Source organism: Aptenodytes patagonicus, chromosome 7 (assembly GCF_965638725.1).
Source record: "Aptenodytes patagonicus chromosome 7, bAptPat1.pri.cur, whole genome shotgun sequence".
Taxonomy (NCBI): domain Eukaryota; kingdom Metazoa; phylum Chordata; class Aves; order Sphenisciformes; family Spheniscidae; genus Aptenodytes; species Aptenodytes patagonicus.
Window position 1 is genome coordinate 37414463 of NC_134955.1, and position 71733 is coordinate 37486195.

Sequence of the window (71733 nt, forward strand, 5' to 3'; positions counted from 1 at the left end):
TGTGAAGCATTATAAAATAATACCAGAAAAGGCTGAGGGTAGTTTGAATTGAGTTAAATTTCTCATAAAATTTACTAGAAAAATCAAGCTTGAGACTGTGCAAAAATTACTTAAGACTAGCAAAGTTCTGTTTAATTGAAGAATTTAAAACTTTATCTTATTTGAGTTTTAGAATTAATGTCGATGTGGCTGAGGCTCCACCCCACAACCTGGGAAGAAAGATTTGGATAATACTGTACTTATTGAAAAAACAGTATTTTAGATTTAGGTTGACAAAACATCAGCATTTTAATGTATAGATTTCCATCAGCTGAATGGAAGAAAATTAAGCAAGGGAAAATATTTATTTTTGGGTTGTTTTTAAATAAAATATTTTGATTTTTTTCATTTCAAAATACTACTTCATCTAGGAATATACCCTCATTTCATTCATGAATGTTCAGAAACAGAACATTGGAAATCAATGGGTTCAAGATAAAATCCCTAGCTTTTAGCACCTAAGTACTTTAAAAGTCTGGGATCCTGCTCTAAAAAGTATGGTGGCCTGGTACGTCTGAAAAGCTTTCTTGTTTAGCATATACTACATGTAGAGTCAGGTTGTGGGCTTGTAATCATCTCTGCACCTAGAGCCATGGTCACCCACTAGCATTCCACTCTGCTACATGCTGCAGACATAGAACAAAAAATATGTTTTCTGGCCTCAAAACACCTACATATGTAATACAATCCATATGTGACTATTCTTCAAAAGTGATTTAGAAAAGCTTATTTTATTAAGATGAAGTTTGACTGCTGGACAAATATAAACTTTCATGCCAAATGAGGAAATATCATTTGTCAGGCTAACCTTTTTATAACTGTTTTCACTATTTTTTTTGATGCATCTTATGTATTTGATGGCTATAGAAGAATTTGCCAGGAAAATGAAAGCCATAAAATACCCATGAAAAATTCCTCTGCCCTCATGCATTTGCTTTTCTTTTTCTTCTCTCTCATGAATCTGTAGGAGGTGTTTGCTGACATGCTTTGCTTTCAGGGCAGCTCTGGAGCAACGTGATACAAGAAGTGACTCAGCTAAGCAAACTGAGTTTGCGTGTGTATAAGAAGCCCTTATAGTCTGAAGTCGTAACTGGGTATTATGAAAGGAGGCATCTAAGGAGTTCAATGTGTTATTTGCTTACATATTTTATTCCAGGGATATGACAGCTATGAAATACAGTTTCCAGTTATGCTGCAAAACTAAAAGACTCCTTTCCCACACCTTGCTGCGTCCCAACATCTTAGATTACATACACTTTTAAGGCATGTATAGATAACTCATACACAGTTCTGGCAAAACAGTCCTTTTTACTCCTTTCTTGCTACGATGAAAGGCAGTTTGTTGTTGTGTAACCACCTGTAACTCAGGATGTTACCTGGAAGAGGAGTGCTTTCTCCTCCTTGCAGTGTGGGGGCTTCTGTGCAACACCTATAGAGCATACGACGTCAGCCTAGCAGGTAAGGTAGGTAGCTGGAAGTTAAGAAGTCTAGGCTTTTTTCCTGACTCTGCCACTTACTGCCTGTAGCGAAAGAAAAAGGAGTAAGAGAGGCAGGAGAACTATTTTATTATGTAAGAAGATTTGCAAGGCTTTTGTTTTGGTTTGGCTTTTTCTTTTATCCCATTGCCTTCTTTTCAAAATTCAAATCTTATCTGTTCTTTTTGTTTTTCCTGGCAATATCTGAGTAAAAACGGAATACCAGATAAAAAAGTAGCTTTGCAGGAATGAAAGCGCTGAAGCCTTTTTTTGGCTGAGACAACAACTTATTTAGACTGTGTAGAACTTCTGCATTTTATATTTGAAAGCCAGTGTCAAAAAAATGGCTGCTGTGTTACGGGTAGGAAAGAACTCTGTTAAACAGTTGTTCTGCTCCAGCCTCGGTTAGTCCACTTCTCGGAGTGAATACTAATGCAGGTGGGAAGAAACAGAACTCTTCCTCACTGCTATTTTTTATTTAGATGGTCTCTGTGTCAAGAAGAAGTGCAAGAGGCACAAGTACACCCCACACCCCACCTTCATCCTTTTCCCTTTTTCACTCACACTGATTTTCTCTTGACTCCTTTTCCCCATCTATAAAACTGCAATAGGGAACAGAGTTTTCAAAGAAGCCAGAATCATTTTGGCCTAAATCCTTAAAGCTGGGTCGGTACCAAACTTCCCATGAAAAAAGCAGCTAATAAGAAGAGTTGAGAGTTTGACTTAATCTGGAAAGATAAATCATATTTTTTTAACTTTCACCTATTTTGTGTCTATGTGCTTGAATGCATCCATTTTGGAATTTCTAAAAGCTTTTAATGGGGAAGAAGGCCTTTTAGCTTCTGTAATTCTCTACAATAATAAAAAAAAAAAAGATATTTCCAGTGAATAAGCCAAGTTTTCACTGTTGGGGACAAAAAAATCTAAAGGCAGACAAAGAGGTGTTTAACCAGTTGTGGTTATCTAAAAGAACTGCTAAAGATAAGGCTCCAATTTAGCAGTCTTTGTTGATTTGAATAGCATTTTAAGTATATACATAAATGCAAGCAGATAGTTAAGTGCTTTGGTAAGAAAGGTGGACTTGTGTGCGTATTTGAGTTTTTTGCTAAACTTAGATTCGGACCTGAATCCTGCAGGGACTTGCCAGATGCTTGACTGTTTTCAGTGGGGCTGTTTGGAGTGTATAAAATGAAGCGCACAAAACAATCCAAGAGGCTTGAGTCAGGCGAGCCTTTCTAAAAGACCCAAAAATAATTTATATGTACGTCTTTCCCCGTTAAAGGGCATTCTAGTTGATATGCATATTAGAATGCTAAACTTTACAAACTTAAGAATTAAAAGTACAATACAATAATAGTAAAATACAAAAGTAGTCTGTTTTTTATCTGTATGGTTACCAAAAATTTACTCTTTCAAAAATTGCCAAAAAAAATCACTTCTGGGAAACTACACAGGCGAGCCTAGGGCCAAATCTCTTGTCTTGATATTTCCAACTGCTCTGTTTTGCTTCTTCTGTTTCCTTGTCAAAAGTATCCTGTATAACTTGTTTGGCTAAGGGCAGTTGGATATTTATTCATTGATCTTTCCCTTTCTTACAGTATCTTGAATTCTAATTAGCGTTTTTCAAGTCCTTTTACTTTATTCTCCAAATATAGCTACAACAGACATCACTCTTCCCTTTCTGTGGAGCTGTTCAGAGCCATGAAGAGCTGTCATCTTACTTTCTGGGACTAACCACGCTGCCCAGCAATTCTCCATTAGCTGCTTTCATTGGCAGTGTGATTAAATGATTATTTATTTATTTATTTATTTATTTTCACAAATAACATGTGATTCAAAGTGCCTGGAAAAGTGTAAAATCACTTGATGTTAGGAGAGATTCTGTAAATAGGGTCAGGAGCAATCCTCTAGGTGTTTGTAATTAATCAGGCACCGAACACTTGGAGCTTTTGGATGCACTTTTAAAAAGTCTAAAAACGTAGTTTTCTTTCCCCTCCCCAGGAAGTCTTAATGCACTAAAGACGTAAGTGAAGAAGTTAAATCGCAAGTGACCAAATCAATTACACTTCAGATAAGACTGTGGCAGGGCTTTTTCATTCTCAGCCAGATGGAACTAGACTCCTTGTGAAGGAGGTATTATTATTTCTTGTCAGGGTTTCAAAATGAACATATGAATTCATAGTAAAAATTACATATTTTTCCTTTTGAAAAATATAATAGAACATTTAGAGGAAAGAATCCTTGGGAGCTGGCGTCACCAAAAGCTATCAGACACATACAAAAAAAAAAAAAGAAAAGATCCTTGTAGCTATTTCTTGTTCTTCTGTCTGACCGAAAACAGAAATGAACAGGATATTTTCCTGCGTTGTGAGGCAAAGAAGAAATCCTCCTTTTTAATACAGTAGATTCTTGGATTCAGAGTTTATGATTCTTTTGGCTCTGCCTTTCCTGTAGGCTGAAGTTTTTACATAGAGACAGCTATCGTGATGCAACAACGCACCAGAGACAAGGTACAGTGGTTTTTCTCTTGATGTAGTTAGTTGAGATAAATCCAGGTGAGGGCATAGGCTATCTGGAGGCAGAAAGCACTTTTTTATCCAATGGAGATGGGACAATTTGTTTAGAAAGCCCCTGCGCATTAGGGAGGAGGTGACTACTACAATCAAGTGTAACAAAACCACCACCTTAGACAGGGAAAAAACACCATAACCAAATGGGACTTCTTTGTTTCTAATTTATAGAAGTACTTTGTAAGACCAAGTACTTTTATGTTTTAGTATCTCAAATCGTTTGTCTTATCTGGGGTCCAGATTCCTCTTGCTTTGAGTATACTGCCACCAGCTTCTGGAAAAGCTTTGAAAACCCCTTCAGTATTTGGCCCTGCATATTTTCACAGGGAGCATTCCACCTGAAATCACCTTGAAAGGAATTATTCCTGCTGGTGTGGAGGAAAACATTGTAACTTAGCTTCAATGCTGAAAATGCTTATAACAAGACGTGTCTGCTATAAGGAGATGTCCCGTTAGCCACACTAACAGGGTCCCTTGGGGTCACTGGAGCCCTTGGTCAACAAACCCGATGGATGACAATGATTGCAAGATCAAATTTGTCACTGGAATGCTAACAGTGAGTAAGAAAGTGGGTTTTTAAATGCTTTCTTTTCAACAGATGCAAAATGATCTAAAGATATTTTTTAAGTTATTAGAATAAAGAATGCACAGTCAAGTAAATGAACTCTTGCTAATTTGTCTTGATGAATGTAACATTCTTCCAATTATTTGGGTAGCAGCTAAATACATCTCATTTTCCTGCAAAAATAATACATTAAAAATGAATAAAAGAAGGCTGTTTCAGGAATCAGAAAAGATTGTGGTCTCTATCTATTCACTGGAGGGGTTCAAACCTGTATCTCCTTCACCTCCAGAGGAGTAGCCTCTTAGCCAGAGGCAGGAGCCTATTTGTACAGGAGGACTCTGCACCTCCCCTGCTGAGGCTGTTCAACAATTCAGGAAACAATTAAATAAAGACAAGGAGCCAAAATAAGGCACCTAGTGGGGAGGATGGGGGAGGGTGGTTGGATTGTTTTTGCCATGCTCTAAGACTACTTCTGTATTTTTATCCAGTGTCTGGCTGGCTACCCAAACACTCCTTGAGGACGAACTAGAGCCCAGGTGTTACCCTGTCCTTCCTCATGTTCACCCTGCCCTACTAATCACTAGATGACAAATTTGTGTTCATTCTTGTTCCCTTTCTCTGGCGCCGTTAGAGCTTTGATTCTTTTGCCATACCTCATCCAGACACTTTTTCTTTTTTTTTTTTTTTAATTAAACTGTCTACTTCTGCTGTGGTATTTTGTGCAATGCCTGGTTCTGTAGACATGTGTGAGGTGGGTCCTTACCAGGCTGATTCCCCCAGGGAATATAGGGGGGGATTGCCAACTTTGTGGATTTAGGTTGGGTTTAGGACTGAGATGCAGGTTCACCAAGTTTCAAACAGTCCTAGGCATGCACAGAAGTGGAAGTTTAGGTGCCTGAGGTACTTCATTAACAAGAAAACATAGTTGTGTATAGACTTCAGCTGCCTAAGGAATTGGGCAAGGGAGGCAGGGCTTGAGGATCATGTGCTTGGACTTTGGCGTTTGTATCGCATGCAAGTCCAACTGTGGGCATTTAAGCCTTTAGCGGAGCCGGCCCTCAACCTCTTTGCAACTGTTCACTCATCTCTTAATTGGAAATAATTTCCAGTTTTGTAAACCTCCAGATCAAGAACTTCCAGATACACAACAAAATAGACACAAAGTGTTTTTAACAAGCAACCAATATTTTAGGGGCAGTCTGCGAAGGTCTTATCTTCAAGTCTGTGGATAATTCTTGTCCTTTTAAGGGCTCATAGGTTGCTGCTGAGAACATAAAAACACAGCAGGAAATAGCCAATACGGTTAAAAATTAGAATATAGCCTCAACTACTAAAGCAGAAAATAATTAATGTATTTTAAACTGAAAGAAATGTATATTATTCTGACACATATTGCTTGCATGCCGGATAACTTGCACTCATGAGAGCCCCTGAAAACAAGTCTTCCAAGATCCCCTAAGTTCAGACCCATAACCATCAGAAAGTCTGCAGCAAAGCAGGAGACACTGTGGGAATAGCAGGAGGAAGCTATAAGGAAACAGAAGCGGGGCAAACTTTTCTGGTTTTTTTAACGGTGTGCACACACGTTACCTGCACATGCACAAACCCCTATGGCAGGGGGGTAGGGCTGAGCTGTAGGGTTGTTTGCAAATCTAACCAATAGCCAGAGTCCATGCATGAACTATGATAGCAATGCTTATCTGTCATAACGATGACTTTTAAAGAACTTACTTTTAACAAAGGCTTCTAAAGAACTTACTTAAATCAGCTATGACTATTTTTTTAAATTGATAAATGGTTTATGCAGCATTAAAAATAGGTTTCTTACTTCAGTTGCAGTAATACAGCTTTAAAGCCCATAAATCTTAGAGCCGTTGCACTACCCATTGGTGTCACTTAAAGTTTTTCAATTGAGTTAGTCACTGTTTGCAGCGTTGTTAAAAAAAAAGGGAAAAATTAATCCATGGTAAAATATGAGTGCTTCTCTGGATGACATGACTTGTTCTTTCATGAGTCTGTTTTGACCATTTGGAAATATAAAATGCCACAACGTGGTATTTTATTTCCCAACGTAGAAAGGCGTTCTATGTTAGGAATCAGGACCACATTTCCCCATAGGGGCTATCCCACTTGAATTTCAGCCACTTTTAGAGGACTTTTGGGCATTAGAATGTAGATAATGCACTGAAGAACTGCTAGGATTTTTTTTTTTGTTCATTTCTCAGAATAAAGAATTAATTAAAAGAGGCTAAGACTTAATTCAGCATCAAAGCCATATGCCCCTTCTGTGATCTAACAAATATTCAGAAACCCAGACCTAAAAACCCTATCATCTGTAACAGAGATCTTTGGTGACTCCCAAGAAAGTTACATTGTCATATGGTGGTTAGGTTGAGAACAAAGATCTGGAATAAAAGTAGTCAGTGTTTATACGTATAAGATCAGGGCTTAATGGTCTGTAAATGAATGACACTGGTTAGGGAACGTGGGAGAGTTTGAGGCTAGTAGCAAATAACACATTATTTTTCTTTGTGCTTTCTCTTTGCCTCACTCAGTTTACAATGAAATTTAGCCACTGACTCCCACAACTTTTTCTTGGAGAGCAGAATAGGATGAAGAAACACAGCAATTAAATGTAAAAGACACCCATGCATTGCAATAGGAACTGGATTCCATGTGTTTTGGTAACAGGAACTATAGGAAAAAATAAAAAGAGGTGACTCAGGTCTACCTAATCTTTAAAGTCTGAAGCCATTCCCCATTCCGACGATCTCTGCTTCCTTCCCCACCTCTGCCCCACATACAAAAATTGACCTTGTTAGTAGAACAGGATTTTTTTTTAAGCTCTTTTAGTTCCAATTGGTAATGCTGTTGCCATGACACTCACATCATTTAAAGTTTGTTATGCTCCCATGTGTTGAACACATGGCTAGCAGCTCTTCCAACCATCAGGATCCATGTAATCACAGCAAAGCAGTTAGCATCATAAATAAAGCAAACATGAACTGATACCACATACTTCCTTCTCATGGTGAATTAGGATGATGAACTGGAATTCAATGCCACTCTTCACCTAACAGCAAAAGGTTTGAGTATGGTAGACCTGGACCATGTATGTACCTGGGAAATAATTCATTTAACCCTTTCATTGTCTTCTATTTGGAAATCTTGGCTTAGGACCCAGTCCTGTGCCAATCAGCCACGTTTGTGGTTCAGGGGGCCCTTCATGGTGGCAATTGCACGCTCTTCTTCTACGTTTCCTTTTAGTTTTTATTTAGTTTGCATCTAAGTAGGTCATCGTCAGTGGCTGAGCACTTTAAGGGAGCTTGTCGTCTTTGCTCATGGTTGGAATCTGCCTTTGGCTCTAGGCACCACAAACAGGTGTCCCTTAAGGACATAGTAATTCTGTATTTTAAGAGAAGACTTATTATTTGAGATAATTCCTGAACATGATACTTATTTAAGAGTATTGAAGGTAATTGCATGACTTCAAACAAAACTGAATTTTTAAGTGTATGCATATGTATACACGTGGCAATGGATTCAATATGTTCAGTTTGGGTTTTGTTGCTGTTGTCTTTTCTTTAAGGAATTAAAGAAAAGACTGCCATCCTTTTTGTATCAAGTATGGTGGAAATATAATTCAATTTTATTGTCAACTCCACTAGCCTGAAACCTTGGATTCAGATGTCTCAAAATTGGAGATATTGTCCTCCGATTCCCTGATAGCCTTGATAGCTTCTGACTTGGATGGAGAGATACCTTAAATCTTACCTATAGTGCACTTAGCTATTAAAACAGTGAACACACTCATCTCCCCTGTGGGTCACGTGAACCTATATTTTCCTTGTACATTTTAAATTTTTGCGTGGTCATGGTAGCATCTTCTGAATCTGCCTACCTTCCCTTTCTCCTTCCATAAATCTGAATCTGTGACTTTGACTGAGAAGTTATCTTTGAACTCCTTGTCTTAATGATCCACACATTCCAGACTTGCATGTAAAAAAGAAGTACTTGCATAAAAATTAATTCACAGGACAAGTGTTACAGCATTACAAATGAGGTAAGAGTTGGTTTAGTGAGCTTACCAGCAAAAAGGTCAGAAGATTCCAAGTTTGTTTTGGGTTGGTGTTGTTATGGGCTTTTTCCCAACAAATGTAAATGTTTCAAAAATTAGTTTTTGTACAGCATGAAAATGAAAACAAAGCCTTTTCAGCACTTTCACACAGCTACTGGTTAGAGGCCTGATTTGAGGGCACGGACTCAAGTCTCCTCTTCATCGTCAAAAAAATACTTTTCTTCATCCCCAAATCCTGACATTCGGAAACAAAGGGGCTTGAATTTTACTTTGTCCACAACGAAGCCAAAAACTTAATTGACTTGGTAGTCGTCTTTCTGCCTGTGTCCTTCCTCAGTTTAACAGATGAAGATACGCTTCATCATATTTTGATAAAATAAGCTTCAGGTCAGCTTTACTTACAGTCCTGTAAGTGACTCTCGGGAGTCTGACATCACATTCCCGGGAACTAGTTCCAAGTTTCTCTGGTTTGCTCATGAGCTGCTGAATAGATTAGCGGCATGGTTTTGTTAGGTGAATGCAAATGTGCCAATAAAAAGGAGCATATCGTTATTTCCTCTCCTAAATAATTCACTAAGCATTTTTATATTACTTTCTTCTGTGGGTTGACATCTTTATATTCTTTACTGAGTTTATTATAAGACTGTATTATCTTTTAAATAATGTATGTTAGTATGTGTGTATGTAAATGTGTGTGTGTGTTTATATATATACACATGCACCCCCAGAGTAAGTTTTGTGTCACAAATCAAATACTATAATCTGCTCAGTTACACAGTGCTTTTTTTGAACTAGGGTCATAAATATTTCTTTACCAGACAAAAGCAATGTTGCATGGCAATACACTTTATTTTGTATAGCTTCATTCAAGCACATTGTCTCAAATACGTTAGAGATAACACACTTGCAGATTTTAAAATAATCTAAAAAGATTTTAATTTAATGAAAATTCTAAACAACAATAGCAATATACATGCTCCTTAATTCACATGCATCATAAATGTAAACGGGCGATTACACCTGTAAGAGCTGAGCAGCTATTTACATTCTTGTAAATATTGGTTTGGTGGAGTGAGCTTTTAGTGAGGGGGATAGTTGGTATGTTTGTTCATTGATTCTGAAAGCACTGTGATGATTCTTTATAAAAAACTACATATAGATGTTTGGACTGTTGTTGGAGCAGTAGGAAGGACAACTTTTTTTGCTTGGTTTTTGGTTTTTTTAATTAATATGGGGCTACCAATCCCAGTACAGAAAGGCAGCTCTACTACGAAACTGAAATTAGAGTAATTAATCTCATTATCATGGTGGAATAGCTGTATTTTACTAAAATTTCACAAGAGTGCTGCTGAGTCTTCCTGGTGAAACACTCAAGCTCCCTGATGGACTCAGCAGATGGCTGCTCACCGCCCCGCGTTTGATTTCTCCAGCAGACAGTTCCTGTAAGATGCATCATTGTGTTGTGCAGTATAAAGGGGTTTTTTTGCTTGCATTTAAAGACAAAAACATCTCTAAATTGTGTAATTTTTCCTTCACCTGCTCTGTGCAGCTCTATCGTAGACAGAAGGGCAGCTCCTCAGGCTCCACCAGGGTCACAGGCAGCCACCAGCGATTCCTGTTCTGGTCAGTTTGCAGTGCTGCATTATCACATCCCCACGCAGTGGGTGTAGTGAGCTAAAGTGCTTCAAGAAATCAGACGTGGGATCTCTGATACTATTAAGCAAACAATACTTCTTTGCCCCTCCCTTTTTAAGCCCCCCATTTACTGTACACACCACCTTTTATTATGTGCTGGTCCTTACGAAGAGCGTAAAAATGAAATAAATTGCCTTCATAGTTGCTTCGTTTTTGTGATTAAAATGGATTTTACTGGAGCTAATAAGGACAGAATGTAGCTCAGATTACTTTAAAAGTATTGATAAGACAGCTGCGTACCTGAAGAAACACCAGTTTGTCAGGAACAAAGTCTGCCTCTGACCAACTGGAAGCCTTGTGGCAGCACCAGTGGCTGGCTGGGGGGTTCGGTAGGAAGAATGACCATTTCACATCCTCTGGGCCACTGGGCATCGGTGGGTTCCGATCTCAGATTCGTGCCATGATAAATAGTTTTTTCTGGTTTTGGAGGCAACCTTTGCAACTCTCAATACCTGTCTGAAGACTAAGCAGAAGTGCAGATAAAAAGAGTAATCTTAAGAAGCAGAGAATACAAGTTCTCTCGTGTGAACAGATGGATTACTCCCATCCCATTCCAGGCACTGGAAGTGGAAGGAGCTCTGCGATTCACATAAACTCCTCAATACCATGTCACATGTGAGTATAAACCCCACTGCATTACATACTATCGAGTTTTCCCTTCCAGATTTTTTTGAAGAGGAAATATGATGGAAGACATGATAGTTCAGCCTAGAATGTTACAGAGTTTTGCAATCTACCCATAAATGACATGAGAGGACCTACTCTCTGCATACATAATTTATTACAAATTACTAAGTGCTGGGATAGAAAAAGCAATTGCCATACACAGTCATATTTGTGCCATCCTGTTAACTTTAATCTTACGTAGCTAGGACCTTTAGTTTCTGTTAGTTTCTCATCTGTTTTTTCTAAGGGGTCATCATTATTTTACCGTGTCTTTCTGTAAGACAGGGAAGGAAACTACAATTTTTTTCCATAGATTTGAAGTTCAAAGCTGTAAGCTAATGCTGTTTTCCATCATTCCAATGCCCCATGCCCATAGCTTGAAATATTTCAGATGCACCCTGAAAATAACAAAGTTTTAGGTAATTTTATATTCTCATCTTTCAGAAAGGGAGAACTCAGTTTTCTGGAATACAAAGTTCTTCAATCTCCTAGGGGCAAAAAGGCAATTTAAGCTTCCCGGAGCAACTTCAAGAGCAGTGATAGCTACCAGTGTTATTAAAGTATCATAGTTTTTCAGAAGATCATCAACTGTAATGACCTTCATATCCTAGATTTAGATTCAGAGGATGCTGACACAACCTTATTAACACAGACAAATGTCTCCATCTTCACTTGTAATATCCCAGGGACACATAATTTAAGAACGTTATAATGCACAAATGCTGCTGTTACTAAGACAAAGGACAGCAGGGGAGATTAATTTCCATACAACGGTACCATTGATAAGGAAGAAAGGTGTGCAAGTGTTCAGGAAAGTTGTGGACATGGAACGATTAAAACTAACAGAAAAATATTCCAGTGGATAGAGTCAAAAAGCAGTTCTTTAATTTTAAAATTTGCACAGCAATAACCGAGACAAATGAGCCTCTGAAATATTTTGGAAAATGTCACTTTGCAAACCTTGTAGATTGCTTAAATGTTTATTAAAATGGACCAAAAGCCAAAATTCCCTGGGTAAAATAAATACTTTGTCTTTGCTAAGTAACAATATTTGTGAACAAAACATAAAACTATAATTTTCATGTGTCAAACATAGTAACATTTAAGATTAAATGTTGGAGTCAGACTGGGCATTTTTTTACATCTTCCTATTTACAAGCTGCTCATTAAGACCGTTTACCTCACGTTAGCTATTAAAATGACTAACATTTTTAAAGTTTGCTCCATGACTAAAATAAAAACAACAGAAATGTCCTTTTACCATAACTTAACAAGAAGCAGAACCGTATTTTTGTTATCTAGGAGAACATACTGTTATAAATACAGCTGTTTTTCATCTACAGTTATATAAATAATAAACATGCTGCCATTCACAAGGATTTTAATAGATGATTATATATAAGCAATATTATGATCTAGCAGAGGATGGCATGAGTTTTCATCATTCATTTTTATTGTACTTATTCAGGACCCTTGTCTTCTTCTGAAAAATGTGGAACAGACTTCTTTGCAACAACATTATCCAGTCGCTGTCCTTGCAGATACGGGTTCACACTCTGAAAAAGTTTAAAATTATTTATACTTATTAGAAACAGGGAAACATATAAAAGGTAACTAGGATTAGTGGATCTATTTATATATTTATCTGTCAAATACTTGCAGACTGAAAAAAAAAAAAAAAATTGCTCCCAGGGAGTAAATCTAAAAGTCAATCAATGTTTCTTCTTCTAATATTTTTTGTATGCAAGAATTTAATCCAATCCACTAAGAAGAATACAAGTGAAGGAGGACTATCAAGAATATAGGACAGTCTGAATTAAACACTGTCTTTTTGCTCTACTCCTCCTTTCCTCAGCTCAGCAGAGAAGCAGCAGCAGATCTAACTCCCTAATTCTTGAGGCAGGACAGAACTTGTTAGAGAAGTACAGGTAAGCTTTAGCTTAAATCACTAGCCTCTGAGGGACCTTATGCTGGGAGACAAGTTAGATACCACGATACCATTTTTGACCAAAGACTCTTCTTCAGCCCATCTCCTCTCCAGGAAACCCCTCCTCGCTTCCTCTCTTGATGCTGAGATAAAAAACTGCTGGCACAGAAGCAGAGTCAAGCAAGGTTTTGGCATAGGAAATGGCTCTCCTACCATTGCCAGAACAAGGGAACGCTGCAAAGATGATCCCCGGAGAGGGTTTAACTTCACTTTGTGCCATGTAAGCAGCACAACGTGAGACTGAAGATGAACAGATCCCGTCTCAAAACTGTTTGGAGATCATAGTAACGTAGAAAGCCTATGCTTGCATTTTATCTATACCCATGGAATAAAATGTATTTACTGTATTTGCAAGTATCAAGCAGTTTAGTGGAGCTTCAGAATTAAATATTATTTACACCCACTTTCTGGCCTGTTACAGTGTCAGTGTAAACAAAATTCAAGCATATACTTTCTCCTTCACAGATACAGACAAAATTCTAGTGTGCTGGTTTTTGATGCCAATAAAAATTGTTTGCCTAAGGACAAACTTTGGAGGAATGCAAATTTTCCAGTATCTCCTGATTCTTGTCAGGCTGGCTGTATCATAGAAATTACTTTTTTTGATATATTTCTGTGCTTCTTTCACCAAAATGTAGGAGTTCAAAACTACACAAAAAAAAGCTTTTAAAATAGGCATGAAATATCAAATATCCCAAGTATTTGTCAAATCTCTGGAAAAGATTTGGGGTTTGTCTGTCTTCAAGTTTAAGCCCTTGGGTTTCTCCAGATTTGTAGGCACTATCGTTAATACTTAATCACAGCGTAGAGCAGCCCTTTTGCTTTCTTCTATTGTTTTTTGAGTGCTTTGCCTGCTGCAAGTGAAAACATAAAAATATTAAGAACCAGAAATGAATGTGGAAAAATCGTTGAAAATAAAACTAACGCTAATTTAATGCTTTAAATTGTTAAAAATAAGACACATGTAAATGATTTGTGTTTGTTTAAAGAAGTTCTGTTTAATGTTAATTTAGTAAAATTCGGCCGTTGCATAAACTTCTAGGAATTATTTGAAGATTCTTAGGAAGATTAATTGGTCTTTTTTTTGCAATGATACTTGCTTGCTACTTTTTGAAATAAAGTAGAAGAGAATGAGAATACATAAAAATTTGAATCCTTCTCAACCGACAAAAGAAAACAAAACATAATGCAAAATTTTTGGCTCATTTGACTAAAAAATGTTTAATCCTATACAGCTGTGCTGAATTCAAAGTAATGTCGTTCCCAAGTACCTTTGTGCACAGCTCCGAGCCCACAGCAATGTGACTCAGTGATTACAGAAGCACTCCTGTCATGTTCGGGATATTAGATTCTGGACAGGGCTATGCTCATGCATAGAAATTAAAAAAAGGGGAGAATTGCTAGTTAAATTAGAGGTCGCTGGAGGCTTCCTTGTCTTGCACTGCAAAGACTGCAAAAAAATAACACAGTAGCAAATGGTAAATACATACTGATTATGTGTATGTATGCTTGTATGTGTGTTTATATACATATATAAAAATATATGAATATAAACACACACTTAGAATATGTAGTTTTGTAGACTCCAGTAGTGCCTCTGTGACTGTTACACTATAGCTTCATATAGACACAACACAGTTACTCTCCATGGACAACCCAATTCTACAAATAGGGCTTGCTTTAAGCTAAAATTGGGACATTCTGACCCAAAAAGACCAATCTGTTGCCAGAAGCTGTCCTCCCTAAACTCTCTGTCTGTGCAGAAGGGCATGGAGGAGTGGCAGGGACCGGAGAAGGCAGGAGGGGAATCCAGTGGGCTTTTTGGTTTCTGGAAAAATACACTCTGCTGCTGACAGCTCTACGTTACCCCTCTGCTGATGAAGTGAAAATTCTGAATTGTTCATTAAAGCATTAGTATATAAATTACAGTATTACTCTCAAAACAATAAAATACTTTAAATGATAATGAATTTAGCATTATGTGACATGCCTGTGCTAAGAAAATAAATCTGCTGCAAAGCAAGAAACTGAAGCTTCACTCCAAAATTCTGGGCTACCCCCGGCCATGTGGCTGTCATGTCTCTCCAGCCATTATTCCTTTTGTATCCGATTACGTCAGTCAGCACACAGACAGAAAATCTATTTTTTTTTTCTCATGTATATATTGCACTAATCCTACTTTAACATGCTGTTCTAGCTATTAATAAATATTCCACATAACTATTTCCAGAGTAAATTCTACTTAGAGTTAGAATCAGGTGCCTACCCTTTTTCCTTCTCTGCTAACAAACTCAAAAAAAGTAAGTGGGAGGCAGATACCAAGCTCAAGATAGCTCACTAACTTATGGTTGAACAGTGTTTATTACCAGTGATGTGTGAATCGGTAAGAAATCAACTCATCTTCTCCCTTTCTAGCAAAGACTTTAGGTTTGAGAGTCAAATAAATAAATAAATAAATAAACAAACAAACAAATAATCATCTTCACTTACACTTCAGTTATTTTAAACCAAATTTACTTCATTTACAATATAAACTGTGCTGTCATATTTTGAAAAGCTACTTTCTGGCAGAGAGTTAGACTTTTTCTTCTTGTAAAAAAAATATACCAGCAGCAAAGCTCAAGACTTCGACTCTGCCTTACAAGTGATTTTTTGATAAAAGAAAGGCTGACACTACCAAAAAAAGAGAGAAGATAGTGAGGTGGACTGTGCAGAGGTTCTCTGCAATATGTGGATTGCCTTCCTTGTTCAGGGGCAGAAAGGCGAGAACCCATTCATCTTTGTCTTTCAAGCAAGTGGGTCAGAGAGATAGGAGTTTCATCTGAGGTAAATCTAAGTATGTAAATGAATCAAATTACTTCAGCTAAAGGACCAGTTCTACTGTCATTTACACCCAAAACCACAGTCACATGCATGGGCAGTGGTAATTAATTTTACCAGTATTTTCAGTAGGAAATGTTTAAATTCTGTTTTAAAGACATTTAAATAATTTTAAACGGTTTTATGCAAATAGGATCAATTTAGAAACACAGATAATATAAGGTTTTTAAATTAATGCTCTGCATTGAAGTGCATCTTCTGAAAGCAACAGGCTATTCAGAGAAATACATCTCGTACTCGGTGGACAGTCCTGAAGCCTGCCGTTGTAGTTTATCACAGAGATTCCCTGACTTTACGCGTTACCTAAGGTATAATGCAGATGCATTAGACTAACTCTTCATTTCAACAGTATGATTTTAATTCTTATTAGCTCTCTAGATGATACAGGGGCTATAAAGTATTCTGATAGTTACCCTCTTTCTTCTTTTTGGACCACCATTAATCTTCTCAAAGAGTAAATTCTTGCTCTGGAAGGGGAAAAAAATGCAGCCATCAAATTCATTACACTCTTCCTTTAAAATACTACTTTCACTGTTAAATATTAGCAAGTTTAGAGGGATGTGTACTTTTACAAGAAAGATAAACCACAAATAAATATTTGGATATTCTTGCTAACATTTTGCAGTTCTTCAGGAGCAGTCACAGTCTTTTCAGCAATTAAAAAGCCAGTAATTTTCCATTATGTTGCACTATATTATCGTCCGTGTTCAGGCAGTAAGTGCTTCAAGTACATGCTGGTATAATGATATAGACTGGATGTTCCCATTCACGTGATACATGATGTAAATACATATATATTTAAAAAAAAAAAAGACAGAAGAAAAAAAAGAAAAGTAAGAGTGGAAGGGAGAGGAAGCAGGAATCCTGCCTCTGGTACACCTTTCTATACATTTGAGGTGACACAAGAACAGGAGCAAAAAATATTTCCTTTACAAGGGATTTTCTAATTCCTTTTAAAAACGGCAATCGGCGTCATTCCTACTGTTTTGTTGTCTTTGCTTATTCCCTTCCAGATATCAACACTTCCCAGCGCAAAGTTCTGCTGAAAGGAGTTCAGCACTAACGCTTCCTTTGTTTAAGTAGTGCCCTCAATAAAGTTTCTAAAAACCATGTGGTCTGTAACATTTTTAATGGTGAACCTTTTAAAAACTGCCAAAAACATCTTGGCAGAAGAGAAAGTTATGATGATGAGAAAAGAAAAAAAAAACACACCACCACCAAAAAACCCCCTCTGACCATAGTTTACATAAGTCCATCCACATATTGTTGTATTTCATACAAGTAGTGAATTCTAATAAAGTCTGGAATAACACACACATGCTCAACACATTTTGTTTCAATCGTGTATTATGAAGAAAAACAAAACCAAACCCTAACCTGAAAATGGAAAGAGAGAAGAATTACATGTATAAAAGCAGAACACTGTATAAACAAGGCCATTAATTCTGCTATAAACAACTGACCTAACGTTGATTATATAAATAGAAAGTGTAATTCTAGCACGAGACAAATTCACCAAACACTTCTACCCTCTCTGCAGCCTTGATATGAGAAAAAACAAACATTTTCAAGTGTTACAATGAAATCTGCCAAAATTGTCTGTTTTGTACTTCTCATGTTCGTTAAACCCCAAATTCACAAGGCCTATCTCTTGCCCAACCTCAGTTATTTTGTCTGAGCTGTGCCAAAAGGGAACAGAGATGAAGTTGTCCAAGGGAGACATTCTTGGCTAGTTATTTATGCAAACTCACTTAGGGAAAACTTAATTTAACATTTTAAAGAAACCCATGGATGCGTAAATTATTCTTTTTAGGAAACAAAGCACCGCCAAAGCCTCTCTTTGTAAACTATTTGACCTTACACTTCTCACGAGAGGAAAAATAGTGTTTCTGAAATAAAAAGAATTTCATGACTACTGGAGCTAACATTTCTGTCACTCAGGAAAATTCCTTACAATTGAACTGTTCCTGCTCAGGAAGATCATATTTTGTTTAGTCTTTTGGGGAATGTTTTAAGACTGTAACTACTACTGAAGCATTATGTGGAGTGCAAAGCAAATGAGGTTATGGAGCATAAGCTAAGAGTGTGCTTGTACGGTAATAGCAATCCTGAAAATATGTTCCACTGCGTAAGGGCCTGAGCTCATCAGCCACCAAAATTTGCCCGTGAAGTGCTCACCATTCTCATCCCTCACCTAGGACACATTAGGAATGAAGACACAGAGTTTCTCCAGTTAAAGATACACCTCATCTGGAGACGTGCTGCACGTGAATTGCTACTTTCCCCTCATTCCTGGAGCTTCCTTTGCACCCTCCCAGCTACTTGGATTAGGGTATTACAGGTTGGAATTTGGGTGGAAAAAACTCAGAAGTGAAAGTGCTTACAACCAACTAATGCCAGAGAGATTTACCCTTAGATGTTTCAGACTGCACTGAAATTTGTTTAAGTCAGTAAAAATCAGCAGCTCTGTAATCTGGACCTGCACAATTATCAAGCAAAACTGAAAAGGAAAATTGCATTAGCAAGGTTGCACCCTTTCGGGAGGGCTTTTTTTTCAGTCAGTTTACAGTCGCATCAGGAATATCAAGCATGACAATTTCTATTACACCAAACATGTTACACTGAATTAAACAATCTGTATTTACTGCCTGAAATTGAAGAGGGGTACAAGACCTATCATAACCCATCCTAATAATCACCATTGTCATCCAGATATTTAAAAATGTCAGTTGGCAAAGAATGATGCACTTAATGTTGCTCACTATAATTGAAGTTGGAATAAAATGAAATTTATGAGAGACTAGCTTCAGGATCTCATTAAAATTAGGAAGCCAGAGATGGCAACTTCTTTAACAAGGAGTTGAATGTTTTTATCCCTGCTTCCCATTTGCCTTTCTTTGTACTGTCTTGGATCCCTCCACTGTAGCCGATAAGCAAAACTGGCGTTATTTGTACCCTGAGAGCGAAATATTATCCACTGCTTCAGTAAAAAGAAGTGTTGCTGAAAAACATAGTTGCTTTTAATTTTCCATTTGTACTGATACTGGTGTCAGAAAACACAGCTGAACTTCCTTCCTCTTTTTAACCCCTACACGTGGTAATGGTTAACACTTTGGGTTTCAATAAATACACCACTTACGTATAAGTGGGTTTTAGATTTGTATTGTAAATTGTGTACTGTAAACTATCTTCGTGCAAGTCTTTCTGGATGCCAACAACACTTCTTCAGACCACCTAAAGAGTCAAGTTACAAGATGCAGAAAAGGCAGACTCAAATGGAAAGTACCCGTCTCCTGCAAGGAAAAGTCTGAACTGAGGGGAAAAAAACCTCCAAAACCTCTGTGGCCAGAAACAGCAGAAACTATAGTTGCACGCTAGGGTAGAGACCTCCAAAAGTCCCTCACCTTACTATTCCTACTGTCCCCTCTACATTTTCCACATATAAAGAGAAGAAAAAGAGTCTTCGGGGCTGGGGAGGAGAGTATAAGCTCTGTATCTTGCCCTATAAACAGAGCCTGTTCCCGAGACTTCCCACATGTCAGCATACTGATATATGGAGAGTTCTCCCAAAGACAGGAAAAGCCTTCCTCTTTCTTCCCTCTCCTAACCCAGTATACATTCATCGTGATTTATATATTCATATCTTCACATGTATTAGCAGTATTTACACATAATATTTAGCATCTACAGAGAATCATACACTTTGCTGTATGAGACAGCTTCTAGACTTGTTTTACCCTTATAAAACGTGTCTGCTATTCACAGGGTACTGCAGAGGTCCCACAGCTTTGCAGGCATGAGAGTCTGTCACCAAAACAAACCAACCAACCTGTTTCTTTCCCACTACTCACGAACAAGCAGGTCTTTTTTTTCTGACCTGCTAATCTAATTTGGGGTTTACTGTGGTTACGCTAAGGAATGCATGCTGGCTCCTTGAAAGGGCAAGTCAGTGGGAACTGTAACACTGCCTCAACCGCTCTGTGGCAGGAAAAGGCAGGGGAGAAGCTCGCCCGAGAGCTGCGAGCACACGCCAGCTCGCACGGGTCCAGGAGACACACTGACTCCGAGGGCTTCAGATGGTGGTTTCAGCCTAGCGCCTTCACAGCACACAGGAGTTCATGGAAATGCAGTCTGTAAATACACAGCCGTTACAGCCCCTGGGGCGCTTGGTCCTAGGCTCTTCCACGGGAGAAGCAGGAAGGGGCTGCTGGCGGGCAGAGGGGATTTTGGTGGCTGGGGGCAGTGGGAGGATGAGGATGCACACAGTTGCCTGCTGGGCAGCCCACAGTCGGCGTGTCGGTCAGTTACGACCTAATCCAGATGACAGTAAGTGACCTAAAAGATCTGATCTACTTTAGCTGTTTGAGACTTTATAAAGGAGAGATAATTTTTAGAGTGCTTTTCTGCTCTTATTTTTCCAGAGAGAAAAAAATAACAAAACCAGCCATAAAACCAGATACCGTTGTATTTATCTTTTTAATGTATAGTAACATACAATGAGGAGGCAATCAGGGCAATTCTCCTGGATCTCGGCAGAACATTTGCTCGTGCACGTTACCAGCTGTTTCATCTCTAATTAAAAAGATCTGGAGTTGGCTATGCTGCAGCTAGATATGATTACTGTTTAGTACCTAACAGTCTGTTTCAATCCATGCGTGAGCAGTTTTTTCCCCTGAATTAGCAGTGATGGATGGAGAAATAAAAAAAGGCCAGTATTCACTAATGATTACCTACCATTTGTTAAGTATATGTTGCTGATGACAATGCAGTATGTACACTTGATTCTGAAATATTGCTATAGGCCAAAGATTTACAGAAGTGCTTTTATAGTCTTCAAAATGGTATTATGAAAGTAAATTACTCATGAATAATAAGAAAACTAACAGCATTATCTGGCATAAATAAGAAAGTTCACCATCTGGTGTTTTAAAATGAAAACCTTTGATGGTAATTACTTAGAATGCAACAAGAGTTTCCAAAATTTGGATTTTTGGCATGATTCTCTCTAGAAATTTAGCACTCACGTAAGTAATTAAGACTATAAATCTTACACTGGTTTGATTATGAACGATGAATCATTGTCTCACAATTACAGCAGGAGAAGAGGCTGCCAAACGTGTCCATTTATCGATATATGCTTACAGAGCACCGGTTTAAGGCAACCTTAAGTAAAGTGCTATAACAATGTAAAATGAGATTTCATTATTTGCTCTAGAGGCATAAATTATGATCATTGTTATTGTTTTCCTGGCGCCTGAAGATGGATTTGGGATTGGACATTTAACTGATGTAATCTAAGATTAAGCGGCCGAGCTCTCTTTGGAGCCTCTAAGCCTGCAGAAATAGTCTAGCTGGAGTTATTAAAGTCCTTGTACACTCAGAGCAAGATTTTTGCCCTTAGTGTAGCTGTATTTATTATATGCAATGCGTAAAATAGGTTTTCAATAAAATATAGTGCACAACCTGAATAGAGGAAGAAGCAGCATCAAGTCCTCTAAAATCCTTAAAGCCAGAGAGGACTCCTTAGAGCAAGTTGCCCGGACCCAGATTTTTTAAGGTGTTTAGGCACTGCGGCACTCCATTTATTTTTTTTTTAGCATCTAAGTAGCTGAACAGTGAATAGTCACTGAACCTGGATAATCTTTCAAATTAGGGCCCTGTTATGTTTTGAAATCTTGTGCTAAAATCTGCACTAATTTTGGTTACATGTTCACTGTAGTCTGAAATGTGGTTTGTTGCATTTATCAAGCACATACGTAGTTGTCATGCTTTGGGACAAGGATTTCTACTTTCTATTTTTATGGGCTTTCATCACAGGCATTATTTCTGTATTTTTAAGGGCAAGTTCACCTTTTTGAGAAGTTTCCCTTAGGGTGATAATTTTTCCAGCAATAAGCACAGTGTTCTCCTTGTGGTTTCACAGTATCCCACGCAGCAGACAATACCCAGTTTCACATGCTACAAAAATAAGCAAGAAGCACATACTCACCCACTTGCCCATGTTGGGATAGTCATGTTCTGGATCAAAAAGGTGTTGGTGCAGCTGGTATTCCCTGCTGAACTCTGCTGTGTCTGGGGTGTTTTCTAGACACCCATCATCAACTGCAAAAGTATGTTAGAAAGCACTGAGTGCTTAGTAGCTTTGAAACACACAATATGTGCCACATTAATTAGCAAACTTCTTAAATGCAATTATGCAATTTAAAAATAAAAAAAACATTTAAAGAACTGGATGACTGGAAAATATCAGGTATTTTTTTCTTTTGAAAGGAGTTTGTCAGGATATATTTAATTTAAAAAAAAACCCACCACTACTCAATGAAACTTCAAAACTAAACAAATTCATTTTCCAAGCTCTCCCTCTCCTTTTTGTTTTTCTTTTGAATTAGTGATTGAGCTTGACTTTACATAGAACTGCACGCTATTCTGATTCAGAAGGGATCCTCTTTTCATCTTTAAATGCCCACAGGAAGTTGTAGAAATTGTTTAGGCAATACTTTTGAAGCTCATGGTAAAACGATGCTGTGAGCAAAGACAGAATTTCCTTCACTGGGTAGCTCTTCATGGAAATCCATTTCTGGTTCGCTACTTTGTTCAAAACGGCTGCAAATCATTTACACGTCATAAGATCTCATAAAAATGCAATGTGGCAGAAGTTTTATGCTGAAGACATTTCTGCAGATTGGTAACTAATCTGAAGGGTCCAGCAACCTCCTTTAATCACAATGGATGGTTTTGCAGACAGTATCACATCAAGGATAATACCCTTTTAAAGATCAGCTTATGGACTTTTTACCAAAATAAGTCATCTTTAGATTAAACAAAGATTCAGCAACTTAAGGCCAGAGTAGCTCATTGGATAAAGCCTGCTCCTGGAGCTCCCTCTGCTTTGTCAGCATGGGGAGCTTGCATTCCAAGTTCCTCTCAGACATACCCAAGGAGATCCTACCACCCGGGGCATGACGCTGGGCATCCAAGCAGCTACATCTGCCAGAACACAGACACTCCAGAGGACACACCTGTGGACTTTCCCTTCTGTCCTTGTGTGATCATCGTGTAAAAAGATTTGCAGATGGATTATCTTTTTCCCTTAGATGTGGGAAACAGTAAAGATGACTTAAAAATGAGTTGATTCAATGACCTGAGGAGGTTATTCTGAGTCCAACAGATCCTGCTTTCTCTCTTTTCTCCTTAGAATGGGGAAAAAAATAAAGTTGCCGACAGGAAACAGGGGAAAACTAACCATACTGTCTAAGCAACTCAAAAACTATTAAAGTTAACTACAAGCACTTAAAAATTATTTCAGTCTCAGCAGGGACAGGGTCATCTCAAGAGAGAAGCAGGTCACAACAGAAATGTGGTAGACCTTCTCAGAGCATCTGTGTCTTTTGGTAGAAAACACAAAGGGCAGCTGGACATACGTGTGCCCTCTGCGACTGCTAATCCAAAAGTCTTCAAGCTCAAGTGCTCCAGGCTTATGTATTCCCACCGTGGAATGTGCATATGTAGACAGTGACTGGAAAAATTGTTTTCCATTAAGCAAATACACAGACCTGATTGAGGAAGGCCTCCAGTAATTTGTATGCATAATACAGTCACCACTTGAATTTCCATTTAAGGCTCTGAAAAACATTTTACTCTAATCCTAGTAGATACTATCTTTACTCACAGCGTACCTACGACAGAGCCATTTATCTGAGCAGGCAGCACTTCCGTAAGAATTCGCCCTGTGTTCAGATCTGACTGTATTAGCTTAGCTAACAACTTTTATTTCACCTAAGAAAGAAAAATTGAAGGGATTTTCAAAGGCATTTCTCTGTATGCCAGGTTTTTAATTTATTTATCTAATCACTAACAAAAGTCTAATGGGCAAGCACAGAAGAAAAAAAGTCTCTGTGTGTGCTTGTGTGTGCAAGAATACCTAAACCCATCATTTGCAACCTGTCAGACCACAGCTATATTGAACAAAATGGAAGGTTAGATATTATTTCAGAACAGATGCAGGCATCGTCACCAAATGGGCTGTAGTAGAAAACAGTAAGGGAGGACTATTTGAAATTCTGTCCTCTTTTTGAATGAAATGTAAAAACAGTTTGCAAAACTTTTAATGACAAATATTTATTATTTGATCAATTCTAAGCTAGTTAGAACATTTTTTAAGAAGAATACAGACGACTGTTTTGCATTATCCAAATAACAGAAAAGAAGACTAAACAGAAAAGATTTTGAAAGGATCTCTTAGCTCACAAATAAAAAATGAGAGAAAAATAGAGTGCTCATTCCCAGTTCCAGCTCCCAAGGCAGCCAATGGGTGTTTTACTACTACTTTCAGTACTGGAAGTCATTCCTTGGCTCAAATAACAGGAAAAAGATCAATTCCCTTAGGGTACGTCTATATCATGCACATGCAGTGCTGCTTTAGAGATCCTTCAGCACTAGCCACCCGCATGGCTTGGTATATGCACAGCTGCAAGCTAAGGGACATACCAGGTGTCTCAGGTACCGTACCGCTCTGGCACTCCAAGGCTGCACTGCTCCTCTGTCAGAGCGAGCCTGCGTGCAATGCATTGGGGTACATCCACGTAGTTCTCCATTTCTTGGCACAGATGCACCCTCAGTGAGCTATAAAGCCACATGGACTGGAGCCAAGGTATCTTAAATATTGACTCATGGTCTGGGTTGGAGATCAGGGCAGACAGTTTCATTCCTCTTGGCACAATGAAAGTCTCTAAAATAAGGGTAAATCTCATCTGTACAGAATGATAACTTTTTTCAGGGGCCAGCCTAAAAATGAACTCCCTCAGAAACAAGACACTATCATAGATCTCACTATCTTCTACTCCGAGATCAAGATGATTTCTTCCACCTGACCTTCTCTAGCAGTCATACAGCAATACAGAAGGTGCACATATTAAAAATAAAATCTCATCTAAAACACCTGATTGCTCAACTGTTCTGCTCCTGGGGTAGAGAATGAAAGAAAACACCTATATACTGATCAACTGTCGTACTGCCTAGTACAGCGCTGAAAGACTGAAGGATGCACAGTGAAGACAGAGGTGCGAAGGCTACAGCAGAATTACCTGTTTTTCCAATAGGGCAGGGATTTGGAGGGTCAGGATATCCTTGATCTTCACCGAAATCCTTTGGTACATTATCTCCTGTCAGCTCAGCCACGATGTTTGGGATATTGCCATAAGGACCCAAGTGCTGGAGACCCTCATGCGCACCACCTAGCAAAGACAATTTACACACACAGTCTTTTTACAAGTTTAAAAGTGTAAGTGCTTTAGTTGCTTCAAATAATCCAGACTTAGATTTAAAATATATATAATTGTAATAGAGACAGATCCAAGTTTAGATTTCAAATGTCTCTTCTAGAGACCCTGTGACCTAAATCAGATAACTTAGGTAATGAAAAATGAAACTAGGAAACAAAATGAGCCACTTATTATTAATCTTAGGGTTGTTTTTTTCCTTAACTATGTAAGTAATAAAGTATATAATAATATACTTTATAAAATATAATAATTTTACTATAATAAGAAAAAAAATGCAAAGAAAAAGAAACATGAGACAGTAATGGAACTTAATACATTTACTGCACAATCATCTTCAGTCACTGATACTTTTCATTGTAGCAACTAATAATTGAAGAAGATATGGCAAGACAGTATCATGGCAAGAAGACAAAGTTAATGACACTGTAGAAAGAAATAATACTATTTGCACAGCCTAGAAATATATTAATAAATTAAGTCATGTGAGGGGGACCCAAGATGATATAGCAAATTTGGTTGCATACAGCTAGGAAAATTATTTTTAAATCAAACCATTTCTTAAGTGCAAATTTGAGTTTCCTGCAGTAATGGTGAAAAGTGATTAAGAGTCCATATCGTTGATGGGAATTCTTGTGCATGTACACCTACACAGTAGTCATTACAGTACGAAACATCACATTCAGTGACTTTTATACTTTTACTTAATAGATCAGTTCTAGATGTAGGCATTTACATTTGCCCTGCGGGACTCGGAGCACCATCACTGCAGGGTTACAACAGCAGTGTGCAGCAGGTTTTATAACTCAGTGGCAGAGGACACGATGATGGGCTTCCTGTTCTTGCGCAAACGCACACAGAAATGGTGTGCTACAGCCTTCTTCAACACATCTCAGCTTGGGCACCTTGCCTTTGACAAGTAGGGTCTGCCACTAAAGGTTTGGGAACCAAGCTCAGGCCATTCTCTCTCTGTGCCTCTCTACAAATATTTATCTGCTCCAGATCTTTTCTGCACGCATTACTGGCCAAATGCACCTACAGGCTAAAACCCAGCTGCTTGCGGAGTCTTCTAAATAGTAGTGTACAGTATTCTTTTGAATTTCAGACAAACAAAAACTTCGTTGCAAGCATGCTCTTTTTCCCTGCCATAAGACAGCCACCACACACACTGCAGCAACAGCTAATGTAGTTATTGAGTACCGAGATGGTTGTGTGACAGCAGAGCAACATTTTTTTAAAACCCTATATAATGAGGGATAACAACATACAGTCAACATACAAATTCCACTAACAATGAATGAGAGGAAAAGGAATTTGAATGATCGGAAAATGTGAGTTAAAGAGCGAATGCAGACACAACTGTTTGAGTAAATAGCACAATCACCGTATTATCACCAAATAGTCTTATTTTCAATTTCTATAATTTTCATAGGTCCAAAAGATTGGAATAAAGCTTCTGAACATGAAAGTTACTCCAGAAGAATCATTCAAGTAACACCTGTCCCAACTTACAAATAAATACTACCAGCCTAAATCATCTTTTATACAGCTAGGCATTGTAAGCTAACATAATCACGTTCAAAAATTGCTAACATAAGGCAGTCTTGACAAATTTTGTATTCATTTCTACATTTAGAAATGGTAGTTGAGTCAAATTGTCTATATTTTGCAAATAATCAGTTGGAAGCTGGCATCGTAGTACCAGAAGCAAGTCAGTCTATAAGCATATATATTTCAATTTTATTTGCGTGATGGACTAAAATCTAATCAACATGCTAATTTTCCCCCTAAAGTACCAGTTTCTTATTCTGTAATGCAATGTTGAAGGAAAGTTTAACAGATATGTACCAAACACAGAAGCAGCCCTATAAAAAATTTGCATCTGTGTTATATGAGGTTTTCCCTTGTAGCTGACCACGAGACCTGGTACCAAAACCAGAATAGCATTACACACACTATGAACTTTATTATACATTTACAGTCCATAGTCAACACAAAGAAGATGCTTGTAAGAACTGTATAGATTCACAATAATGCTATGGTGATGAAGTTAAAAAACTTATCACATACATTTAATCTAACGTCATTTAATCTAACATGTAATGTATAGCATAAAATATTTCTTTTGTACTGAGCTCCTTCACATGAAGATTGATTGCATATACGTACTTAAAAGCATCAGGTTATGATTCTGCTGTAAACTACAGAACCACATAATCAACACGTGTTTGAACATCCTGTATACAATGTGGTTCACTATGGGACAATCCATCAGATAGGAGCCTATCTACGCTTGTATGTGGTGCAGACCTCTTGGCACCGAAGCTCCATCCATAAAGAAAACAGAGGTACTTAGCAGGCTCCAGTGTGCTATATATACATGTAAGTTTAAACCGACTGCCAAGAATTCCCTTGACTGAGTACAAAACAATCTTTTTATATTAATATAAAGGATTGTTTCCTTTAGGTATAAATATCCAGGATCGTTTAAGGTTTTTTCCTTTCTTTCCAAAAGAGCTGGAGACAATAGCACCTGCTCTGGTGCCATAATTTAGCACACTTGAGTGATTTAATAGCGTCAGCAAAGCTCATTCCTTAAAGTTCTGATAAATAGTGCACTCAGTAAAGACTGCAATAATAAAAATGAAATGCTATGAATATACCAAATAGGGATATTACGTACAGTAATTCACAAGCTGCCTTAGTTTTGGTATTATAATGCTACTGATTTGAAGAAACATATTAGGCATAAATACACTGCAGCTACCAAGTCAAAATATTGTTATACAAATGCAGTCAGCTACAAAAATAGCACAAGATGGGTCTCTTGAACCCTGAGGCAGAGACTGAAAGAAAAAGACAACACTACTAAATACCGAGGAACTTTTTGTAATTTCCTATCCAAGGAAAACATTAGAGATACCATTGTTAAATTATTTAAAACTGGACTAGCAAAAATCTAGAAGAGTAGTACAGAGAACACCCTTGTACTGAGAAAGGATGGGCTAAAGAAAGCTATGTTTTTCCCATCTCTCCTTACTTCTTGTATGAACTGGTTTTTGTGTGCCACATACTAGCAAAAAAACCCCTCCAAAACAATCAGCTCCCTTTCATGTGCAGGATTTCTGTGTGAGCATGTAGTTATTTTACATCCCTACAGGATAAACTAGAAGTTTAGCTCTTTTGGACTGAGGTCAGTATTGTCATAAGTAAGCTTTGGATTTCATCTAAAATATAGGCATATATGTAACCATCTTCTGGCACTGGTCTTGTGGAAAGGCAGGGTGGAAAATAAAAATGGAACAATGCCTCTCCCCTTTCCTATAATTCTGGAAAAGTCTTTAATCATCTCACCAACTGCTGGTATCATCTCAATTAGAGATAGTTGGAATAACTAAAAATTTAAAATGCACGCATTTTAGCTCATTTCTTTGTGGGAGCAATACTGTCTCTAAGGGTGGGAGGAAAACACCACCGCTCCGTTCTTGGAGAAAAAAAAAGAAAAAAAGGAAAAGAAAACACAAAGAGCAACTAGTTTCCTGCCAGTATTGAATATTCCCCTGATCAAACACGTCCAATGGAAATGCTGTTAGTCCACTGAAGTTCTAGTTGCTGTTACCCATCTATGGGTAGCGTAAAGCACAACTGAAACAAATCTGCTCTCAGAAGCAATCCTCCACATCAAATACAAATGGGCAATGCTGCCCCCCAGAAAAGTCATTTTAAAAAAGTCAGTGAGAATGGATTTTCATAAGTGTAAAATGATTGCAGAACATTTAAAGACAAATAATGGGACAAATTTGCCGTTCAGTCTGATTGGAACAGTTTCCCACGTCACAGTGTAGATAGGGTTACATCACTTCCAAACTCAGGAAAGAGGTGGTTTGGCCAATCTTAGCAAGAAGATGCAAAATAGAACGGATCACAAATATCTGTTGTGAGAAAATAAATCCCAGATCCCAAGTTAAAGCCCTTTACTTAGAGAGTCATGCTAGATGCCCTAGTTTTCATATTTTTGCTTTTAAACAGAGGAATACTCCCCCTGAGTAAGAACTGCACCTCTTATGACCTTGAGCTGTACAAACTCCAAGCAAATATGAGCTGCAAGAGAAGCCTGGTATACCTTATCCCATTTGTGTAAGATTCCTGAGGGAGTAAATAGATATTAATCAGAGATGCAATACCATCTTTGCTACTTTGCAAAAATCTTTTGTTAATCTAGGCTATCAGTTCTTATCACTGGGAAAAAAACTTCAAAATTATTTCCAGTGTGTCCTCTCCGATACAGACATAGCTCTTTTTCCTTTCATAATGACAGCTTTCCATACTATCCTGCACTTCTGTCCCCAGTCATCTTGCCGTATCTACCTTTGCTGTGTCGTTTGCTTGTCGCATTCAAAAGTGATGTCTCATCCCTAATCAAAGGCAAGTTTGGCAGAATGCCTTCTGGTGCTCTTGTATCTTAAAATGGGACACCACCCACTAACTTCCTTTTTCCTTTCCTTCATTATCTGCAAGACTCCCCACCATGTAATCTGATTAATTCAAACTGTCAAAAAAATCCTGAATGCAAAAAATGCATTTTCATTTTCCTTACCCTTTCTAACATCACTAAAAGCTTTACAGTCCCAGTGCCATTTCGCCCCATGCGTCTTCAGCTAGCTTCATCCTAGAGAGTCCTATCCTGGTTGCTGAGATTGATTAAGATCAGGAAATGAGAGGCACTGAAAAAATTATAAATTATCAGATTTTCTCTGTTCCACAGAAGCTGCTAAATAAGGGAATAGGGAAGGAGAAAGAGCATAGGAGAACCAAGAACAGAAAAATGCAAACCTAGCCAACTTCCTTAACCATTGAAGAGCATGCCTCGGGAAATCCAAGAAAACTACAGCTATACATACTCAAGCATCCCAGATTCCAGAGTCAGCTTGTCTTCTCCTTAATGACACAAAGTTTCTTAAAACTATAAAGATTAATTTTCTTTTTCTCTGCAGAGGGACAAATTCCTTTCAATGTGTTTTCTAAAGCCTTAAGCACACACATCACACAATTACTGACCTTGCTTTCAGTGAATAATTCCATTTTATCCCATATTTTAATTACAAACAGTACAAATATTTAAGATATGAAATGCTTTTATTGTGAAATGGTTAGGACCAAAGTAACGCCCATGCCTCTCTCACAATAAATTTATAACAGTAGCTTATATGCCATTATTAGTCATTATTCAAATTGCACACACAATAAAAAAAATCCAGCAGCTCACTTGCTGACAGTGCAGAAGCAATCTCTTATGCCTCCCTTGGTTGAACAGTCCTCTAATGGACTATACTAATTTGCCCTTCACTCTGAGCAGAAAGCTTTCGCACTTCACCGTGTGGATAAGCTTACCCTTTTTACAAACACAGTGCAACCTGCAGTATGCAGCAATAGGCCCCCTCTGCCACGCTGACCTCCAGCTACCATGCGTCAGCAGACTCAAGGGAAAGCACGTCCAGCCAACAACACACTTCTGTAGCTGCCGTAACATTACCTTGCTAATGACCACACGCGCAGCGCATGGCTCTACGAAAAAAAGACTGGAGCACTTTATTCACTGGCATTGACACCAGCTGCATGAGAAGCCCAGACGCTCTATCAATGTCAACACACTCACAGAAAAATACTCCTTTTGCTCCTGTAATGTGAAGCATGGAGGCACCAGAATTGTCCAGAACGGGACCATGTCTTCTGTCCACTGCTCCACTGAACTTCACAAAGTTTCCATGTTCATTTCCCCCATTCATATTCATTCAATAGCATTTTCCATGCAGATGGCTCAAAGTCCCAGCTGCTTCTTCAACAGAAGCGTTTAAAAGCTTCACGTGCCTGTCTGACAGCCGCCACCAGGGCAGATTTTCTAACTCCCCCAAACAACCTCATCGTGAACAAACCAGTGTGGGGCTACAAGGCTCCCAAGTCTCTGCTTTGGTGAGCCGGTATAACCTCACAACTCCAAAAGCAGAGGCCTTCCTATTCAAAACTTCTGCCAACGTGGCCCGAGTCAAGATGAGGTTTCTTCTGCACTTCAATAAAAGCGTCGGCACACGATGAAGATGCAAGAGAGTGGTGAGATGAAGAGCCCTGCCAGGTAAGACCAGGCCCAACACTGCTCTTGGGCACTGCAAGAGGGACTCGGGCCAGCTAACCTGATGTACTAAAGCATCCCAAGGGGAGAAACCAGCTTCTTCCTCCCTCCTGTTCAGCGGCTGAGAACATTCCTCTTCTCATTCATCCCCGCAGCAGCTGTGAGGGCTCTGCTGAAAGCACGCACGATGGGAAGCACAGAGAGAACAGCTCTGGAAACCTGCGGAGCGTGCCAGAGATCCTATCTCCCGCACACGACACCACAACCAAGAAAAGCAAGAATCTCTTCCTTGTCTAGACTTCTAAAATATCTTTTCATAGAACCAAATAAATTAAAAAAGCTTTTCTTACTGCAAGTTAATTTAAAATTCAGATGGGAGCAGGGGAAATGCGCATGATTTTGAGAACAATTACAAAAAGGTATAAATCCTAACTAATGTGCCCAAGGATTTATTTTATGCATGTGGAAGACAAGCAGGGAAAAAAATCTTTGAAAACAAGAGCTCATCATAATTTGGCCGATCTTCACTGGCAGATTTTTAAATACTTATGGACCACATTCCATTGCTAAATAAAATTTTACAGTTTCATATTAAATTTCTATATACCATCTGCCAACACTAGAAAACAGAAGTACTATAAAGCATCAGACAACACAGAAGCTATCATATTCTCTCTCCTCCTCAGGTTTCTTACCTCTCTTATTGGATTATTTCCCTCTAGTAACATGCACAAAAAAATAAGTGTGGCTACAAATCCCATTCTAATCGATCAATTACCTTTAGATACATGAGAATCTACTTAACGCTAAATCCTTACAGACCTGCCACCTTTCTTCCCTGAAAGAGTCCCATCTCAAACTGCTTTCTCCTTTGGTGGCATCTTTTAAAGATGACTTTATGAATAGCAGCAGTAGTCTATACCACGTAACAGCGTTAGCAGGAGGTTTTAAGAGCTGGAGTCACTTTATCTTCTTGGTTCCTCAGAAGAGGGATGTGACACCTGCACTCCCTCCTGCAGCCACGAGAAGAGGACTGCTATACGCACACTGTCTCAAGAAAAGGTTCAAAGCCTCAAATCTAAATAGGTCCCTTAGTCAGACCCACATGCAAATAACAAAGATCTAGAGAGAAACACGGATTAATACACTTTTCTTCTTGTGTTCCCCATTGACTGACTTCTCTGACAAGCACAATAGGTTTCCCTGCCTCTCCTCAGACACACCTAGGAGATAAGAGTCATGCCTGCACACCTCCTACAGCACGGGGGCGTTGAGGAAGGGTAGGTCCCGAAATTCAGAAGTGGCAGAGCCCACAGTGGTAACACCCACAGCCTTGCTCCTCAAGAGGGAAAGTTGTCAAACACATTGAGATTACACAATGCCACCTCCACATAGCAATACAAACACCAGCTTTGCTTTCTTATTATTCTCTGCCTGTCATGGCTTATAAATTCATATGGAAGCAAGGATATTATGGGCCAAATTTGTAAACACTTGTCTTTATTAAAGAACAAATAAAGTCATACCACCTCATTATTTTCCTGTTTGTGGAGTTACAGGTATAATTGTTTTACATGCAATTTCTTCACAGAACTGTGCCATATCACTAACTCAGATAAAGAAAATCCACTGTAAACCACTGCTGTCATTTGGCAGTGTCATTTGGCATTGTCATTAGCTTTTAAATTCAGGAATTAGCATTCTAAATCGCCTCTCTTTTGACATGCACCACTGTCTGATACTCAAATTCTCGTTACATTTGACATTACAATTTGAGGAATAAAATACAAAGAAAAGAATAGGCATTTTTAGTCAGATTTATACAAATCCAGATGTCTACCATATTCATGTATAAAAAAGTGTAGCCTTACCATTTTCATTTTACAAATTTACAAATTTGAGATGTCCATATTAGATTTTGAAATTGTATTTCCCAGGCTATTTCAGTAATTTGCAAAAAAAAAAAAAAAAAAAACAACCCTGAAAGCAGAGACTAGTGGAGTGATGTTGGAGTTTGATTTTGTTTGTTAAATGTCAGGCCCGTAACGCAGCATTTGATTAAAGTCATGTGTGCTTCAGCAAGAGCAGTCCCAATGTGAATGTAACTTTATGTCTTAAGTGCAGCAGGACTTTCTCTACAGAATACAATAATCCAAATCCCAAATGATTGTGTGGTCTCTTTGCACTAAATTGACACTACAAAGCGGCCACGAAGCAGCAGAATTGGCTGCGGGAGGTCTCCCCAGCCCAGTGGCACGCTGCCAGCCCAGGGACTCCTACACTGCTACCCCCAGCTATTGGCACAGAGGATGTAAACTAGAGCAAAGAGGACGCAGCCATCACATTGCCGTGTTTGCTGACCCCCAGACATCATACCCCATGTGTCAATGGTTATTGCTTCTAGTCACCCGAGGAAGTCCAAATATATTCGGGTATAAGCATAGCACACATTAGCCCAAAAGCAAACGAGTGCAAAGGTCATTTCTGCACTGGTTTCACTGAGTGCCTTCATAAGCAAAAGTTTTGGCAACTTGCTAGTAAGAAGTTTTTAATATCCTTGCAGGAAACAAGTAGCAGTATTGTAGGTATGTTACAGGCCAGACAGCAAGATAGTCCAGCACTGTCTGTCTTAGTTTTCTTATTAGGAAAATGTAAACAAAATAGACATTATTAACATGCATGAGTAATCTGCATAATTTTACAGACAGTATATTTCATGCAAAGTGCTATTTGTAGAGTCTGTGCTGACAAGTCATTAACTACCAGTTGTTAGTAGAAATACTAGCATGACGTTCCAGACTCTCCTGAGTTTTATCATCTCAATCAGGCAAACAGTAACTACCTTCTTCTAAAACAATAAACAGGTATGTACTTCCTTTCAAAATAATCAAATAAAGCCCAGCCTTTTCTCAGTAGCTATAAGCAGTCTCTGCAGGAGAGTGAAAAGCCTCCCAAAGTGGCATCGTATTTTCTTATTCCTAGAAACGATCAGGATTTAAGAGACATCATTTAACGTTGTCACTGAGGTTGACAGCATTACGCCTCTTTTGCAGATTGAAAACTTCAGACTCTCTGGGCTGTCATGCCAGCACCTTTATCAACCATCATCTCGTTTGAAGTGTTTTTAAGAAATAAAACCAAACCAACCAAATCAAACCACCCAAGAGGCTTTCTGTTGTATTGAATTGTACAGGAGGCAATGAAAACGTAAGGAGGTGATATTTGCAAAATGAAAATAGGACTTCACAGTTCCCATCATGAAGTTAAGTGCTATAAACTGCCCGAGCTGAGCTACTGGTGCCCCCGTGCGTTTAAGTGAGATTTTACTGTTCTCCTATGCATGGTATAAGAGTCCTGAAATTTGCATTACACACGTATTCCCTTCCCCTCCCCCCAAAAAAACCCTTAAATATTGTCACAAACTTATAAGCATGCAAGGAAAGAAAAAAAAACATGCGGTCTCTTACTTCACAAACTCCCTGCCAGGCAGAAAAAATAACTTCTATGTTTCAGAAATGTTGAAGGCATTTCTTTATTTTATTCTTTTGTCCTCTGTTAAAATAGATACAGCCCCCTTCTTGTCTATAGAAAATCTGAATATAGCCCAATGGTGCTTGTACAGTATTTTAGTGATAAACCTAAATAGTAACTACAGAAACACAGCTACTCATTAAAAATTCCTATTTTGCTTTTCTATGTTTTTTTCCTTCTTTTTATAGATACTGCTAAGTGACTCCAATATAGCTTTCTGAAAAGAGAAATTAAGAAGGAGAGCAAATATTATTAGAGAAATTAAAGTAGTTAATGTGGGTTTATTACTTTTAGGAATCGGGGGGGTGCGCAGAAAGAAAATCTGTTCAGTAGTCAGCAAAAACCAGCTGCTCCTAAGATATCACCTCGGGTGTTAAGAACATCTTCGCTTGACATTCATCACGCAGGATCTGTTTGGCTTCTGCCATGCTGACATGCCACGCACCATCTGCCGGCTGCGGTACACAAGTACAGGGAATCAGCCAGCAAATTCCCATTTTTGTGACATATTTATCCTGCGAGCTGCTTCCACTCAGCTAACAGAGCCCTAGCAAAGGAGGAGAGCTCATGCTGCCTCTGCACCTCCCTGCGGGCTTGGGGCGGAGAAGCCATCCTCCCCAGGCGGCTCACACTGTCACCGAGAGAGAAAAGCCACCGCGCTCACAGGCCTCTTGACCTCCGAGCTCTCCTTGGATTACACACAGCTTGAACTTCACAGTAATTTCTTGGTAGATTAAACTCTTTATCAGGCATTTTCTAGACTCTGCTCCTATTTTAGCAGCTTGATCTGAGGTAACAGGTGAATTGACAAACGCAAAGGGAAGGAGAAGAAAACAAACCCCCATATATTTACAGATTTCAACATAAGAAAAGGCAGTAACCTCTTTCAATTAACAAGCTGTACTTAGTCTTCTTGTTGATGGACAGAAAAAAATCTGGTCACTTAAGAAAGAGAACACATGCTGCCAAATGTATTTTTCTGAAAACTGTCCATCTTTTAGTTGTCTTTGGTACAGAGCAAGTTTGTGACTTCACTTACTACAGCCAAGGCAGCCCTAAGCTTTTTTTTTGGGGGGGGCGGGGGCGGTGAGTGGGGTGGGGCAGACCATGTATAGTTCCTTGCAACACATCCACCCTCTGGTTTTTAGCATTTTAAAGTCAAAGTACGATGATTAATGCCAGGAAAAAAATGTAGACAGCTGAGATGGAAAATGGGCATAATTAGGAAATCTGCTTATGAACTAACAGCAATAGTATTTTTGTTACATACAAAATAATTAAGATCTTACTCAGCTGGAAAAGTTTATTATAATAATCACTCAAATTTGCAAACATTTCATTAAAATCAGGCTGCTAATATAAACTTGTCTATATTATGGCAGCCTAAATTTGTTTCCAAATTCCAAAGCCACAGAAACTAATTTTTCCTGACAGCACCTCATTTGCAAGTGTATACATATAACGGGTGAAATCTTGGCCTTTTGAAAATCAGTGGTACTTCTGGAATCCTGTCTCGGCTGAAGCTGATGGCATCCGCAGCTATCAACACTGCTGCAGGTCTACACTGCTGGGGCAATTTCTGACAAAAACATTTTGTTAAGTAAAACAATTTTCTGTAGGAACGTACTAAATTTATTAAGCTCTGACTGATACAAGTTTTTTTATGCTGAGATGCAATTTCTCGTCAAAATGAGAAACAGACGCACTCCAGAACAGTCAGTGGGTTGATGATGAGGATGCTGGCATGGGATGAACCAGGTTTTAAACTGTCTACATCGGTCACTGCAACCCACAGTCTGAAAAATGGCTGGAAGTCAACACTCCTGGCAGCTCAGAATTTCTCATAAATAATAAGAGTTTCATACCCGATTCTACTCTCCGCTACTTTCAGGCAAAAATTCCCAATGAAGACAGCGCCTCAGGAGAGTAGTTGGTGAATTACCACTTTGCCATGATGGTATTTGGGATGAAAACCCTATTTTGCTGTGATATATTCCAATTACTGTTAAACCTCTTTCTTCCCTTCCCCCTTAGTTTTCCCTTCTATTATCTTGTAGATTTTTTAAAGCACTTGCACACAGAATTATTAGCCAGTGATAACAGTGTAACTATGTTGTGGAAAGCCCACAGGTGAATCCTTCATAATCTGAAACCTTGTACTGATGGACTCCAAAAACACATGCAGTTATTTTTTCTCAACCATAAATTACTTACTGTTCATACGGATACCACTGGAAACATCAATCACAAGTCCTCTCTCAATTTTCCTCAATACTCTTGTCAGCTGACACCTGTGCTACAGGCAGAGGTTTTTTTGCTTAAACATTAGAACCCATGACACTGTTTCTTGCGCTGCTCAGTTCGCCTCCTTGCACATTGGCCAAGAAGTATCTAAGACACAAGCAAGCTGTAAGAGCTCACCACCATCAGAAGCATTCTTCCAGAAAGTCCTGCAGGTCTGTTTAGCAGAGCAGAGATTGGAGCTTCCTCCTCTGAGGAAATTCTGTTTCTACAGCATGTGACAGAATTTCACAAAATACGTGGGTAAGATCCAGCCCCCTGCCCCCCCCCAACAAACAAACCAAAAAACCCCCCAGCTCAGAAAGGTCACAGTATTTTTACTATACTGAGCATTACACTTCATCTGCCCATAACAGGTCAATGCCTCATGGGAGTCCTCATTCAAATGCCTCCTGTCCTCATTCCTCGCCAGAGGACAAGGTCCTTGCCCGAATCCAGTTCCTATTCTGTTTTGTTCAGAAAACATTGGCTGACTGGAGCTGCTGGGAGGTCAGGAACGTCAGTCCCCTGGCAATAACCAAGTAGTGGGCAGACTGTGGGCAAAATGGTAAAAACTGCAGTTTTTCAGGCAGGTACAATATGTGGAAGCATTATGTATGGGAATCTCTTACAGAACTAGACTGTTTTGAATAAATGTCTTACTGTGCCATTTTAGCAGTTCTGTTTCCAAAGTAGACACCTAAGAGAAAGTCATACTCATTGTGCACGTTTTTCCCCAAATTACACAAAAATAAATATTCAAAGACAATGAAACAGAGCATTGTTAACTGATTAGTAATTGGTATATTAAATTCTGAAGTCTTTCACAATGTAATAGTTAAAATCACTGGTACAGAATGAAATGCAAGTTTTGTTGGATAAGCTATCCTGTAATTCATGGTCTATATTTAAAGATAAACTCATGGTGAAAATTTACTGAATTATATGTACTTTTTAAAAAAGCAGTATGACAAAGTATTGTGTAGAACGACATAAGACCATGTTAAACTTGTAACTGGAACCAACGCTTTCAAAACACTTTCTTAAGTTGAAGTTTCTAATCGAATACTTTAAGAGATATCTATCTATCTATAGATAGACACATATCACCACAAGAAACCAAAGAAAGAGCAAGTGATTACTATCTGAAAAACTTACCACAAAACGCTCTATGAAAAGCAATGTTTGACATGAAGGTCTGATTTGCATGCCTATTTCTACACTGATTGATAGCGTTCACCTCACAAGGCGCTTTTGCTTTTGGAGAAATTTCTCAATAGGCTGTCAAATTTCCATGGTAGACTCGAAGAGAGAGAGTCATCCTCATCTGATCAAGAAGGGAATGTTAAATATGATAAATAAACTGGATTTATCACGTTTCTGTTTTACTCTGTTATATACACAGAAGGTATTTTTATTTTAAAAAAGGAAAAAAGAAAAGAAAGAGCCGGGGGGGGGGAAAAGGTTTGTCCAACCTGCTTTTTGTGGAAGACTGTATGGATGACTGGAAAACTAGTATTATTCGAGTCTCACAAGCACCAGAAAAGTTTAAATATATAAAAGAAGAGATTCTTAATCTGGTTTTGCTAACATTGTAATTAGAAAGTAATGGCAAAGAGCTGAGATGAAATATTTGTCAGAGATCCAGATTTGCTTATCTTTTCTAAGGTTTAAAAAAAAAAAGTCTGGGGAAAAGAGCAAGATGGAGAGTAAAATTACTCACTTCTACCAGTCTGTCCCAATTTCTCTACATACAAACACTCATAAAGGAGGAGGAAAGGGCACAGACCAAATTTTACTCCTTAACCTAATCTCTTGTCATTTAAGTTTGCAGAAAAGCCTATGTCCATCACAGTTTATTTAGAAAATACATAAACTTAGGTCTGCAATGATCTGGTAGAAATGCCTATTCAGCTTTAATCCTCTCCTTAGCCTCTATTAAGGCAATGGTCTCTCTTTGGCTAGGATAGTCTGTAGATCTGACTGGGGACAAAATAAAGGGCACAGACTTATGAACTTTGAAGACTTACTGCACTGTGTCAAATTGGTTTAATTCTGAGAGAAGGGTTGAGAGTTTCTGCTCTGTGTTGATGTTCACACATAAACTGTATCTGGAGTTGCATACCATCAACCTTTTGCTGTAATCCCAAAATAAAAGCCAGTTTATTACAACTCAAATAGCAATACATTGCAATATTATCCTAATACCCTAACAGTTGAGCCAGATATTTCAGATGGTTTGCATAGTTATAAAAGACTGATTCCAAGGAAAATTTACTCACACAGAGCGAGACCAGAAGTACTGGCCAAAAAAATGAACCTGAGCCCAGAACGCTCATCACAGCAACACAGCATTGAGGTGCTACTTGTGGACACAGGGAGAGGAGCACCTGTGTCCTTTCCACCCCTGCAGCTGGAGCCCTGCGCGCTCCAGCACTGATCCTGTCCCACGGCAGACTACACAGGGTTCTGCAGCACGTAGAAGAACCCCCCATATAAGGTTTCTCCCTTTATCTCGCATGACACCGCAAACATTTGATCTCTTCTGGTCTGCAAATGTTTCTAAAAAAATCCATGAGATTTGGGCTCTATAGCTCACGTTAGTTTCATGTGAAATATATATGTGATATATTTATACACACTATTGGGGAAGAATTTAGTAAACCTGTTGTTTTGAGGTACTAGAGACCAGACATTTCTAAGACAACGTGACTTTTTCTACAAAGCCTATACATTAAAAAGCCCCACTACTACTTCTGCCAAAATCATTACATGAAGGAAGGTAAAAGATGGATGATGATTTTAAAACAAAGATCAGGCAACAACACAGTGACAAAGTCCATGATTTTAAGCTCAGGATATTCTGCATCTATATGCAAAACAGTAATTATTACTAAAGGATACTAATAAATTCATCATACTCAAAGTAAAAATTAGCTACCTTCGATGCTCTGTGGACCAACTAGATTCATAGCCTGGTGCGCCGGATATTCTACCCGGGGTCTGGCAATGCCCAATTGCTCCATAACCCCATGGAGGAGCCTCTGAATATCTGCTTCAGAAACCCTGTCAGGGGTCCTAGGGCTGTGGCTAAAAGCTGAAGCCAATCCAAATGCCAGCAGAAATATCATGTTACAAAGCAAGGTAGTTGTCATTCTGGTAGCCACTTTTATCCTGTGAAAAAGAAAGGAATTTGATTATAAACGATAGTGGAAAAAAAGGCCAGTACACATGCCACCAGATAACTTCTGATCTTATTGCACATCACAGTTTACTACCACAGCTTCTAGGGGCAGCTGAAAATCGGGGGGTGATCAGGGGGAATAAGGTGGATAGGTTTTTCTCTTCTAAAAAAAGTATTAAGTAGCAAACTGCAGAAATCAATTTTCTGATTTGCATTTGCCCATAACATTCATTAATAGTCACTGCAAACAGTCACTGCAAACAAAATGGATCCACTGTTTCTTTTAATGAGAATACGTTCCCCCCCCCCCCCCCCCCCCCCGTTTATTATGCTATTTTATAAAGCTCTGGGCTAAAAGCAACAAACTCTTCAGCCAGGAATTGTGTTTTCCAAGCTCTGTTCTTGCATTGCCTGAAAAATGAATCACTAGAAACTGCTGAACAACCTGGGTTATATTTTATTTGTACTTTAAGATAAGAGGCTTCCTACTCCATATGCGTCATCTTCCCCACCTGAAGCAAACAGGTTTGTTTCCTTGAACCCCTTTCACTAAATGGCTGCACAGCGTAGTTTAATTAGGAGGAAAAAAACCCAAAACCCAAGCACCGCTTACTGTCCTCTTTGAGAGGCTGAATTTTAATCAGAATGCTTGTTTCTTAAAGCTCCTTTTCCCCACATCAGAGAATAATTAAAATGCATCACTTCCAATCCCTTGAATAAACAAAAACCCCTCGAGTCCCCCATGTCTTCCTTAAAACACACACAGCTGCCTGATTTCTCCACGCCAGACGTTTAAAGATGTTCCACTGTTCCAACCGCCCCACGCAAGGCACCTGAAAACGTCTTTGAGGCAAAAATGGCTGAAAAAAACAAAGCTGGAAATATTCCCCGCTACGCATGTGCGCGGCTCCACCACACCACACCACCCGTCACCGCTGCATCAGCCTCGGCAGGAGAGAGCTGCACAGCAGGCGAGCCACCTTTTTTCTATTTAGAGGAAAAAAAGCCTGCTTTCTACAAAATATTCCCCGTTAATATGCAGACGAGCAGGGCTGCCGCTCCGCTGCCTGCACCACCCCGCGCCTCTGTGCTGCGCCCGTGGAAAGCTGGACCGTAACCCCCCTCCCTTCCCCGGCACCCAGGGCAGCTCAGCAGCGGCACGGAGCCCCCCGGGCCGGGCCGGGCCGGGCCGGGCCCCGCCGCCGGCCCCCGGGAGCGCCGCACTCACCTCCCGCTCCCGGCGCGGCTCTGCGGGTGCGGCGGCTCCGCGGCCGCGCATCCTCCGTGCGCAGCCACGGCCCCTCGCCCCCCTTCCCCCCCGCAGCCGGGCCCCGCCAGCTTCTCGTAGGTACCTGCCGCGCCCGTGTGCTTGCTGCATGGGTTTGCCCAATTACGAAGATGACACAAAGCTTGGGGGGGGATGTTCAAGATCTCCCTTTTCCGCTAAACACAATCGTCTAAAAATAAACTGAAGGTTGTTGGATTAACGGTTACAGAAATAAGATATTACGTATTCTTAGGGTTGTGTCTGTCTTCCTACTGCAATTTCTCTCCCCGGAATAGTATGATCAATGGTTTACTTACGGAATGATAGTATCACCTAATTGCAGGTTTACAAGGTAACAACATGGCAACCATCTCTAAGCGCTTGCAGGTAAAGGTCTCCAGGTTAAGCAAATCTATATACATCATCCATAGCAGAGGTTAACAAAAAGACAACTATAAAAGGATCTTGCTAAATGAAGTCTGTCATTTTATAGCACTTGGCAAAATGGTAATTTCTAAAGGCTACTTTATGTAACACATCTTCACCGCTACTGACGTGAATGTGACATGTTCCATTTTAGGATAACTATCTACAGTAAAGCTCTGAAATTATACCCCATAGACCACAACAGATCCATGAACTACACTTTCAAATGTAGAGTACTCTCTCTTTTTGCTGGCCTCTAGTACATTGTCTGTAACTTGCAGGATTGAGCAGTAGGGACCTCCATTGGGCATCGAGTGTTTCTAATCTTTCTCCAAAACATGGTCAACTTTATGTAAATGGGTGTGTGTCTAAACTGTTCTCTAAAACCTCTAAAAACAGAGCCTACAACTTTCTTTGACAATCTTTCCTGGTGTTTAAGGGTTTGTTTGTCAGGCCCCTACCAAAATTTCCCTTTCTGACATTTAAGTCTACTGGTTCAAGACCAGCTGTCGTGGTTTAACCTCAGCCAGCAACTGAGCACCACACAGCCACTCGCTCACTCCCCCCCTCCCCAGTGGGATGGGGGAGAGAATCGGAAGAGCAAAAGTGAGAAAACTTGTGGGTTGAGATAAAAACAGTTTAATAATTGAAATAAAATAATGATAAGAATAAGAATATACAAAGCGAGTGATGCACAATGCAGTTGCTCTCCACCCGCCGACCGATGCCCAGCCAGTCCCTGAGCAGCAGCCCCCCTGGCCAGCTTTCCCCAGTTTATGTACTGAGCATGACATCACATGGTATGGAATATCCCTTTGGCCACTTTTGGGTCAGCTGTCCTGGCTGTGCCCCCTCCCAGCTTCTTGTGCACCTCCAGCCTTCTCAGTCGGTAGAGCATGGGAAGCTGAAGAGTCCTTGATTTAGTGTAAGCACTGCTTAGCAACAACTAAAACATCAGTGTATTATCAACATTGTTCTCACCCTAAATCCAAAACACAGTACCAGCTACTGGGAAGAAAATTAACTATCCCAGCCAAAACCAGGACAGTATCCACCCCTTATTCTATACCATCTACGTCATGCCCAGGTCCACCACTTTCTAATACGTTCCCATTAATCACCACCCCTTTTCCTGTTTTTTGACACACATACACACAGATATCATTCCCTTAGTCTATGGGCCATCCCTCTAAAATGTTCATTGAGTTCATTTAGTCCATGACTTTGGACTCCATCTGTCATAACAGTCCTTCAGGGCAGGAGAGATGGGGATGGTATGCGGTGTTGGATTGTTTCATGTTGAAGTCAGTTCTGGTTCCATCATCACTGTGCTTTGCTCAGTTTCATCGAAGTTCATTCTTCATTAATCTGGGTGATTCCTGTTGTAATACCATTGGTATGGCATATAGTATTACATAGCAATTAACATCATACAATTTAATTCATTGGCTATTCTCACCCAAAACCAAATCCCCTTGAGGTACACATCAGAATTCCCCATTCTCCCGCACCACCCACAAAGTGCACCCAGGTCCTTCAGCAAAAGCAATCCCATGGATGGGTTTGCCTTTGCCCAAGGCAGGAATAACCCAGACTGTCTTCCCCAGCATATTTTTTACGTGCACTACAGGAACTTTATCCCCTTCTGCACTACGTAAAAGTTTTGATTGGTCAGGGCCAGCCCGATTGGCAGATCCCCTGGTGTTGACTAACCAGGTGGCTTTTGCTAAATGTGTGTCCCAATGTTTGAACGTCCCACCACCCATTGCTCTCAGCGTAGTCTTTAACAGTCCATTGTATCGTTCGATTTTCCCAGAGGCTGGTGCATGATAGGGGATGTGATACACCCACTCAATGCCGTGCTCTTTGGCCCAGGTGTCTATGAGGTTGTTTCGGAAATGAGTCCCATTGTCTGACTCAATTCTTTCTGGGGTGCCATGTCGCCATAGGACTTGCTTTTCAAGGCCCAGGATAGTGTTCCGGGCGGTGGCATGGGGCACGGGATGTTTCCAGCCATCCGGTGGTTGCTTCCACCATTGTAAGCACGTGGCGCTTGCCTTGGCGGGTTTGTGGGAGTGTGACATAATCGATCTGCCAGGCCTCCCCATATTTATATTTCAGCCATCGTCCTCCATACCAGAGGGGCTTTAACCGCTTGGCTTGCTTGATTGTAGCACGTTTCACATTCATGGATAACCTGGGCTATAGTGTCCATGGTCAAGTCCACCCCTCGATCGTGAGCCCATCTATATGTTGCATCTCTTCCTTGGTGGCCTGAGGTGTCATGGGCCCACCGAGCTAGAAATAATTCACCCTTATGTTGCCAGTCCAGATCCACCTGAGCCACTTCAATCTTAGCAGCCTGATCCACCTGCTGGTTATTTTGATGTTCTTCAGTGGCCCGACTCTTGGGTACGTGAGCATCTACGTGACGGACTTTTACAACCAGGTTCTCCACCCGGGCAGCAATATCTTGCCACAATGCGGCAGCCCAGATGGGTTTGCCTCTGCGCTGCCAGTTGCTCTGCTTCCATTGCTGCAACCACCCCCACAGGGCATTTGCCACCATCCATGAGTCAGTACAGAGATAGAGCACTGGCCACTTTTCTCGGTCAGCAATGTCTAAAGCCAGCTGGATGGCCTTTACTTCTGCAAATTGGCTCGATTCACCTTCTCCTTCAGCAGTTTCTACAACTTGTCGCATGGGACTCCATACAGCAGCTTTCCACCTCCGATGCTTTCCCACAAGCTGACAGGACCCATCAGTGAACAGGGCATATTGCTTCTCATTTTCCGGTAGTTCATTATGCATTGGGGCCTCCTCAGCACGCGTCACCTCCTCCTCTGGCGATATTCCAAAATCTTTGCCCTCTGGCCAATCCATGATCACTTCCAGGATTCCTGGGTGACTGGGGTTTCCTATTCGAGCCCGTTGTGTGATCAGTGTGACCCACTTACTCCATGTAGCATCAGTTGCATGATGTGTACAGGGGACCCTCCCTCTGAACATCCAGCCTAGCACCGGCAGTCGGGGTGCCAGGAGGAGCTGTGCTTCAGTGCCGATCACTTCTGAAGCAGCTCAAACCCCTTCATATGCTGCCAATATCACTTTTTCAGTTGGACTATAGCGGGCCTCAGATCCTCTGTATCCCCAACTCCAAAACCTTAGGGGTCAACCTCGAGTCTCTGCTGTGCTTTCTGCCAGAGGCTCCAGGTAGGGCCATTCTCCCCGGCTGTGGTGTAGAGCACATATTTTACATCTTGCCCTGCCCGGACTGTCTCCCATGCATGAACTATCTCCCATTTAATTTGTTCAAAGGCTTGTCATTGCTCAGGGCCCCATTTGAAATCGTTCTTCTTTTGGGTCACTTGATAAAGAGGGTTTACAATCGGACTGTAATTTGGAATATGCATTCTCCAAAAACCCATGACGCCTAAGAAAGCTTGTGTTTCCTTTTTGCTAGTTGGTGGAGACATGGCTGTTATTTTGTTGATCACATCCTTTGGGATCTGACGACATCCATCTTGCCACTTTATTCCTAAAAACTGGATCTCCTGTGCAGGTCCCTTGACCTTACTTTGTTTTATGGCAAAACCAGCTTTCAGAAGGATTTGGACTATTTCCTTCCCTTTTTCAAAAACTTCTCCTGCTGTGTTGCCCCATATGATGATGTCATCAATGTACTGCAGGTGTTCTGGAGCTCCACCCTGTTCCAGTGCAGTCTGCATCAGTCCATAGCAAATGGTGGGGCTGTGTTTCCACTCCTGGGCCAGTCGGTTCCAGGTGTACTGGACGCCCCTCCAAGTGAAAGCAAACTGTGGCCTGCACTCTGCTGCCAAAGGGATTGAGAAAAACGCATTAGTGATATCAGTTGTGGCATACCACTTGGCTGCCTTTGACTCCAGTTCGTATTGAAGTTCTAGCATGTCCGGCACAGCAGCACTCAGCGGCGGAGTGACTTTATTCAGGCCACGACAGTCTACTGTTAGTCTCCACTCTCCATTAGACTTTTGCACTGGCCATATGGGACTGTTAAAGGGTGAGCGGGTCTTGCTGATCACTCCTTGGCTCTCCAGTCGACGAATCAGCTTATGGACGGGAATCAGGGAGTCTCGGTTGATGCGATATTGCTGCCGGTGCACCGTTGTGGTGGCGATTGGCACCTGTTGGTCTTCGACCTTCAGCAACCCCGCAGTAGAAGGGCCCTTCGAGAGACCGGGCAAGGTAGACAGTTGTTTAATTTCTTCCGTCTCCAAGGCAGCTAGACCAAAAGCCCACCGGTACCCTTTTGGGTCCTTGAAATACCCTCTCCTGAGGTAGTCTATGCCAAGGACGCACAGAGCCTCTGGGCCAGTCACAATGGGGTGCTTTTGCCACCCATTCCCATTTAGGCTCTCTTCAGCCTCCACCACAGTTAGTTGTTGAGATCCCCCCGTCACTCCAGAAATACAGATGGGTTCTGCCCCTTTATAGCTTGATGGCATTAGGGTACTCTGTGCACCGGTGTCCACTAGAGCCTTATACTCCTGTGGGTCCAATGTGCCAGGCCACCGAGTCCACGCAGTCCAGTAAACCCGGTTGTCCCTTTCCTCCACCTGGCTGGAGGCAGGGCCCCTCTAGTCCTGGTCATAGTATTCATTTCTCAGTTCCTGTAAATACGAGTCAGAAGTCTCTTCATTAATATCAGAAGTAAGGTCGGCCCTTCTACTCTGTCTGGGGAACTGCCCGCTGGAAACTGGAGCAGCAATTTTCCTGGATTAACCCCCTTTTGTGATTGTTTTCCCTTGCAACTCACATACCCGTGCCTCTAGGGCTGAGGTAGGTTTCCCATCCCACTTCCTCATGTTCTCTCCGTGGTCATGCAGGTAAAACCATAGGTGCCCCATGGTGTGTACCCTTTATATCCTCTCTCTTGAGCAAAAGAACGCTGACTCCTAATAGCCGAGATACTGGTCCATACAGGTGGGGAGTAGGACCTATCCTCTTCGAGTTGCTGGACCTTCTGGGACAGTTTCTCCACAGCCGAGATGAGGGAGGAAGTGAGACTTTGTATTGCTGGAGTTGACTAGCCAATTCATCCACCATTTGTCCCTCTCCGTCTTTCCAGGTCATCGCTGCTAATGAGTTGGCATATGACGATGGTGAGCTCCTTACAAACTTCCGCCACATGGGTCGTGTGCACTTGACTTCATCTGGATCTTTGGATAACTGCTTCTTGTTCAGGTCACCATAAATCACCTCCAGCACAGTTAATTCCCTCAGGTACTGGATACCCCTGTCCATGGTGGTCCATTTGCCTGGGTGACATATAACATCTTCCTTGAAAGGATACCTTTCCTTCACGCTTGACAAGAGTCGCCTCCAAAGGCTGAGGACTCGTGTCCCTTTTCCAATTGCTTTGTCAATGCCCCCTTCCCTAGAAAGGGATCCCAGCTGCTTGGCTTCTTTAGCCTCTAATTCCAGGCTACTGGTCCCATTATCCCGGCATCAGAGCAGCCAGGTGACAATATGCTCACCTGGACGATGACTGAAATCTTTTCGTATATCTCGCAGCTCACTCAGGGATAGAGATCGGGTGGTCACTGCCTCGTTCATGAGTTCTTCCTCTTCTTCCTCCCCACACAGCAGCCAGCTCTCCTCCTTCTGTTCTCATGATAGCCCTACTCCAGGATAGTCTGCCTCATACACGTCTTCCTCCCTTACTAAATGAGCCGACTTCCAATATTTCTTCTTGTGTACAGGGGCAACTGATACCGGCACAGATTGGTTTTTTGTTTCAGCTGCAGTGCCTGTCGTTTTACCGTCAGATCCAGAGACCTTCTCTTCCCTTTGAGGGTACTGAATGGTGTTGAACAGGGCTCGGTAGGCATGGGCCAGACCCCAGCACGTTGCAATGATCTGCGTCTCTCTGGAGTTGCCAGGGTGACAGCATACTTTTTCCAAATATTCTACTAACTTTTCAGGATTCTGCACTTGCTCAGGGGTGAAGTTCCAAAACACCGGGGGCGCCCACTGGCCTAGGTATTTGCCCATGCTATCACACACACCCTGCCACTCATAACTATCCAGCCTTGGGACAGATCTCTGGATGATATTCTTAAATTGCTTATTAACCTTAGATAAAACCGAAACAATATTCCCAAGAAATACCAATAGAAGTATCTTAACTACCCAAGGCTGTTCAAGATACCGAAAAGTTATTGTAAAGAAGGAGGAAACATCATAGAAGAAGGTAGCGACGCTGCCATTCTGTATTTCCTCCGTAAAAAAACTCTCAGAGGAAGAACTATAATTGATGATTGTCCCATGAACTGGTACCCAAAGTACAGTAATGGCTTCAGTACAAAGCTCAAATACCAAATTAAGCTCAAGGTCAGTGTTTCAATAGCAAACCTCCCAGGCAAAACATCACTAATCACTGCAGACGACAGCAAACTGCAAAAACCAACACCGATCTTTAACATGTACAGCAAAAAAAAAAAAAGATGCAAATCAGATAAACTAATATCGAGAACAGATGAATAAATATTGTGACCTGCAAGTGTTAACAGATATAAATTCCTTAATGTGCTGTGGTTAATCTGTTATTATCTCAAACCTTTTGTGCCCCACATTGGGCACCAAAAAGGACTGTTGTGGTTTAACCTCAGCCGGCAACTGAGCACCACCCAGCCGCTCACTCACTCTCCCCCTCCCCAGTGGGATGGGTGAGAGAATCAGAAGAGCAAAAGTGAGAAAACTTGTGGGTTGAGATAAAAACAGTTTAATAATTAAAATAAAATAAAATAATGATAAGAATAAGAATATACAAAGCAAGTGATGTACAATGCAATTGCTCACCACCTGCCAACCGATGCCCACCCAATCCCTGAGCAGCGGCCCCCCTGGCCAGCTTTCCCCCTGTTTATATACTGAGCATGACATCACATGGTATGGAATGTCCCTTTGGCCAGTTTGGGTCAGCTGTCCCGGCTGTGCCCCCTCCCAGCTTCTTGTGCACCTCCAGCCTTCTCAGTCGGTAGAGCATGGGAAGCTGAAAAGTCCTTGACTAGTGTAAGCATTACCTAGCAACAACTAAAACATCGGTGTGTTATCGACATTGTTCTCACCCTAAATCCAAAACACAGCACTGTACCAGCTACTAGGAAGGAAATTAACTCTATCCCAGCCAAAACCAGGACACTGGCTTGCATTGACAATCAAAAATAGTTTACTGCTCCATCCATGACACATTGTCAAAGCTACATTAGCAATCAAAATTTTTGGTACATATTAGCAGAAAAAAAAAAAATCTCAAGTCTTGCTCTTTCAAACACGAATTGATGTGACAGCTCACTATTACAGGAGTTTAGATCTAATTTTCTTCCTCATGACATTGCCTTTATCTCCTACCTCCTTGCATCAGCTATGACAGCTGGCAGTTGCTTTGCTGAGCCTTATTTACCTCAATGGAATGATACAAAACATGGTGCACTGCTGCCTACATGCAGCCTACTGAGGGATCTGCCAGCACCAGCTAAAGGCAGAGGGTCGGAGCACGTAGCCGAGAGCAGGGAGAAGCAGCTTCCTCTTTGGATGGTGGTGAGCTGTTACACTGGCTCCCTTATTTCATGAAACTGAAGTTTCCAGCACTTAACAGGATTGCTTGGTGTTGTGGTTAAGATCCTCTCACAGCTGTTTCCCCAGTGTTAGGTCTTAACAATAATGTAGCAACAGAGTGACGCAGCTCAGCTGGGCTGATGGGGGCCAGAGGTTTCCACCAGGTCACTGAGCTGAACCAGTTCAGGTAGTAAGTTGGTGGATATGTGGGGAAGGAGGCAGGGAACAGAAAGCAAGCAGAACTATTCTTCATTGACATATCACTCAAGAAATTTAGAAGCCTACTCCTGCTAAATTATGTTGCACCATGCCTTTTGCTAGTTGTGAGAATCACCAAGATGTATCTAAGATGAACAAAAAGGAGAGCCAGAACAGAATCACTTCTGACTTCAGTATTTTCAAACTTACTCATTTTTGATGTCCACAGTCTGCATATGACAACATAATCTAAATTTCTAAGTCATTATAGAAGAATGGGCTCAGAAAAGGGACAAAACCAATGGTTTTATTAAAACCAGAAGTACCCAGTGCTTTCAGCTCTTACATTTTGCCAATAAGCAATTCGTACATACAGAAAGCTAACGAACAGTCTCAAGTGTTTACTCTTAAATAATTTTACAACTGATGGCAGACATAAACAGTTTTAATTCCAAAAGATGTAAACATTTGCTCATGCAAATCAAGTTTTAACACACTATGGCTTCTTACATTCGTCTCTTGCAACATTATCAGCATCCAAAACCTGCTTCTGCACCACCTAGTTAACACTATTCTATTGCTCTAAAAATAAGTTAAAACCATCCTTTCATATTAAGATAAAACATTTTACTGCTCACAACTGAAAATACTCGATACCTATGTATTGCAGAACACATTGCTAGATGAAGTTTTAAGACTTTACTTCTTGAATAAACTGCACATTTATTTTCCATGCGTTCTAACAATTGTCCAGTGTGTCATGTCAAAATATAATTCATTTACCTACTCAACAAGGAAAATATGCTCCCAATTTACTCCAATAGAAATAAAAACCATTGCCTTGAAGTAGAGCTGGTGTAAGGTCCAACTTAAATATCAAAGTAGTGCTACAATACAGTTAAAACTAAGAAGTAAATAAATTTAACTACCAATACTCAGCATCAAGACATTTTCCTTCACATGTCTGTTAGTTTTGTTTTAAATGCTTGAGAATTCTTTTTAAAAAACTTTGTACTTAGTCTAAATACTGCAAAAATTGTTTTGGGAGATGCAGCATGTTTTTAGAAGCTGAGATAATCAAATATGAGATCTAACACAAACATTTGTAAAAACAGGTTATTTTTGTTTTAGAAGTCAAATTCATTTGGATGAACTGACTAGCATTTACAAAAGTTTCAGTAAATGAAGAAAACCTCAATGTAAAACAAGTTATTTGTACAAGTCCATGACTCGTACAGTTAAAAAAATAAATCAAAAAATACAAATAATTAGAGCTAAAAAAATAATCATACAAATTTAGATTTTCCAAGGACTAACCGAGTTACAATAAGCCCATTTAGCCATCATATTTGATCTTATAAGTCTACTGGTTTTGCAGTTGGTAGCAGTTTCACTTTAGATATTGGATTCTTTGGAGAGCCTCTATAGCGAACTCTTTCTTTTCCTGGAGCACTTCTTCTGATTGTAGATTTTTCTGGGGCAGCACCTGGAATATTTATATTTGTGTTAACTCTTAAACTGGATTTCACTGTTTCATGATTGGTTAGATCTTCTAGAACAGTCTTTGATGGATGAACAGTCACTTTCTGTTCATGGATTCCAGCAGTTCTGACAGAAACATCAGGCTTGTCTGATGGATTTAACGGCCTGTAACATGATTTGGATGTTAAGTCTAGCTGCTTATGAGATACAGAAACTTGGTCATACATACTTTCACACTTGAGTGGCAAAGCCACAGAATTCTTCGAGGGCTTTTCTGTGCAGGAGAACAGCGCAGAATCATAGCTCAAAGATTTAACAAGTGGTGAACCAACATCACTTGCTTTAAGCAGCTGAGAGCTTACAGATCGTCTGTTAGCCTCCAATAAGGAATTCATTCTTCTTACAGACTGTCTAACAGGAGTACGCTGAAACTTAAGAGGTGGTTTAGTTTTGCTTGCAGAACTTGGATCATTTAATGAAAGCTTGTTGAACCATAGTATGTGGTCAGAAACCTTTCCACGGTCAGAAACAGTTGATGTTTTAGTTAAAGTTTTATCAGAATTTTCAGCTTGCAAGTATTGGTTGCCTACTTCATTTTGTGATTTAGGCAACTGCGAAGTAGGAAGCTGTCCTGCCACAGAAAGTTTAGTGGCATCTTCTTCCAAATTACAGCATTTTACCATACAGTTTTCAGCTGTGTGTGAGTGCTTTAATTCTATTCCCTCTTTTCTTCCGAAGGAATCTAATTTGTTTAAGTCGTCTTTTGATGAACTGTTCTGAACAGTCAACTTGTCTTCCCTGGCCAGTACTTGAGGCACAGGAAGTTCTGTTACATTTTTTATATCTGGTTTCGGGACCTGAAGTTCAATCTCAATAGAAGTTTTGAAGTTTCTTTTCTCCATAACTTTAATTTCATCGTTTTTTGATTGCTGATTATCAATAGCATAAGATTGATTAAATTGGTGCAACAGCTCTCCGGATTTTGTATTTGCTAGATTTTCCGAAACTTCTTGAGCTAACAGTTCTTTCTCCAGACTGAGCCCTGTGAGACACAGAGTTTCATTTAATGTTTCTCCTGCTACATCTGAGAAGGAAGATTTTGTATCACCTATCAAATTATGACAATTACTTCCAGATGCAGAAAAGGCTTGTTTAACTTTCAGTAATGTTTCTGCTGTTGAAGTACTTTCATCTTCACAAAGAAAAAGTTCTAAGCTGTTGTCTTGTTTGCTTACAGTTGTGGATTTGAACTCATCTGGAACAACTGGTGGCTTTCCAAATACCAAAACAGATTCTGAAGAACTGATTCCCGTTTCAGGGTGTCCTGGTAGAATTCCCTCATTCCTGCTGATCGCCTGAGAATCTGTAACAGTAGGACTATTCCATGACATTCGGTGAACTACTTTATCGTGGCATTTTGGAGTTAGAAAGTTTTCTTCTGACTTGCTCACATTCTTTGAACCTTAAAATAAATATCACAGTGTTTAAGAATATCATCTTGCGATTTTAATGGTCATTATAGGCAAAATTCTTGCTAAGACACCCCAATTATCAAAGCAGCACTGAATTTAAAGATGCCATTACTCCCTTAAGTTTCAGAGATGTGAAAAAAAAGTCGTAATATTAAGAACTGAAATCACGTATCTCATCCTGCTAAAAATGAGATAACTAACAAAAGAGAACTACTAAAATACACTAAAAACACAACAAGCCTGTCCTAAACCGATTCTTTTTCCCCAGGAGCCACTAACATTCAAGTAACTTTTGTCCTACTAGCTAGAAGCACTTTTAATCCAATTGCTTTTATACCTTTATCCATAAAGTTACTTTTGCTTTATAAAAGTGAAAGTTTTCCCATGTAATATATTCTGTTAGATACTTACCTTTCTTAAGGAATTTTTCATTGACACATGGGCTGAAGAGTACATCTCTTTTTGCACATTCAGTTCTGCTTTCCAAACCTTGTTGACTTGCAAGACGCCTTCCAATGTTTTCAGATCTATTACCCACTGCACATCCTGATACAATATTCTTGAACAAACAAAAGATGTTAATTACTTTCATATAAAAAGTAATGGAATCCCATTTACAGAGGAACCTCCAGGAAAAGGCTATGCAAATCAGCCACAGCAGCCTTTTCTTGGCCATAATTAATCTTCCCTCGATTCTCTGTAGACCTAGGTAGGGAACAACCCACCTGCAGTAAGATAGGCTTAACCACACCCTGAACATAGTGATTCTGTGCATAAGCTCTGTAATATCAGAATTTCAGGAACTGTGAGACCTACTGATCACAAGTGTGGTGGGTTGACCCCAGCTGGCAAGTAAGCTCCCATCCAGCCGCTTGCTCACTCCCCCAACTCCCCAGCAGGATGAGGGAGAGAACTGGAAAGGCAAAAGGAGCTGCTTGCTCACTCCCCCGACTCCCCAGCAGGATGAGGGAGAGAACTGGAAAGGCAAAAGGAGGCGGGGGGGGGTGGGAGGGGCGGGGGGGGGTGGGAGGGGCGGGGGGACAAAAACAAAAAATCCCCAAACCCACAAGTGATGCAAAAGCAATCACTCACGACAAGTAGACTGATGCCCAGCCAGCCCCTGAGCAGTGGCTGCTTTGCAAAAACTTCCCCCATCCCAGTTTTATTGGTGAGCATGACATTACATGGCATGGAATAGTTCCTTGGTCAATTCAGGTCAGCTGTCCCCTGCCCCAGCCTCTTGCCCCATCCCAGCCAAACCCAGTACAAGCTGATCGGTTACTGCTATGAAAATAAACCTAGGCCTTCTTGTACTTGATAGCAGGTCCAGTTATGCTGTGATCCCTCCATTACCAAATAAGTCCTTCCTGCTACTGAAAAGCAGTGCCCAAAACTTAGGATCAAAATTTGCACGGTAACAAGAAGACTGGGTTAGAAGCAGAATACTTACCATTTCTCTATTGCTTTTCCCCAAACCAAACTTTAAGCGTAATGACCTACGAACCATTTCTTTTCGGCTAATCTTTGGAGAAAAACAACCTGTCTTTCCTGATTCAGCCCTGGGAGGACAGAGGGGAAGAAGTGACATGCAAAAAACTCTTTAGGAGGTCAATGAAAACATCCTGACACTTATTTATGGTTATTTCCTCTAGTTTTACTTCTTCTATTGCCTTCTTGACAAGCTTTTATAATAGGCACAGGAGGCTACTATACCAGATCTTATTTTGTTTTGAGCTCCATTTTGCCACATTGGAAGATCTGGTGATTTTAAGATTACTATAAAAATTTGGTATGTTTTGAACACCAAAAAAGATCATTTTAAAGACAGATTGAAATTTTACACATCATTAGTTAAGGGGTCTTGACTTTCCAATTTATCTTCAGTTTCTGAGAGCTAAGGCAAATTACCTGTATAATTTTTTGCTTGCGTGTCTTTTACTTCTTCTGTTCCCTGTACTAGACAGATGATTTTCACCACCAGTTGAAGGAGACAGTGAGGTTTGTGATGACTCAAGAGACACACAAGGGCTTGCTTCAAACTGAACTACAGGAACAAAATCATATTTACATGATCTTAAAATAGTCACATTTTTTCAGATAAAGAGTTAACAGTTAATACAGTAAAGAATAGGTTTTTAAACAGCACAGATTTGTGTGTTTATTTTGTGGAGTGCTGGCTTGAAATTACTTTGACTTCTACTTTTATTTAATATTAAATGAAGCTGTTGCTTGTAGCATCCATAGAAGCAGCTGGATTGCAATTAATTGCGTGCTACTGATATCACTACCTCAGTTAAGTTTCCACACTGCTATCATCAGATCAGTTCCTCAAATTATGAGCTTAATAAGAAAAATTAGATTCAGTCTTAATATTATTTGCAGTATGCTTTTTTACATACCTAGCCAGAACAGTTAAAGCAACAATAAATGAGAGAGTTGCTATTCTACTGAACTTTTTTATCACACAGATGCATTACTACCTTTAGAGAATGTAATTGCTTTGGTTTGCTTATCCATAGAAACAAGAATTTCATGGTGAGCATGAAATGACTTAATAAACAAAAGCAAGAAGTTTTATACCACTCAACTGCAGAAAAAAAATTGATCTTCAGGCAAAACATAGCCACTCTAGCAATTTCTTTTTCCTCTAACTTCAGTTGGCAGCACATTAAGGAACCAAACAAAAATAAAATAGGATTTGCAGAAGAGCCTGACAGCTGGAAGCACTCTAGTGGAATGAAGTAGTATTAAAGAATTATCAAACAAAAGTAAAACTTTTTCTATAGGATTTTGAGAATATTTAGCATCTAGAGAAAATAAGAGGTGATTGCATTCAAGAAAGAACCTTTATAATAGCAACAATTACATTTCACATAGAGCTAAAACCGGCTATTTAAATATTTAGGAGACGGAAGAAGGCTACAACTTTCAAAAGGTTGGAAGCATAGGCAGTCTTCATGGATTTGTGTGTTAAGACAGAAACGTGAGTATAACCTAGGTGATACACAGGGACTGAAAAAGATAAAAGGACATCAGGGTTGCAGATTTGAGGGATTAATATAACAGAAAACAAGAAACAGAATTTTGCTTTTGCTCAATCCATGTACCATGACAGTCACTGATGAACATAAACATAGACTATTTATTAAGACAGGAAAGTAGTGCAAGGAACACTGTTAAGTGAAGTTTATCAATGACTGCCTAACAAGAACAAAAGACTGTACATTTAAATTAAAAGCCATCAACAACCACTTCAAGCAGCAAGGAAAAATGAAGGCACTGTACCTGACGCTGGTGTTGAGCTGCTGTTAAAAATGCTACTTGGTAACAACTCAAAAGCAAAACTATGCTTAAAAGATCGTCTTTTCTTGCTGGACATGCCCTGAGAGCAATCAGTTGGAAGTTTACGCTTGGTGCTTGGAGTAAGAACCACCGGAGTCACTGATGAAAGGACTGAAATTAAGAAAACCAAATCTGCAATAACAGCTTAAATTGTCGAGAGTTTACTAAAATATAAACAGTTGTTTTTTTTTTTTTTAAACTCAAAGAAAATTGTTGTAAAAGCTTAGCCAACGTGCATGCGTTTTGAACAGGCAAAGCAATCGGTATAGCTTAGGGTTTGTTTTTTTATTTTGCTGTTTTTTTCCGCAAGTTAGAGTACCAGAAAGGAAAATCCAAAACCACACATTAATAAAATAATATAGGTATTAGGAGGGGGGGAGGAAAAAAGTATAGTAATCTTCTGTAAGAGACAGAGTAAGAGTGAAAGAATTTCAGTCCTGGCAAATTCATTCCCAAGATGATAAAATGCTGCACTACTGCACCGAAGCCTTAGTGTGCATTAGATAAAAAGCACAAGTTCAGTTGTGTAATCCTAGAACCGCACAGCCCGCTGCTGCAGTGATTGTAGCTGCTCCAAGAACTACAGTAAATGCAGTATCCTCAATAAATATGTATCTATATTCAAAGTTTTAAACAATTTAGATGTAATCACGTATCTTCAACTAAGTTCTAGTTCTTCAGTTAAAAAAATTTGTGGAATATAGTTGACAAATCCAGAAGATACTGCATGGGCTTTATTTAGTACAAATACACCAATACCTACCGCTTCTGCCTTGTTGAGGTGTAGTGGAGGGTGTTCTGTTAGATTTAAATTTATTCAATGCTCCACTAACAATATCTGAAACGCAAGACACACCGAGCAATCAAATTTAAATACGAAGTTTGTCTTGCTCTATTTTCAACTCATTTAGCTTGTACTCTTTCAGAGAGAAATAAAGCAAATCATTTTAAATGGGTGGTTGATGTAAAGAAAACTATAGTCCAGATCTTCTCACCAGAATAGTTTTTGTTGCTTTCACAATAGCTGAAAAATTCTATTTTCCTTAAAAAAAACAAAAGATTCATGCACAGACAACAGAAGTTTCTTGTAGAAAATTCTACTGGTCATTATAAAATCATAGGCCTTCTGATTTCTTGTAGGCAAACCTAGAAGGTTTCCACTGAAGTCTCTCTCACAGAAAGTCTCAGACTTTCTCACTTTACTGGACAGTCATCTTTGAAGCTGAAAAGCTCTTAGAACTTTGAAGTCAGGCCCAAATAGAAGTATGAAATTTTGGTCTTGTGAAGAAATAACGTACAACTTTTCTGTGAACTACATGTTTTTGTTTTGGGGTGGGTTTTTTTGGTTTGTTTTTTTTTTTTTTTTAAGGCAAAATTAAACCCAGCAGAGTAAATGCATGAAATTTTACTGCTTCTCCCACTTTTAAAAGTGTAAAATGGAAGTATTTTTATTAAGTTCTATTGCAACCTACAGTTGTATTTCCACGTGTTCATAGCAAAGCTTAGCAAACTATAAGCCTGCGGTACTTCTTTTATGGTGTCTGGTAGATATCAGGTAGTTTTTAAAAACTCATCTTTAAAAATAGATAAAGTGTAGTAATATTATGTTTTACTACATCTGGAGAAAGAATAGAAGCTGCCTACTACCAGAACCTATTCCACAGAATTAACAAATTCTAACTGCTTCTCCTCAAAATGTTAACATTCACAAACATCTATCACCTTGCAACTCCAGGATGATCTCCCTTCTTCAGAGTGGTAAAGTGTATTACACAAAAACCCCATGCCTTGGCTAAACATATACAATAATAAAGCCTTAATATCAATTGCTGTCAGGATTAATATTCCAGGTACATGAGCTAAATACATACTCATATTTTTATAGCAATACATACAAGATCAGTGTTATAGTGGATTTGAATCAAGTCAAGCATACGTATTCCATAGTATTTCCTCAAAGAGAATGCAGAACAGAGAATATACCATTTGATTGTCCATATTTGGCAAAAAACTCACCCCTATTGAATAGCTAAATTGCAAAAAAAAAAACCCCCCCCCAAAACCAACCCAACAGAACCATGATATCAGAGCACACAGTATCCAACAATATCGAATTCAGAGTTATATTTCGAGACACAAATTAGTTTCTCTAATTCAAAACACACATGCCATTTATATCCTTGCCTTCTCATGACCTAACTTATCAAAGTATGCAATATCTTTGAGTGTCCAAGTGTAATTTCAAAACTAGCAAAAAAAAAAATCTTCACTTTATCAGTGTTCTGCAACAGGATCTGAAGTTGACTCAGGAAAAAGCTGGAACATTATTCTGGCTTCACAAATCCAAACACAAGCAAAACAGCTTCTCTGGTAGACAACAGACACTAGAATAAACTCAGAGTAGATATACAATAAAGTGATGTGATTACTGAAGTCTTATATAGATTTTGCAAATCAAACCCAACAAATTTCACAGGCATCTATTCTGCTTGTGGAAGAAGCAAGTGCTTAGGATCAGCATACCTGAAGTCTCAAAATAATTCTATTTTAGTTGCTAAAACTTTCACACAACATACCTACCTCCAACACTTCGGTGCCTCCTCTTCTTACATTCACTGGGAGATTCATTTTCACTGTCTTCGTGGCCCCACAGTGAGGGAGTAGATTGAAAGGCATCAACACCTAACATTGCAGGAATCTTTTCCAAGATAAATTCTGGTACTTGTCCTGAATTAGTTGAGAAATTTTTTTTTTTGACGTTACTTAAAAAGTTGAAAAGCTGTATACAGGTATGTGCAACAAGACATTTTGATAAACATTTATCATCTTACCTATTTCTGCTGCATGGTCAATAAGTGTTTGCACAACAGCAGCTTGCAAGCGAATTTTTTTTTCTGTACTGGCTGACATCTTTTCATTTTCATTCGAGTGCAAGAGGTTGGGTGCAAAAATCACTGCCAGGTTACTGCTATCCATTCTGTTTTCATTGGATCTTAACAAGAAAAGGTTTTTTTACACAAATTATCAGGACATAAGCAGTAGAGCGAGAAAAGACCAAATAAGACAAATGTAGTTGAAAAAAAAAAACCCCAACCAACGGAGTAATTCGCTTGAGTGCTCACATACAGAGATTAATGTGTAGACTTAAGCACCCCAAGCTAGGTAATCACATGACTACGTCATTGAAATCAAGAGGTTACAGACCCTAGTTAGTTTTGGGGAATGCCAGGTATCAGTTAGATTATGTTAACTTTATCAGTCACTTCTTTTGCTTTCCAAAGAAGCATGAGGAATACAGCTATGAAAGAATGGAACAAAGTTAAGTCTCCAGCAAAACAAGGTTTTATAAAGAAAACACTCTGGATTTATGAAAGAAAAGATCATGACTGAATTCTAGTGAATGACTGCAGATAAAGTTTAAAGTCACAAACCACTCACAGCAAGTTACAGCAGTTGCCTGGAAAGAGAAGTTGTTAAAGAAATTGGGAGGTGTTTACAAGCAGTCTCTTTACACTGACCGTAGGGACACAGTTCTCAGAAAGTTGAAAAAGTATCTCAAAGCTTCAATTGTTCTGTCGGCCATCAAACACGACAGCAACACAGTTGCAGTTTTCTTCTCGTTTCCTAGCTGCTGAGCTTTGAAAAGGCCTTCCTGCAGGTGAGGTGGAAGGATGGGTTCTGGCAGCTCTCTAAAGAACTGTTTAAGAAGCCCTGCAACATCACATGGCAGCGCAGCTGAGAGGCAGTTTTCACCTTGATCCAGTTTACTCTGAAATTGTTCATAAGAAACATGATTTGAAGTCTTCAACATACTGTCAGATTTCTAAGTTTAGGTATTAATCCTCTAGCCTGTATCAGAAAAGACAGTCACATCTTCCCCATTTTTAGTTTCAGCCTTGTCATGTTTTACCTAACTTCAGTATCTACAAAGAGACACAGACTATGTTGTCAGACCACATGTGTTTATTTACAGGTTTCCCATGTATGCATCCTTCTGGGAGAACACTGCTAAACAAATATCCTCACAGTATCCAGTGTGCATACACTTGTTTAGTCACAAGTGTATTCTCACCATCTGGAAAGCTGAAGAATTTCCCGGGGGGGGGGAGGGGAAGGTGAGGTTCGCCAGTTTCTGGACTAAAAAAGGTGAGGTTCGCCAGTTTCTGGACTAGATCTCCTCTCATTTCTAAAGCAGGTAACGTTACCAGTCTACTTCCAATATTAAAACTCAAATATGGCTGAAGAGTCCAAAAACTAAAACATGCAGATGATCAAGTGAAATGCAGATTAAAAAAAAAAAAAAAAAAGAGGCTTTAGAGAATACCTTTAAAGCTTTTAAACGAACAATAGATCCAGACTTTCTGAAGAGTCCCTCGGTATGAATGTGTTCTTCCAAATATTCACATGAATCAACAAGAAAGCTGAGGAAAGAACAGTAACATACTTCTGACACCTAGAATAAAACTTTTTTTTTTCCCCCAGAAAAACTATTTCATGATAAATAGGTAAAACTTAATATATAGGAAAGTTTTCCCCCAATGACAAGAAGCATAAAGAAATACAACTGAATGATAGCCGTGGCTTTGAATTCCCCATCTAACTTCTGCATCCCTCCTTCCCCACCTGCAACTATTCTTATATCCCCCATAAGCTTTATCAGGCCTGGAATAAATATCATGCTTCCTCTTCTGACAAGAGTTCAATACTATAAAGAGAGCAAAGTAAGCATAAATCTAAATACACAGTGTTAATTTACCTCGGAATATAACCATATTCTGGCACAAGTGATTGCGGTAACGCATGAAAAGATATTCCAAAGATTTTACCCTAAAACACAAAATGCAATTAATGTTATTCAAAAGTTGATAGGGTTACCAACTACATATTACAGAAAAGCACGCATTCCACAAAGTACAAACAGAAGGGTAGTTAAGACAAAAAACAAAGTCTTTCAGATAAGGTAGGTAAGAGGTATTGTCAGGAAAAGCACTATCATCTCTGGATATCTGAGCCTATGCTGATTCTAGTTACAAGTAACACCCTAGATTACTGTGAAAGAATAGAAAGGTCTTCTGCAGTATGTTTTGCACTTTTTATTTTACAAGGAGTCAGTCTTCCTATAAGGCCCCCAAATCAGTAAGGATATTAAAGAGACCGTTCTGGAATCTCACCTTACCTTTTCAAATTGACTAAATCCTATTTTTCTTAAAAATGAACACAACACATTTGAAATAACTTTTTTTTTTTTAAAGTTATTTTTTTTCTTCATCTGAGGCACTCAAGATTGCTGTTTCAGGAAGGATTAAACTCAACTGAATAGTCTAGAAAACTGTTCTGAACTCTCATATTTAGCATTTGTATTTAAGAAACTGTTATAACTCTACTGCCTTATAGCAAGACATCAGAGTATCTGTTACATACTAGAAAATAAGCAATTTCTTCAGTCATTACTACTGATGCTCACCTACAGCATTTTTTTTTTAAATGTTTACCTGAGGTTACTGCACAGTTGTTTCAGTTATAAAAGCCCACATTTCAATGTAACAACTTGTACTTTTTTTTCTTTGCCCCACCTCTTTTCTATTTATATTTGCAGAACATGCAAGCCAGCCCCTCCCCCAACCAGAAGGGGATTAGGATCGTGCGGAACTTGTTATCAGAGATGAATGCAACTCTTGGTCATTTATACGTGAAATTCAAAGTGCTGACCATGTTGGGAAACTAGTTAATCAATAACTAACCCATTAGGCCACCTTGGGCCTGTCTGTCCTACAGAAAACAAGCATAACAAGATAAGGAAAGAGAAGCAACACGTTTGTCATTGTATTCCAGGTTGCTATTAAAAGTACAAAAAGGTAAACAACTCCAAGATATAATGTTTTTCTGTATTTACAAGATTATGTAATAGAGAATTCCAGTGGCTTGTAATTCAACATTTAAAATTCGTAACTGATATCCTCACTTTACCAGGTTTTGTTTCAAATATCAGAAGTTGCGATTTAAGTTCTTAAAATAAATGTATGTCTGTTCCCTTACAATAGAAATAGAATGCCCCCTGGCAAAACAAATGTTATTCTATACCTTTTCCTACCTTGCTCAGTTGTATTTAAATATACATTTTCTTCCCTGTATAAAATTTAAGCACTACAGACAGCTATATAGACATCTTTTATTATGACATACATATATTATTCACAGTTCTTATTACCTTCCCTTCAAATAAAAAAAAAAGTCTAGAACCACGTGCTTGATGTTGACAAGGGGGAAGAAACTAATTCTAACTTTACTCTTGCTCTCTCCCTTTCCAAACAACCCAACTCAAGCATGTGTTTTCGCAACTTCTTTGGTTTATATTGACCAAGGGTTACTGCAGCATTTTGCAATATCTTCTCAGCCTTACAGAAAGCTCGTTCTGAGAATGTTCCGTTCTGTGCCATATCAGTTGCACAGGGATCTTAAGACTTGATAGCGGTCCGCGCTGTATAAATTAGAGTCTACCAGAAGATCCGTGTTCTGAAATGGACTTCAATGCTGTATAAACTGGCACCATTATGATACTTCAGTTTTAAATAAGAGTCCTGAGACAGAAAACACACTTTTTTCCTTCAACGTATTCAAAGTAGGTATTTAAGATAACAGGACAGATTTCATTCCTCAGAGCACAGGCAAATCAAGGCCAGATCTGTCTGTACCAAAATACCCACAGTCATGTCTTATACTAAGAAACCATGCAAATAAAGCCCTTCAAACCAAAAATTTAAAGAACCAAGTAAAGTAAAAGACATAAAGCTTTTAGAAACTACAGAGTAGCTATGTATTCCAAAAAATAATACAACCACTAAGATTTAAATTCCATAGTGAGTGACATTAAGCGGAGTAAAGTGTAAAAAGCTCTCGCATAGACCAGAGGCACGCACGCGTGTTTGAGAGAGTATCAACTGCATTAACAAAAGGAGGAACGCATCTCGTTCACCGTCTGGTCTGCCTTGCAACATTCAGGTCCTAAACGGGCGGGGGGAACGCAGCATCACTAAACCATTACCTTACTAAATCACAACACGCCTATCCTGACGACCGTCTGGAGCACTTGCTCGCTGAGGAAAAGGGGGAAAAAACGACTTTCCCCATTGCAGGGATGAAGGCGTTTCCCCACGGGGGGAGGTTATGCCCTGCCGGGGGCTAGCAGGAGCAACAGCGTTACGATAACGTCACTGACGCCAGAACCGGTGGCCACCCGGCCCCACCGGGGACAGAAGACCGGCTCCCGGACCCGCGTGAGCTTTGCTCCCACAGCGGCAACCGCCGTGCTCCCCCACCCCGCCCGGCCCGGGGAGCCGGTGCCCTCCGTCAGCGCCGCAGCGTTACCGCCCCCCTTACCTCCGCGGCCGCCGCTCCCGGCTGCTTGGCCGCCACCAGGAAGCTCCCGCTCTTCACCTTAATCCCGTAAGAGGCCCGGAGCTCCTCCAACACCGCCAGCCGCACCAACCTTCGCCTCTGCTCCGCCATCCCAGCGCCCGCCGCCTCCCCGACCTCTCGCTCCCCAGCCCCCCGCTGCCGCCGCCTCTCAGACCCTGCTCAGCGCCATCGCGACCTCCCGACGCCGGACCCGACCCAGCCCCAGCCCCAGCCCCAGCCCCGCTCCCGCGCCGCCGGTAACCGCCTGGCTCAAACCCAGCGCCCTACCCCGCCGGCGCCCCTGATTGGGCCGCTTGCCGTTCGAAATCAGGCCCCAGCCGCCCAACGGCCAGCCGGGGCTGCCCCGGCGGCGCCTGGTTCCTGCGCCGCCTCTCAGCCTCCCTCAGCTCCCGAGACCCCGCGCGCCGCCATCGGGCGATCGCGCTGGCTACCTAAAGGCCCCCTCTGCCGGCCGCCCGTGTGAGGGTGCTATGGCGACTGCGGAGGGGCCGCGCCCTCTGGGAACTCCTGGGGCCGGTTGCCGGGGGGGCGTCGGCGTCGGGGAGCAGTCGAGCGCTGCGGGGGGCTGCCCGGTCTCTGGGCAGTGGGAGACGGAGCGAGCCAGCAGCCGGGATAGAACAACAGGCGCAGCAAGACGGAGGGTCCTCAAGCACTAAAACCGCCACGTTTCCAAATTCCCCTCACCCCCAGCAAGTTTCAGGCCAGTGTTACCGAGTTTGGGGTTGGTTTGGTTGGTTGTTTACTTGAAAATAAATTCAAATTTAAAATCGTAAGCCACCGCGGTTTTGTGGATAAATTGAATTCTTCAAGGAGGAATGAATACACGATGTCAGCCTTACTTGATTGTAATGGTGGTGTATATTGGGATAGAAAAAAGATTAAGGATCTTCGCACCTAGTTCAGTCAGCGATGTTACTTCCTCCTGCATTAGCTTTCGTCTGTGCGGATCCGTCTAAGATGATTCATCATTTTCTCTGGACAAAACCACAGTTTAAGTGGCAGTTAAGCCATTAGCACCAGGTTTGTTTGTACTTTATAAATTTGGGTTTGCTTACCTATTCCGTACTATGTTCTCATGCACCTTCTCCAGGAGGGTCATTTGGGGTTTTGCGCTATGTTGTTATAGGAAGAACTGCATATGTTTTTTTTTTTAAGTTTGTATTCCAAAGGTAACTCTTCAAGTGTTAATAACAGTCAAATTAATGAAATGCAATTTTTCTGTGTAGAGTCAGAAATAAGAGCTGTAGTAAAAATAAGCTTTCCAGCTGTTACTTTATACATGTTCTGGTACTACTTCTAAAGTGAGTCTTACTTCACTGAGAGAAAGAGAATACCACAAAGCTTAGACACAGAATGATAATAACCACGTTATGGTGCTCTGAACACCTATGGACACAAAAGCTAGAGAATAAAGCAAAAGGAGAATAGCTAGAGTTTTTCCTAAAGTCATCAAAATATAAACAGGAAAAAAACCCTAGAAAGTTACGTGGAAGAAAGACCTAGCAGCAATAATAAGTACCAGATTAGACATGAATTTTCTTAAGTAAAACCCCAGGATTTTGATTACAGATGTCAAAATCATGTCACTGAGCAAAAGTACTCCTCTAAATGTAGTTTTAGTGCAGCTTTACTATAAGTATTATTATCTGTCCTGGATATCTGTCATTGAAAGTACATGAAAATACAGAATTCCAAACCCTAAAATATCACTGATGAGAAAAGTAGAATTAAAGGCATAAAATAAATAGGTGTCATAAAATTTAATTTAAGCAATCTCTATCCAACGTAGTTTTCTGTAGTAATGATGAATTACACAAGAGGGAGCTATGATCTGGTAAATATATCACAACTTTTTATGTTAAGAATTTTCTGTTCAGTATTCACATAAGAAAAAACACATGGTGATAGCATGTGCTGTATTTTTTTCCCCAAAAAGGATGGAGGTAATCTTTTTACATTTTGCAGAAGATATTTAAAGCCATAGTATTATCTAGCAATTTTGTCAAAAACATTTGTCAAATATTTTAGAATCCTTTAGGTGACTATTAACATATTTCTGCTTTATTTACAGGTAGAGACTGGAGCCGAAAAATTACTTTGCAAATAAGAACGAGGCATCTTTTTTGGAACCAGTTGTAGTATCCCAACTCAAATCTATTTCACTCTTTCAAAACTGAGTTAGAAAAAATGAAGTAAACAGCTATTTGGCTACTTTTTTTCCCCCACAGAATTGTCTAAGAATTGACATGCCAAGCTTCTGGCATTTTAAATAATTCTAATTTTCAGAGGCTATATGGGTGAAATCCTGTCCTGAATGAAGTGAATGGCATAACTCTTTTTGTCATCAGGAGAGCCAGGCTTACACTCCTTTTCGCATCCAGCATGTAATACACAAATGTATTTGTACACACACACACAGACACTTTTTTGCACTATCCATATAAATGTATATGTTTACATTTTGGGAGAAAAAAACCCCCGTGAGCACCTACATTTAGCATGGCATTTTGTGAACTTTGGAAGCTACTCCAGAAATGAGAGCTTTAAAAAAAGAAGTCAAATGTTTACTAATAGTCTCATTTCAGTAACCACTCAGAACAGTCAGTGGTCAAACCAACCAGAAACTCAGCCAGAGGAAGCAGAAACAAGCTACTTCAACGAGCAGAGAAACATCATGAGGAGTACGGAAAACAGACCTTACTCCGAAGTACCCCTCCCTGAACAAACTCAGAACGTGGTGGGAAAGAGTGTAAGTATCCTTCATTCTGGCAATACAAGGGCTGGTTTTGCCTTAGTACTTCAAGCAAACCAGCTGAGGGCAGAAAGATCATAAGGGCCGATCATGAAAAAGAAAGATCATGAGGGCAGAAAGCCAGACCATACCATCCAGGAGAAACTGTGAAAAATAGCTGCACGAGGGACGTTTACGCATTGATGTCCTCAGAGTCCGACTACTAGTACAGTTTATTCTGAACATCCTTACTCATTCTTGTCTCTTCCTGGCTTTCTCTCTTAATGAGGAATTATTTACTCCGATTCCCAGTTGTCATCCTTCCATGCTGTTCAGCCTGCATTTATGTTTGTTATGTCCCTTTTCCATCTCCCACTCCCTCCGCTGCTTTGTCTTGTCTTCAAAAAACAATTTTGCCCAGGACTGAAAGTGCCGGGGGGGATCAGTCTCAGGCAACGGTGTCCCTACTTGCAACCATTCAGAATTATGTCAGAAGCAAAACAATCTGGATAACCTTCAACATTTAAGGTTAACTATATCCCCTACCTCTGTGACTAGCTTGATGAAAACTAATTCCAGACCAAGAAAATAGTAAGGAAGAGGATTTAAAGTTTATTTGGAGTTAGAAAATAAGGTTAGAAAGAGTGTCTTCCAAACTGACGTTCAACATGAATTTCCTCTGAACCATGGTTTGAAGATAGAATAATTCTATTTAACCCACATTTCATTTGGGTTACGAATTTGGTCTCAACTTACCATCTTGTCACTTCAGGTTTTTGAAGAGACTATTGCAGAAAATTAGATATGACAATCTTAAAACCCTAGTATCAATTGTATAAATTGTTAACTCTATATCTGAGCTTGCTCCATATACAGATTTCTTGGGGAGAGATTATCAAAGCTAACTCATTCGAGTTTGAATGTTTCACACTAAGAATCATCAGTATTTTGTCTGAAATATTCTAAAACTTGATTTTGTGAAAAGTAGTAATTGTTTTTTATGTTCGCTAGTGCTGTAGTCAAATAAGTTTTTCTAGTGAAATTTTGGGACAGCTCTCAGAGAACAGCAGTATACAGCATACCTTTCCTCCATTTACTCTGCAAGACCACAGGTTTGAAGGAACGGAGGAATCACCATGTGAGGGAAAGGATAGCTGCATCTCTAATTTATGTAGGTGAAACTTTGGAAAAGCCTGAAGATTTCATAGGCAGATTCTAACTAGGCTAGGATCTTCAGTCCGTGACTAAACTTCCATGGCTATTGCACTGAGGAAGCATTTTACCTGTTCTTCTTTGGGGCTGGAGACAGTACTTCTGACACCTTCAAATGCTAATTAGAATAAATCAATTGACTGTGAGCAGGTTTCAAGTTCACCACATCATCTGGAACTCTGCTAGAAAATAAAGAATCAGAAAATGACTGAAAGTAACAAGATTTGTTGAATAGGCTGAGAAATTTGAAAAATTCCTTTTACCACACTAAGGAGAGGGACAATTTTTTTGAAGCCACATACTGTCTTGGAAACCAGCATGTGAAATTTGAAGAGTGCTGATTCCAAGCAGCTTAGCTACTGATGATACCACACTGGTCAATTCAACTCAACGTAGACACTTTCTGTTGTAAGTACTTGATGTTTTCAAGCATGGCTGAAGGTAAGAGTTTATACTTGATACTGTGCATGACATTTTGCACTTACAATACATTTCATTTTATCTTTAACAACGCTAGTAGGAAGACTGTTCTCTCTTTTCTGGTTTTCTCTCACTTCCAGTTCTTGTGCTTGAGTGGTTGAATGGTCTGAAGCTGGCAATTTACCTGTGATAGAATGATTTAACAACTAGACGTGCAATCTTCACCCATTGTTTTCAACCCTAAAACACAGAATTTAAAGTAAAAGGTGTTAAGGTACCTCTAACAAGGACAATGTTTTAAGCTGTTCCTCAATGCATAATATTCTCTGGTAAAACCAAAACATCGATCTGTACATCAAGCTGCAGGATGTACCTTTAAAATAAAAGCAGAGTTGAACAAGCCGTCTAACAGACACAGACTTTCACATCTGCTGCTTAAACCACAGCTGACTTCATGAGTTAAAATATAGCTTGATACAACCATAACATACTTCGAATAGTTATAGATTTCTATTTTATTGACATCATAGACTGTGGGGCAGCTTAAGCAACATGTAAGCAAGGCAGACCAACTGATGGTCTACTCAAGATGGAAATAGTAAATGAAGACTAGTAACGTTCACCTCAGTAGCTTGCAAATATTGCATTACAAGTTAAAAGATATAAGAAGCAATTGGTTTGCTTCCTACCTTAGTAGTAACATTAAAAAGATGTTGTGGTTTAATTTCAGTCGGCAACTAAGCACCACGCAGCCGCTCGCTCACTCCCCCCCCCACCCAGTGGGATGGGGGAGAGAATCGGAAGAGCACAAGTTAGAAAAACTCGTGGGTTGAGATAAAAACAGTTTAATAATTGAAATAAAATGATAATATGATAATAATAATAATACACAAAACAAGTGATGCACAGTACAATTGCTCACCACCTGCTGACCGATGCCCAGCCAGTCACCGAGCAGCGGCCCCCCCCAGCCAGCTTTCCCCAGTTTATGTACTGCGCATGACGTCACATGGTATGGAATGTCCCTTTGGCCAGTTTGGCTGTGCCCCCTCCCAGCTTCTTGTGCACCTCCAGCCTTCTCAGTCGGTAGAGCATGGGAAGCTGAAAAGTCCTTGGCTAGTGTAAGCATTACCTAGCAACAGCTAAAACATCGGTGCGTTATCAACTTTGTTCTCACCCTAAATCCAAAACACAGCACTGTACCAGCTACTAGAAAGGAAATTAACTCTATCCCTGCCAAAACCAGGACAAAAGAACAGAGGTACCCAGAAAGAAGAGTCAAAATGGAGAGGCAGGAGTTGCATTCTCCAGTTTAAATAAGGTTTATTTAACAGAAATCTGAAAGGTAAAAGGAGGCTAAAGCGAACACGGAGGTTGATGATGCATATTTCCACCTTAACATATGTGTATGACAACTGGGAATCCAGGGGAGGACCCAAGTACATAAATACATCCAAAAGCCCAGGAAAGATTTCCCAGAATTCAGGCCGCTGTCCTGGAAAGCATGCTTTTCTTTAACAATACTAGAAAAAAACCTTAAAAGTTTTAGTAGTTCTACAAATAGTAGCCTATAGTAGATAGAAAAAGCAGTCAGTGCTTTGTTGACGTCCTAGGCAATATCGATAATTCAGGATAAGTAGCCTCAGGGTGGATAATCTTTTACCCCCATTCAATTTTCCTAGAGCGCTCCATTTCTTAGGGAAGATACTCATAGCAGTCTCTTCTATTCTATTGCTATCTATAGGATAGCAATTCTATGTTTAGGTTTTTACTTTTTACTTTTACTTTAAAGGTATACAAAGCAAACCCAGTTTGAAATCCGGGTGTGATAGATTTATCTAATAACAATTTAAAATCGTTTCTAACTTTTGTTTTGGATGGCTTGTTTTGGTTTGGTTTGGTTTTTGTGGGGAGGGGGTAGCTTTTATACCCAGTATTTTTGGTTTAGACTTGAAAAAGAGCCCAAGTGCTTAAAGGCTTAGCTGGGTTTTTTCCCACCTATACCAGTTGTTCTTACAAGAGCTATTATCTACAAACCTGGTTTAAGGATATAGGTAGGATAATGACAGTTACCCTGCACTACTGTACAGAAATGCTTTTGTTTGTTTATATCTTGCAGCGATACAAGCTTATTTGGAAATCTGGGTCTTAGCTGCTGCTGCACCTCTTCCCGCATCAGCAAAGATTGCAGACTTCCCCAGCAAGTTTTCAAGGCATCTATTGCAAGTCTGCTTGTTCTCTAAACGCAGGGACAACAATAGCTTATTCAGTCTCAAGCAAGATCTTCAGGGCAGAGCAAAATGGTAATCATCTCCCTTTCAGAGGGAAAAAAAAGAGAAAAAAGGGAAGAAGGATGCAGTACCATAGATTTAATGCTGCTATCAGACAAAAAAACCCCAAACCATAATAGTTTCCTCTAACCAGGTCTGAATCAAGGGTCTATAGTGGCACTCAGAAGAAAAAAAAGCATCTCTTCCTCTCACTTCTCACCCTCCATTTTCTTTTTAAACTCTACTTAATACAAGCTCTTTTTTCAGCACATCCCTTTCATAAACTTCTTGTTAGGTAAAGGAGAAACTGATTTTTTTCATCAACTGGCTCCCTCTAATATCTTGTGAATCCTAGAACTTAGGGATGATACTGGTAATAGGAATTTTAATTTCCTTTTCTCAACTCTATGTAAGTAGAGACTGAGTTTAGAGGATTATGGAATGTTTCTGGTAGGATACTTTAATTTTGAAATAATAAATAGTTACTTCATTGAAGGGTTGGAAATTTTATATCCAAGGCAAAATCTGGGTTTTTAAAAACTCTGTGTCAAGAATTCAGTTTATTTGGGTAACCACTATTTTAGAATACAATTGTGTGACACTGATTTGAGCTGTAAGGGAAGCAGTTGCTAGGCTCTATGAGGTTATTAATGGAGTTGAGTCACTGAACAATTTTGTCAGTATTTGCAATGTGAAGAAATGATTTCTCATTCACTCTCAGGAAAGAGTGATGGGTTGTGTATTTTTCTGCTTTTGCGTAAGACTTTCAGGTATCTTATGTCTGTTATATGTGTACCCAAGAGATGTATCTTCCCAGTTCCCACTTCAGTTGGAAAGATATGGACGCATTGCCTAGTTAGCTTGAAAAATGAACCAAAGGCAGTATGGTTTTGTGGTGGGTTGATGCTGACTGGATGCCATGTGCCCACCAAAGCCGCTCTATCACTCCCCTCCTCAGCTGGACAGGGGAGAGAAAATATAGCAAAAGGCTTGTGGGTTGAGATAAGGACAGGGAGAGAGCACTCACCAATTACTGTCACGGGCAAACCAGACTCAACTCGGGAAAATTAATTTATTACCAATCAAATTAGAGTAGGGTAATGAGAAATAAAACCAAATCTTAAAACACCTTCCCCCCCCCACCTCTCCCTTCTTCCTGGGCTCAACTTCACTCCCGATTTCCTCTACCTCCTCCCCCCGAGCAGCACAGGGGGATGGGGAATGGGGGTTGTGGTCAGTTCATCACACATTGACTCTGCCGCTCCTTCCTCCTCACACTCTTCCCCTGCTCCAGTGTGGGGTCCTTCCCACCGGAGACAGTCCTCCGTGAACTTCTCCAACATGGATCCTTCCCACGGGCTGCAGTTCTTCACAAACTGCTCCAGCGTGGGTCCTTTCCACACGATGCAGTCCTTCAGGAACAGACTGCTCCAGCGTGGGTCCCCCATGGGGTCACAGGTCCTGCCAGCAAAGCTGCTCCAGCGTGGGCTCCTCCCTCCACGGGTCCACAGGTCCTGCCAAGAGCCTGCTGCAGCGTGGGCT

General features: G+C 40.0%; 2 protein-coding genes and 1 long non-coding RNA gene across 8 annotated transcripts in view; 1 reads left to right on the forward strand and 2 right to left on the reverse strand.

The window, feature by feature from the left end:
* Positions 1-9557: 9557 nt before the first annotated feature.
* SCG5 (secretogranin V) lies at positions 9558-42076 on the reverse strand. Of its 4 annotated transcripts, none has more exons than XM_076344919.1 (6): positions 41940-42076; positions 40113-40345; positions 25039-25188; positions 21945-22057; positions 16369-16422; positions 9558-12644 (listed from the first exon to the last, which is right to left on the reverse strand). In XM_076344919.1, exons 2-6 carry the CDS (start codon positions 40324-40326, stop codon positions 12549-12551), a joined length of 627 nt encoding a protein of 208 aa, XP_076201034.1. In that variant the 5' UTR covers positions 40327-40345; positions 41940-42076; the 3' UTR covers positions 9558-12548. The 4 variants fall into 4 exon arrangements, with proteins under 4 accessions (XP_076201034.1, XP_076201031.1, XP_076201032.1 ...); XM_076344916.1 differs by lacking the exon at positions 41940-42076 and adding an exon at positions 41708-41729; XM_076344917.1 differs by lacking the exon at positions 41940-42076 and adding an exon at positions 41584-41645.
* An 8056-nt stretch (positions 42077-50132) lies between these two features.
* ARHGAP11A (Rho GTPase activating protein 11A) lies at positions 50133-63648 on the reverse strand. 2 transcript variants are annotated; one of them, XM_076344914.1, is made up of 12 exons: positions 63520-63648; positions 60899-60969; positions 60467-60563; positions 59661-59911; positions 58974-59134; positions 58723-58869; positions 56906-56980; positions 56086-56253; positions 54709-54844; positions 54251-54359; positions 53212-53359; positions 50133-52790 (listed from the first exon to the last, which is right to left on the reverse strand). In XM_076344914.1, the coding sequence occupies exons 1-12, from the start codon at positions 63646-63648 to the stop codon at positions 51202-51204; spliced, it is 3081 nt and encodes a 1026-aa protein (XP_076201029.1). In that variant the 3' UTR covers positions 50133-51201. The 2 variants fall into 2 exon arrangements, with proteins under 2 accessions (XP_076201029.1, XP_076201030.1); XM_076344915.1 differs by lacking the exon at positions 56906-56980.
* Positions 63649-64053: 405 nt separating this feature from the next.
* LOC143163486 (uncharacterized) overlaps positions 64054-71733 on the forward strand; it is a 12574-nt gene continuing 4894 nt past the window's right edge. Inside the window, exons 1-3 of one of the 2 annotated variants that reach the window (XR_012995910.1) lie at positions 64054-64578; positions 65630-66307; positions 70041-71733. The exon at positions 70041-71733 is cut by the window's right edge and continues 2499 nt beyond it. This is a non-coding gene — a long non-coding RNA (uncharacterized LOC143163486). The remainder of the gene's footprint in view (positions 64579-65629; positions 66308-70040) is intronic. The other variant, XR_012995909.1, reaches the window with a different exon arrangement.

What these genes read in the sequence shown, in the direction of transcription:
- ARHGAP11A (XM_076344914.1), bottom strand. Translation starts at nt 63,648, where the DNA reads ATGGCGGAGCAGAGGCGAAGGTTGGTGCGGCTGGCGGTGTTGGAGGAG. An exon ending in CTGAGAACTGTGTCCCTACG is followed by an intron (nt 59,135 to 59,660) that starts GTCAGTGTAAAG and finishes TTTCTTGTTAAG; the next exon opens with ATCCAATGAAAACAGAATGG. An exon ending in TGAAAAATTCCTTAAGAAAG is followed by an intron (nt 52,791 to 53,211) that starts GTAAGTATCTAA and finishes ATTTATTTTAAG; the next exon opens with GTTCAAAGAATGTGAGCAAG.
- SCG5 (XM_076344919.1), bottom strand. Translation starts at nt 40,326, where the DNA reads ATGACAACTACCTTGCTTTGTAACATGATATTTCTGCTGGCATTTGGA. An exon ending in CTGCCCTATTGGAAAAACAG is followed by an intron (nt 22,058 to 25,038) that starts GTAATTCTGCTG and finishes ATACTTTTGCAG; the next exon opens with TTGATGATGGGTGTCTAGAA. An exon ending in GTCCAAAAAGAAGAAAGAGG is followed by an intron (nt 12,645 to 16,368) that starts GTAACTATCAGA and finishes AAACTTTTTCAG; the next exon opens with AGTGTGAACCCGTATCTGCA.